The sequence below is a fragment of the Primulina eburnea genome, chromosome 14, assembly GCF_022965805.1.
Source record: "Primulina eburnea isolate SZY01 chromosome 14, ASM2296580v1, whole genome shotgun sequence".
Taxonomy (NCBI): Eukaryota; Viridiplantae; Streptophyta; class Magnoliopsida; order Lamiales; family Gesneriaceae; genus Primulina; species Primulina eburnea.
In genome coordinates, this window is record NC_133114.1 from 21203766 (window position 1) to 21275854 (window position 72089).

The 72089-nt window shown below is 36.9% G+C and overlaps 1 protein-coding gene and 1 long non-coding RNA gene across 5 annotated transcripts; one reads left to right on the forward strand and one right to left on the reverse strand.

The window, feature by feature from the left end:
• Positions 1-8672: 8672 nt before the first annotated feature.
• LOC140812518 (ribulose-1,5 bisphosphate carboxylase/oxygenase large subunit N-methyltransferase, chloroplastic) lies at positions 8673-35803 on the reverse strand. Of its 4 annotated transcripts, none has more exons than XM_073170803.1 (14): positions 35469-35803; positions 35331-35394; positions 35129-35239; positions 34955-35014; positions 22219-22326; positions 21086-21155; positions 13374-13414; positions 13175-13255; positions 12031-12066; positions 11174-11257; positions 10534-10667; positions 9751-9839; positions 9518-9666; positions 8673-9021 (listed from the first exon to the last, which is right to left on the reverse strand). In XM_073170803.1, exons 1-14 carry the CDS (start codon positions 35756-35758, stop codon positions 8875-8877), a joined length of 1464 nt encoding a protein of 487 aa, XP_073026904.1. In that variant the 5' UTR covers positions 35759-35803; the 3' UTR covers positions 8673-8874. The 4 variants fall into 4 exon arrangements, with proteins under 4 accessions (XP_073026904.1, XP_073026905.1, XP_073026906.1 ...); XM_073170804.1 differs by having other exon boundaries at positions 9751-9834; positions 10529-10667; XM_073170805.1 differs by lacking the exon at positions 35331-35394.
• A 15867-nt stretch (positions 35804-51670) lies between these two features.
• LOC140812753 (uncharacterized) lies at positions 51671-57317 on the forward strand. The gene is made up of 3 exons (XR_012113744.1): positions 51671-51842; positions 55374-55461; positions 56255-57317. It is a non-coding gene; the product is annotated as an uncharacterized lncRNA (long non-coding RNA).
• The last annotated feature ends 14772 nt before the right edge of the window (positions 57318-72089 follow it).

Sequence of the window (72089 nt, forward strand, 5' to 3'; positions counted from 1 at the left end):
TTAGTCCATTATTGAAAAAAGATGCTAGATTTATATGGACAGAAGAACGCGCAAAGAGACTAAGCCAATTAAAAGAGATTTGTAAGAATCTTCCAAAAATGGCTATTCCCCAAGATGAGGATGATCTAATATTATATACTGTTGCCAGTGATAGTTGGTAGGCAGCAGTTCTTACTAAGCTCACACCCGACGGAGAACAACCATGCATGTATTGTAGTGGTTTATTCTCAGTTGCAGAATCCATAAGATGGCATATCAACGAAAAAGAATTTTATGCAGTAAAAGAGCTTTTGAAAAATGGCCATTATTTTTACTTGCAAAGAAATTTACTTTGAAAGTTGATAATACACATGTGAAAGCTTTTCTGAAAAATAGGATTGAATCCAAACCAGAAAAGGCTAGACTTTTAAGATGACAAGCTTTAAGTCAAAATTATAGTTTTGATATAATTATTATCAAATCTCACGAAAACATTCTTGCAGATTTTTTAACAAGAGATGGACAGCGTTGACATTGATGCTATTATCAAGATGCAGAGGCATTTGAGGGAACGCCTTGAAACGCTTCAAACCGAGTTTAACAAGTTAGCACTAAAGCAGAAATTGCGAGAAGGCTTCAACAAGCGGATAAGAGAATTGTCTCTGACCTAATCACAGGATGTTTACCGGCATACACCCAGATTGGTGTGTAACGCAAAGGCCTATCCTCCAAAGTATCGAGAAGCCATTGGTTTCTCGAATGGAGAGTTTTCGAGTACATGACTCTATACCTAGAGCAGGAGATTCAAGTACCCCTAGCACAAGTGTTAACTGGGATCATCGTCTAATGAGTCGGCCAAAACAAAAATTGAAACTCCAGATTCCCATCTCGAGTCTCAAGTCAACCCTTCACCTCGGGGATTGAAGAGGGATAGATCAACCTTAGACCCAATACTGACAGGGGCAAATCTAAGGTTGGTACTAATGAAGCTGCAATTTCTCCATTCCAGGTTTACCAACAAACTTGGGAGAAATTAAACACAAGAATTGTCATCAACCCAGCTATAGTTCGATTTGATGTTGCAGGAAAATATCCTAGGGTATGGATGAAACAAAATTCATATCCAAAAGAGGTCAAAGCTTGGTATGAATTTGGGGCTCTTGCCTTAGTTTATACTATTTCACCTAGCTTCCTGGAGATTTCAGAATTACCAAAATTGATACAGGAAGCGGTACATAAAACTTGGACAAACAATGTTCATTTGTACAGAAGAGATATTCTGGAGTTGTATTTTTTCAGTGTAGCACCAGAACCAGCAGGGAATGGCTTACACGAAGCCTTTCATTTCATCAAGCTGAGCATGCCAGATATGAATACCCAGAAATTCATCAAGGATCCTCCTACAAACGAAACACCCCTAGTTTCTTCATTTAATGAAGTTGACATATCTACCAGGAGAGCATGAGGAGTTTGGGTCTGTCTAACAGAGATGGAAAAAGTCAAGTATCCATTTAAATTTTATCAAAATTCTGTCAATAAATCTTTCCTGCTAAATACAATGGCAGGAAAAACAACGAGTTTTGCAGAAGATCAATTCGAAAAGAAAAGAAATCTTATGTGGAACAGCAAGCTGCCGGCAAGTAAAGAGACTCGTCTAAAATTATGTAATATGGAACATGTAGGAAGATAGTGGGAGAATATTTGCCCAGAATACCAAAACCAGAAGGACCACAAGCACGTTTTCCTCTTGGACACAGAAAATTCCCCGACAAAGCTGAAGTGAACATGTAACTATCCCACTACCAAAAAGAAGAACCACCATGTGAGTGGAAGACAAAGACCACCAATAATCGGTGGTAGAGGACAAAGAACATTGGATTCCCTATCTTTAAAGATAAAGGAAATCCAATAAAAAGACAAAAGTTAGCGGGTAGGTGACTAACGCACTAAAAAGCAAGAGAATCTATACCTAATTACATCTATATATAAAGAGTAAATGGGAACCAAAAAATAAACAAAGCTGGAAACAATGAATATGTATAAAAAAAATTCAAAGTTTACAAACGAAGAATCAAAGCTACAAGAAAATAACTGAAGGTTTTCAAAGAGCTATATCAAGTGCTGAAAGAAGCAAGGAACGAGATATCAGCTGATATGATCCAGACGCATATATACTATTTATGATCGGAGATCAAATCAGAAGAACAAGTTATTTCTAGATTTATGATCTAGGAAAAATACAGAAAAGTGGAGGGACCACTCAACCACTACAGAAAGTGGTCCAAATGCAAGCTCTAAAGATTTATCAAAACTTGAAATCCGAATTTCAAATCCGAAGAAGCCTTCTATAAAAAGTAGGAAGAAGGAAGTTGAGATCATCAAACATTTCCTCAATTTCTTTAAAATATAAGTTGTAATATTTTCTTTCAAGTTTATGTATTTTGTAAGTTCAGCTACCATCAGTAGCTAAACAAGTTTCTCCTCATCTACACGAGGTTACTATGTAATAATAGATGTTTGTGTTTGAATAAAAGAAACCTTTTTCTCTAGTCCCTCTCATGTATTATTTTCAAATTTTCATCTTTTATTATACATCCTAAGGTAGGAAATGAATTAGGGTTCTGCCAAGTGCTGCTGAAGGAATCTGCGTCGGTAACATCTGTTGCAACTGCGTGGTTAGACTGTGAGGAGCAGTCTGTAAAATATGGTGGATACAACCCGGTGGCACTCCGGTCAAAGAGGTAAAAGATTTAATTTATTATACGGAAGCATGATGAGCCTTTTATATAAAAAAAAATCGATTATTTGAGCATGGTATATGGAAACCTTGCGTAGTCGTATATCTTAAGGCTATATGTCGTTAAGAACAGACTCGATAGTTATAACAATGTCACGTACCAAAATTATAAGATTTAAGGATGTTTTTGAAAATTTTAGAAAAATAGGGAGTTTAAACAAAGAAATAAGGGAAGGGGGAGTGAGGGGAAAGTTAAGTTTGAAAAAGTTGAGTGATTTCAAATTTTCCCCTGTTGTAATCTCGTTTTTGGAATTTTGGATATAAGGTGAAATTTTGAGTTTTTTTGTGCATGTACCAACGGCTACTGAATAGACATATTTAATTGCAATTTGACTCCCAAAATTGCGAACATTTATTTTTTTACCCAACAAATCAACTATAAATACAAAATCACTTTTGAACATTTTCACACATCAATTTTCTCTCAACTTTATATTTCTCTACAATCAATTTTCTGTCTTTGCTATCATTTCTCAACATCTATTCAATATTTTTTGTTATAATTTTATCTACACTAAATATTCTTTAATTATTATTTACTTGTTTCGTAATTCACTCATATAAATAATTTGAATTTCAATGGCGTCATCTTCAAACCGTGGTGGTGGAGATGAATAAATTTCTGATTTTAGTTAACATTTTGGCTATGACTCCGACTTTGATGAAGTCGAACCTAGCCACGAGGACGAAGAAGCCATGTAACTCCCCAACGAAGATGTAGGGACGTCATCATCCACCCGAACAAACAACATAATGGCAATGAGCACGACAATAGCCCGAGCAAAGCGAAATAAAGTTTGGGATGACTTCGATATTGAATAACAAGGTAAGAACAACTCTTTTGTCATATGTAAAATTTAAAAAACCAGATATTCTTTCAAAACGAGTGGTGATATCGACACTTTGAAAAAACATTTAGTTGAGGTACATAAAGTTGACCCTGACGCTACAATCATTCGGCTGGAAACCAACACAACAACAAATTAATCGTTCAAGTGGTAAAACTTTCACAATTACAACAGTAATTTCTCGAAAAGTAGTCATAAAATTTGTTAAATGTTGTGAATCTTATATAATAGCTGAACAAGAAGGTTTTGTTAAATTTACTAGTAATATTCAACCTGATTTTCACAATATTTATAGAAATACTGTGTGTAAAGAATATAAAGAAACACTAAAATCACATCTTTCAAATATTTCTTGTAGTGATAGTTTGACAAATTTTAAATATGAATTTTATCTTCTTGTTATATATAATTGGATTTATGAAACTTGGACTAAGAAAAAAAGAATTTTAGCGTTAGATTATTTAGAATCATCACACAACGCATACAATATAGCTATATATGTTTTAAATATTGTTAAGATTTATGGCATACAAATAAAATAATTTCGATCACATTAGATAATGCGAGTGTCAATACTCTTGCAATTAAATATCTTAAAGATTCATTAAAACCGGCTTTATATGGTAATTTGCTTCATGTTAGATGTGGATATCATATTATTAACTTATGTGTTAAATATGCGTGTGAAAACCATATGTCTATGTAATAGAAAAATTCAAAGTATGTGGGAAATAATTCGATGAAAGAAGACATGGGCGTGATTGAAAAATACTAGTTGAATCAAACAAGATTAGATTTTAAAAATTCCACATTCTGTTGAAACTAAATGAAATTCTTTATATCACTTACTTCATATTTTGTTACGTTTTCTAAATGTATTTACTCCATATTACAATATATTCCGGTAAAGTCTTTAATTTTGACTGACGATGAATGAAATATTTTGAGCAACTGTGTTTCTTTGTTAGAAATTTTGAAAGAAACAAACGAAAAAATTCACTGACATTAACTACCCTAATTCAACCATGTTTCTACCTTTGCTATTCAATATGTTTTATAAGTTTATTAAATATCGTGATAATACAAATTTTTAAAACATTGTGAGAATATCATAATTGTGCATAGATTAGCAAAATTACTTGATCATATTCAAAGTCAAGGTGGGTTAAATTTCTTTGGAAGAATGTCGACGGTCAAAAGAAGTCAATCATGCATTTTCTTCAAGAATTATTTGGTTTGTACGCTAGTGAACAATGTGAACCAAGTGCGAAGCCGAATGAGAGGCTGTGGAACGTCAATTACCTCTTACTTTAAATAAATAATAATAGATTTTTTTTCAATATCTTCATAAAGACCAAACCATACCAAAACATAAATCCATATTTAAAAAAATCGATATTCGCGATAAAAATCTATAAATCGTCAATCATAAAAACATACGTCAATAATACTAAATCCTGCGTCTAAACTTTAAAAAGTGAAATATAAATCTCTCTTTAAAATAAAACTCAAAATTTTAATCAAAATTTTGATTATCATAATATTGCGGAAAACATAAAGTCTTCGGGAGAAGACTGTCATACCCGATCCACTCAAGCATCCAAGCCTCCCTCAACATCATTCTCACTCGCAACCATTCAAACAAAGTGAGTCTAACAATTCAACACATTCCAACCGTGATAGAATATAATACATGTACAAAACACATGCATTTAAAAGATATTTTTAATAAAATACTTCCGACTTAAAATCGCTAGCATACCATTTTCATAAATCATTCAAAATATTCAACATCATATAGCATTTCCTCATCTTTTATCATAAAAATCATTTTCGCTGAAGTTTGATACTTGAAAGTGATTATCCTTTATTATTTATCATCTATTCGATTGATCAATCTATAATCCATGGTACCTGACGGCGGGGCGTCAACAACTCTCGTCACTAGGTCATGGTCCAAAATAAAGTAAGTTAATCGTCCCATCTTAAGACGAATCCCCCACCAATCATCTGAGTCACAATCAACTCACATCGTTAATAAATATTTTTCCTTTCTTTTTATTTATAAAATAGCATATCTTCCAAAAATCCTAAAATAAGCATTTTCGAGAAAATCTCTTAAATGTAGCATTTATCGTAAAAACATCATAAATTCACCATAATCATTTTAAAAATCATTTAACATGTATTATGACCCCTCGGGACAATGTTAGGACATTCGAACTACCTGGGACATAAAATGATCATTTTACCCCTAGACCTCGAACTTCACGTTTTTGACTTTTTCCTACGTTTCTTGACTCGAGCCTATCCCGAACATTGTATAACGTTATTTTTTTACTTCTACTAATTTTCTTAAACGTAAACTTGCGCCCTTCGATTTATTCTGTGAGGGCCGGGGCCGAAGAGGGCGGGAGGTGATCGCCGGTGCCATGAGGTTGCACGGACAATGAGCGGCTCCTAACAGGCTTCTAGGTGGAGGGAACATGAATGAACCGATCCCACACCGGAATGAGAGGGATTCTGAGACTGTTCAATGTAATGGACTGAACAGTTGAAGAGGGCTTAAAAGATTTGATATGTACTACTCATATCAAGAAGGTGCATCTTCTTTTCGGTAGCTCATCACATAAGAACTCCAAAGTTAAGCGTGCTTGACTTGGGGCAATTTTGTGATGGGTGACCCCCTGGGAAGTTTCCTAATGTGCGTGTGAGTAAGGACATAAGCATGCTGAAAAGACTCATCTTGATACAGTGAGGACAGTCGTCGAATCTGGGGAGTTACATATTCAACTGATAAACCGTAACCCCGTTTATAGCCTAAATTGGCTCGAAACTTGATAACGTTTTCCCAAACTCGAACCACGACTTACTAGACCCTAGTTCACCCTCGTGAGCCACGGTCCAGCCTCTTCCCTCAGCCCTAGCCAACCGCACGTTTTCCCTATGATTTACATCACGGCCCAACTTTATCCTGAGCCACCTTCGACCAGCCCCTAACCAGACCAACTCTAGCTCCTTAGATACCCTCCTAGGACCCTATTGGACCACTCACGCAACAGCTCCCATGCAAATCCCACATGCGCCGTCTTTTTCCCTTTTTTCCCGAAACGGAACCCAACACATGCAATACACCCTAACCAAGGCTCGGCACTTTTCCCTCCCGTTCCAACCCTTTTCGAATCTACATGGGTCTCCCTTTAGGACTTCTAAACCTCATCTCCCTTCCTCTTAACGGCAGCGAGTCCCTAGGAATCATAATGCAACTTAGGCGTGCATTAAAAACTTTGAAACTTTAAAATAAATTATTCAAAACATTAATAAAACTTGATCATCATGTTTTTCATTCAAAATAACATAAACGTGCATAATATAGTTTGAATGATGCAAAATGAAAGGTTTAGAACGTGATTTTGCGTTTAAAACGCTCGAAATACGATTATCTGTGCAGTGGAATGTCGGTGACGAACGGGTGACGATTTCTACATTTTTTCACGATAAAAACCCGCATTAGGATGCAAGAGAGTCGGGTGATCGTTGTTAGAAAGAAGAACGAGGAAACAAATCGAAGAATGATGGAGAAAAAAAAAATTGAAACTTCCTTGCAACCCTTCTCTAGTTTCGGCCGTTGTGCACCCTTTTCATGTAACTTTGTGTGTGTGTATTGGTGTGTGTGCGCGCGCATTGGGACTCTTTTATATTTTTATTTTATTTTTATAAATAATAAAATGTTTTTTAATAACTTAATTAATAGACTTAATCAACCCTAGTTTTTAATTAATAAATTAGACTCGTTAATATCAATAATGATGAATAAAATCATTAGACCTCAAATTAAAATATTTAAAAATATCTATTTCCAAAAAACACTTTATAAAATATATAAATTCATGCTTTCACTTAATAATTTAAATTTATCCTTACAATGCAATAATTCTTAAAATATTTAAAATAAATATTTTCTTAACTAAAAATAAAAATTTAGCTTTTAAACCTTTAAACACCTTAATCGTCTCCGTTCTTCCGTCCTCGTCCAACCACCGATATTCGCCTAAAAATCTTTAAATTATGAAATCAAGCAAAACTTCACAATTAATCCTTTAGTCACTCAAAATATATCATTCACGCATTCAAAATCATTTAATTAAAATATTTTAGCAATTTAATAATTTTCATGCATACGGTTTACGTAACCAGATTTTTGGACATTACAGGCCGAGATTAAAAAACAAAAGTGGAACACTCAACTTCTTTCAAAGTTTGAAATGACAAAAGTTCACGGGAAAATCAGTGACAACAACAATTTATAATGAGATCCAAATTAATCTAAACCAATATGTTGAGACTTGAAATTTTTGATATTCTTCATTGGTTAAAAATAAATTCTCAACTTTATCCAATGTTAGTAACAATTGCAATAAATGTCATAGTCGTTCAAAGGTCAAGTGTTGCTTTTGAATAAGTATTTTCAGTATGTGAAAGAATTTTTGATGAATAAATAACTAATTTAAAGCCATAAACATTTAACATGCCTACAAGATTGGTTTGCAGCCGAAAAAAATAAAAACGCTGTAGCAATCGACGAATTTCAAAGCTCAAGCTCCGACGAAGCTCCAGAGTATTCAAAATATATTTTAATAAATCGTAGTAAATTTTATATGTTCAATTGTAAAAATCAATGTTTAAGTTATTTTATTTTTATTTTTATTATTAGTCAGTATTGTTTCCACTCAAAATACTAAATAAAAAATTTCATTAATTAAAGTAATTTTATAATAAAATAATAATAAAATTCGGACCCGTAACTGATTCATTCAGAACCGATTTCAAACTGGTTCCGGAACCACCCTACCCGGAACCAATCGGAATCGGAACTGGAACCGTTAAGCATGCCTACACAAGTCTACACAGAGTCAAGTTATAAATGATAGCCGATACAATAAACTGCATTTTCTAACATCCCCTCGCTTCTTGTTTCAAATGTCAGATAATTGCAAATGTTGAAAATTTGGCTTAGTTTATTTTAAGCAAATGTTGATATAGATTCATTGACCCAAAATATTTTTCTATGATCAAACACTCGAATATTTTACAAATGTCGAGACGTCAAATTCGTGCATGTATGTTGGGACAAAATCCAGTGAGATGAATGGACGAATTCCAACACCAAATAATTTACCGAATGGTACCTGACCCTGCACAAGAACGGCAATGCGTTTTGCAGCTAAGAATGAAGAGATGACATTCCTTTTATTGACCTGATAAGGTTAAACAGTAGTTCTTTAGCCATGCTGAAGCAGATGTCAAGACACGAAGCTCACCATCGAGGAGATCTTTAGCAAATTTTCTCCTCCGGACACTGTTTTCTTGCAGATAGGGAGGAGTCGGTTCTAACAACTGAATGGTTGCATTAAAAAAGTCATTCCAAGTCCATTTCATATCCGTACACACAGATTAAAAGGATACCAATCAAAGTTTAGTGAAGAAACGGTTATTCTCATTTCTAAAACTCCTATGCACTTTTTATTTCAGTCATGTTTCTTCTCAAAGGCATTTCCCCTAAAAACTTGTTCCGAAGTTGCAGATTCTAAACATCCATCTTTTATTTTTAAATCTGGCTATCCAAATGATTTTCTTTTTATGGAACAAAAAGCAGCACAGCTTATTATGACAAACCATCGAACACTAAACATATTCCCAGATTTTGAGCTTATGTCGGACACGTGTTTTTGTTTTAAGCATTGTCAAGAATTGAGTATTGACTATGCTATCATCCTGCTCTCCTGACAACAGCACATAATCTTCCTTCTTCAAATGGTAGTGAACAGAAAAAGAAAAGTTAATCATACAGTCTTTCTATCCCCCTAAATCAGAAACTAGAACAGATTGTCACCTTTATATGAGCCTTATGTTCTTCAATTAATTGAGCCATTTTTACTAGTAAAAATTGATGTGCTTCAATTTCTCTGATCCTGTTCTTCAAAGGATATCGAGCAAGACGACCATCATTTTGTTCAGCTTCTTTAACCATGGCATTGATTTCTGGATGATGAATATTTCATTTGAACTTATAGAAGCAAAACCAATACTTCACAATAGAATGTAAAATAGAAACTTGTTCACAACCTTGCCGAGAATTTGAACTCACGATGCGACCAAATGCACGAAGAGCTTGTGGGATTCCCTTCCCCTTCTTACTTCCAGCCCGTACTTCTCTACAGAATCATTAGAAATTAGGGGCACTGTATGAGAAGATTGAATAAAATATTAATGTTCATTAATTTATTAAAGTACATGATTCACTATAAGTTTCTTCCATTATTTAGGAAGAGATACCCAGAGAGAAGGAAACAAATCTCTAAAATCTGTCTACAACAATATGTAGGATACAATCAAGGAAATAGTCAATGTAATCTACAATTATTAGAACTGAAATCCCGAAATTTCCAACCAGCATGAAAGCAAAATCATTGTTTACACAAGGTTTCTAATAGACAAAATTTATTTAAATCATTCAAATGATCAAGGCACTCAGATTCTTAGAAAAAGCTCGGCTCAAGGTATTTACATAAATTTCATCAGCCATAATGGGTAAAAATAGTTTGACAAATGAGAAGTTTATTAGCTGATAAAAAAACCAACATAATATAAAAATCCATATGCTCCTTCACATATTTTGCAACTATATGGACAATTATAAAAATTTAGAAAGCAGGGTCAAGTATCCTACAAGTCTACTTAAAATTTCATCAAATAGTTATAGATGGAGGAACAAAGTAAATGAACTATTATATATTTTGTCAATAAACAATAATTTTAATCCATTAACTTGATATCTGTCAGAAAGAAAGAGGATTTAGTGCTTCTCGACTGTTATATTATATGAGACTCGGTGACCATGTACCCAACTTGATTCTGAAAATATTTCCATCAGAGGTAAAATCATTGATCTCTTTCGTGTTTCGTACACGATATCTTTCAAGAAGTCCCAACTTCCATGCATTAAAGTGGTCATCATGAGGTATGCTAAACTCAACTAGAACCTGAAAATAACTTGTCATTTTATCAGAATATAATGAAATAGATCTAAAGACAAAACAGTGAGTAAATATCCAAATTAGAACAGTATAACTGTTGTGCTGTAACTGCTAACATTTTGTTAAGTTTAAGAAAATAAGAAATAGGATGAACTTAAAAGGGATAAGCCTCATGGTATTTTAATGGATGCGATTTTTTTTATCGCATCAGATAGGAAGAAGAAAGAGGAAACTAATGCATCAGGAAACTCGCACATACCCTTGAGAATTCATTTAATTTCTAGCTCTATAAGCTAGCATTATTCCACATTAAGAAACTCAAACCATTTCGGACCTTGAAACGTGGAGAGTGGTGATATATCTTTATATGTAAGGAAACAACTCTGCTGCCGTACAAATATAGGAACAAACTAATGTAAACGAGAAAAAATAATATGTTTAGTACCTTATACAAGTTATGAATATAACCTTTTCTTTTATACTTAATAATCAATAAAAAAATTTAGGGTAACCTGATCGTAAATGTTGTGAGGAACAGTGAAGCCAAAATCCAACAGGAGGGTAGCATTTGAAAATCTACCATATCTTATCAGGATCTGCGTGCAACATTTTGTCAGTTATAACTAAGAGATTTGATTTACAGTATTAATAACAGCAGGTGAAAGCTTTTTAACAAACACCAAACCATAGAATTTCCATGGGAGTAAAATTCAAGCACTGTGTAGAGAATAAAGAGTACAATATTGCATCAAACTATAAGAGAGACTCGAGGAAACTTTTCAAACTGATTTGTTAAATGACAAGGATAGCAAGAAAAATATACTATTAGAATGGTCCATCTAAAATCTTAAGAGTTATCGGGCATTTTCGGTTTATCATTATAATTCTAAGAACCAAGTTTTGTAGCATTCAACTAATTTAAAAATAAGCATTTAAATGTAATTTTTTTCAATATCAAACCTCATGGAAAAAAAAAAGATCAACTCCTAATGATTCTTAGATAGAATTTGGAATACATTTTATTTGGCAGTGGGCCTGTTTACCTTTCTTAGACTTTGTGATGCCGGTTTTGTTAAAAACACAGCCAATATATTGTCCATTTGCTGTTCATCTTTAATAAGATTGTTAACGGTGTCTCAACAGTAAGTTTAACCCATGGGTCACCATAGTAGCACAAGTACAGTTTTTACAGAGAAAGAACTGGGTAAACTGATAAAAAGTGACAAACAGCTCAATACATCATCTTCAATTTGCATGTCAATAGATTAACTAATAAATGAACCAGGTAGATCTGGCACTAAAAGAACAGTTAAATTCATAAAAGCTTGCAATTTAACTTAGATGCAACAGCAATATGCTTAAGATGGACCTGATCACCTGGAGCATAGTCACGATCAGCTAAAACCTGTACAGGAATAATGAAGACGCTCAACATGGAAGCCAACCCAAGCACTTTAAATATGATTATAACAAGTTAAAGTATGAACATGGTGAACATGTTCATGATTGCTAAAACTGAAAGTGAACCCTTACATGCCTAGTGACTTTGGTGGAGAATTTAGAATAGTAATGAACTTTTACATGTTTTCTGAAAGAACTGAAGAATAAGGAAATCCAGTAAATGATTTGTTCGAAATAAAAATGCCCGACAGAGAATCCGTTGAAGACCACTACTTGAGGGTCAATAAAGGAGGTGGCAATAAAAAGATAAAGGTATATGAGAAACAAAATATATGGAGGGCCTATCACGAAAGGGCTTTGCATTTCCATGCTGCAAGAGATAGCCGTGTAGATTGACCATGACATGATTAAATTAATCCACTTAATACAAGCCAAATGAAATCAAGGATGTACATATTTGTGATAGCAGTGTGACTAGAACCAATGTGAACAAAGATACAGCATGTACATGCACACGTGCGTAAAGTCGTAGGCAGATGCATGCACATTTCTATATATATGTGAATGAAGAAATTATAACATGTATCTGTTGCTGACTTGCTGTGCTTCAGCTCCATAATACATTTTGTTTTAAAGATAGTGCTGACATCCATTTCTAGCATGGGGCACGGTATAGGTTTGAATATCCAGTTGGGTGTTTACAAAAAATTATATTTAATTATGTGCCATAATGCCGCAAGAGAATTGTACTCGTTCGGAGCTTCTACTTTACAAAAAAGATGTAAAAATTTTATAAAACTATGAGCCTGTTGAATTTATAAAATTAAGACGAAAGCAACATAATCAAAGAGATATAAGAGCAAAGAATAGAACAGAAAATGCAATGCATAATAATGAAACTATAAGCTCCAATGATCTATATGGCAACTTTATTTCATCACTACTTTTTTTCATCATTACTCAATTCAATAAATCCCAAAAAGGGCGCATGGAACTTTCCAATCCCTTTCTATATGGTTTAACAACTGTTTCCTTTTTGTGAGTGCATAAAATGATTTTTGAGCATGTGCTAGTGGTGAGAAGCGATGTGGACAAGTGATAAAAAAACATGCCTCTGAATGTTGTTTAAGTTCATCGCTCAATACATATGCTTCTGAAGTTCCATCGTGGTTGAGAAAATCTGCAAAGGGAATCTGAAAAATACTTCAGCCTCAAATACTTAATTTAACCATCATGCATCAGATAATTCTTTTAATTAACATCATGGAAAAGATAGAACATAGAACTCATGAGAAATTAAATAACAGATACCAAGGATACACCCCTTGAGCTTTCCCACGCACGAGATGTAACTGAGACGTAGAGAAAGAATTATCACAAGAAGTTTATTCAGATATGAAAAAATGCAATACCAACGCACGGTCGACTTAAATGATAAGCCATGCAACAAAGTAGTGTAAACAACATTCCAATTTTAATGTCAGAACTGAATTACTGCCATCTACACTGGCAATCAACACATAAAAACCAGCTGTGAGGGTAAACAACGGAGTAGGTCCTAGACCATGCAACACAAGTTTCATATATTAATAACTCATTTTATCACAAGAAAAGTTATATTCAGCCAAATACCCAAGTGGTTGAGTACTTCAGAAATTAAGAATGCAAAATAGCTGAGCGTTTAGGACAGCTACTAACAAATGAGTGCATTGGATTTCGCAGTAGTAAATACCAGTCAAGCAAGCCCAATATTAGAGGATAGATAGTAAAGAAGTAACCCCTGATAATTGCTCATGGCTGATGTATTGTAGAACTATGGAAGAGCAAGGGGTGAGCTTCAGCCAGTAGCTACCCATTCATACCACTAAGAACTGAATATGTTTGTACCATATAGCTTCTTTGATAACTCATCAGCAACTTAGAACTTAAGCTTAAACCATCTTACAGCGTACTATAGTTAAAATCTTTAGAATTCAGAGAACGAGATTAAGTGTAAAATGAAGAGATAAAAATACGAGATTATTCACAAAAAAGGCAAAACCAAAAGACAGAAGTGATTTAATCCCAGGATAAATAACAAAATATTTTGTTTGCAGTATTATGCTTAATTTTCAAATTAATAGTCAAGGCCTTACTAAACTAATATTATGTGACCTTGCTACCAGAAGTGTTCTAGCCTAGCCGATAGAAGTTGATCGCATGTGAACTAATGACGACGGCTATGCTAGATGTTTATTATATTTCTATTAAATAATACCGTCAAATATTTATATCAAAATATTACTCTTTCATTCTCTGTTCAATGTTCTTCTAGGGCTAACAATAATAGGTCAGTTTTCTTTAAACAAAGAAAATTACTTGTCTGAGCAGAAACATTCAAGTTTAACAAGTTCAGTCAGTAACTTGTCCTTTGGTTCATGTTTTTCAGATGAATAGGTGAGGAGAATTGGGTTTACCCTCTTCTATCAGCAAGTTCTGTTGGCACTTATAGTATTGTCAGTTGGCTGATTGCTTCAGATTATAGAACAAACAATATAAGGAGAAATAATTCTCTTATTTCTTATTCTTTAAAGTCATGGATTAGTACACTTTATATAGATCAAATGAGTAAAATCAAATCCCACTAAATCTGGAAAATATCCTATCATACCAATAATATAGGATAATTGTTCAAAATTGAGCCTATCAAATCCTAACTACTTCGACACTCCTCCTCAAGTTGGTGTGAAAATATCCATCATCCCCAACTTGCTCACTTGTTCTTCAAATGTTTGTTTGGATAGGCCCTTAGTCAGGATATCAGCAACTTGTAATAGTCTTGGAACAAAAAGAATACAGATAACTCCTTCAAGTTTATCTTTTATGAAATGCTTGCCAATTTCAATATGCTTTGTTCTCTCATGAAGACCAGGACTGTGAACGATGCTAATGGTTGATTTGTTGTCACAGTACAGCTTGGTGGGAAACTTCATAACCATTTTTAGATCCTCCATGACTTGTTTAAGTCACAATACTTCACACAGTTTTGTGTCATGATCTGAATTCTACCTTTGTGTTGCTTCTTGTAACTACTCCTTGTTTTTTGCTTCTCCATGTTACCAAGTTACCCCACACAAATGTTCAAGAACTAGAGGTTGGTCTTCGATCAGTGACTGATCCTGCCCAATCAACATCTATATATACTTCTGCAACTTGTAATAGTCTTGGAACAAAAAGAATACAGATAACTCCTTCTTCAGGTTTATCTTTTATGAAATGCTTGCCAATTTCAATATGCTTTGTTCTCTTTTGAAGACCAGCACTGTGAACGATGCTAATGGTTGCTTTGTTGTCACAGTACAGCTTGGTGGGAAACTTCATAATCATTTTTAGATCCTCCATGACTTGTTTAAGTCACAATACTTCACACATTTTTGTGTCATAGATCTGAATTCTACTTTTGTGCTGCTTCTTGCAACTACTCCTTGTTTTTTGCTTCTCCATGTTACCAAGTTACCCCACACAAATGTTCAAGAGCTAGAGGTTGGTCTTCGATCAATGACTGATCCTGCCCAATCAACATCTATATACACTTCAACTTCTCGTTCATTAGTTTTCTCAAAGAGCAATCCCTTCCTTGGAGTTCTCTTTAGATATCGTAGAATTCGATATACAGCTTCAAGGTGTTCTTCACACAGCGAGGGCATAAATTGGCTCACCGTATTTACTGTGAAGGCAATGTCCGGACGTGTGTGCGACAAATAAATCAATTTCCCGACCAATCTTTGATATCTTCATGTATCCACTGCAGTGCCATGGTTGATATCTCTTAGCTTCTTGTTGGCTTCTATAGGAGTATCCGATGGTTTGCATCCACTCATCCATGTCTACATCAGGAGGTAAAGAATGTATTTTCTTTGAGACACTGTGATTCCCTTTTTTGACCTTGCTACATCCATTCCAAGGAAATACTTCAACTGCCCCAGGTACTTCATTTTAAACTCTCTTGTTTAGTTATTATTTAACATGTTTGTCTCTACTATATCATCATTTGTCAGTATTATATCATCAACATACCAACACTGAAATCTTTCCACTATTGGACCTTTTTCTGAAAAGAGTATGATCCGATTGTCCTTGCCAGTAGCCTTGGCTTCTCACAAACTTTGTGAACCTTTCGAACCATGCTCCGGGAGACTGTTTCAATCCATAGAGTGATTTCTTTAGCTTGACACATTTGGTCTAAATCGATCAGTAAATCCAGGTGGTGGTTCCGTGTACACTTCATCTTCTAGATCACCATTTAGAAAGGCCTTCTTCACGTCTAGCTGATTTAGTGGCCAATCAAGATTAGCAGAAGCAGAGAGAATAACTCGAACTGTAATGAGATTGGCTACTGGAGAGAATTTCTATGTAGTCAACTCCATATGTTTGGGTGAAGCCTTTGGCAACCAACCGTAGAGTTTTTGTCTAGAGCTCTCATCTCCTCATAAATCGCCTCTCCATTCAGGGATCTCTAGAGCTTCCTGTACATTCTTAAAAATACTGATGACATCTATCTGAGAGACAAACGAACATTATGAGGATGACAGTTTTTTATAAGAGACAAAGTTTGAGATTGGGTGTGTTGTGCATGATCGGGTACCTTTTCTCAAGGCAATGGGAAGATCAATGTTGTTTCCAGGAGTGGTTGAAGCATCATTTTGAGTTTCAACATCCAGTCCACGAGTTGACTCATGGCATTGTTGAATGACAGGGTCCCCCTTTTCTTTGAATCTTTCTTCCTTCTATAAACCAACCATTTAAACTGTTTCTCACTTGTCTCCACTGTTATGTCGGATTAATTAAAGTTTGAAATTTCATAGTTTCCTAGTTCTATATTAACATCAGGCTTGGTTAAGTGGTCATCTTCACTATCTCTAGACTCCCTCTGAAGATTAGGCGTGTAGATAGACTTGCCTTCAACGAATGTTGCATCCATGGAGATAAAAAAAAAATAAAAAATTGGTAACAAGGTCAAAACACCTGTACCCCCATTGTTTGGCAGGATACTCAACAAAGATACATTTTCATGTCTTTGGGTCCAGTTTCGAGATACCAGGATCAAAGTTATGAACAAACACTAGACTATCAAATATTTCAGAAGAGTTTTAGTTAGAAGGCATGTATTGGAAAAAGAATTTGAAAAACATTCACGGGGGTTTTAAATTCAAAATCCTAAATGGTAGTCTATTTATCAAATAGATGGCTGTTGAACTGCTTCTTCCCAAAGATACTTAGGCACTTTAGTTTCAAAACTAATTGCTCAAGCAACTTCAAGGAGATGTTTGTTTTATAGTTCAACCACACCATTTTATTGAGTTGTATGGGGACAGGAACTTTGGTGAATGATCCCTTGCTCTTGAAAAAACTTGCCAAGTATATTGATAAAGTATTCCCGCCATTATCACTCCGAAAAATTTTGATCCTAGTGTGGAATTGAGTCTAAATCATTTGGAAAAAAATTTGAAATATGACACCTGCATCAGACTTATCTTTCAAAAAGAAAACCCAAGACAGACGTGAATGATAATCGATAAAAGATACAAACCACCGTTTAACAGTAAGTGTTTCTACTTTTCATGGGCCCCAAACGTCACTGTGAATCATTTTAAATGGCGAGGACTTTTTATAAGGTTGAGATGAAAAAGTAGCCCGATGATGTTTTGCTAACCAAAATATTCAAAATGCAAAGTAGAAATATTTTTATTTATAAACTTGGGAAACAATTTTTTCAAATAAATAAAGTTCGGAAGACCTAACCGACTATACCATAATAAAATATAATCAACACTTGAGTAGGAAACAAAATTGAGATACTAGTCTGGATCACGTCGACCAAGGAAGGAGTTGTCAGTAAGAAAGTAGAGGCTGCCATCTTATTTAGCATTGCCAGTCACCGAGGCCAGGTCCCGAAATTCATAATGAGAGGACAAAAATATGAAAGGACACGAGAGATTAAAGGTGGGTGAGTTTGCTGATTGACAAGAGATTATACAATAAAGGGGGAACGTGTAACACATTTGTAAGAGTCAAAGAAGAGGAAGTAACAACGGTTCATTTCCCTACAACAGATGCAACAAAGCCATCAACAAGTTTAACTTTTTGGTTTCCTGTACACGGGACATATGAGAACACTTGCAATGAACCAATCATATGATTTGTTGCTCCGGAATCTATAATCCATAAATTGTTAGAGGTCGAATTAGCAACATTTGCACAAGGATAAATACTTGTATGGGCCAAGGAACATGAGGGATTGGATTTATCACGTCTAGAATCAAACAATATGAATAGTTGCTCTAACTGATCCTTGGTGAATAGAAGGGAATATGAAGAGGGTTAGGGCATTCCAAAATCTTCGCCACCTGCTTGAAGAGCTCGACCACCAGTATTCGATCTGTTGGTGCCAAATTTTTTCTTAAGATAGGCTGGTTTCCCATGTATTCTCCAGCATGTTTCTATAGTGTGCCATGACTTTTTGCACTTCTCCCAAAATGGTCACCCATCAAAACCTGTCTCTCGGCTCACAAGGGCCGAACCTTCAGACAACATGGTGTGTTCAGAATGTTTCAGCATCACTTGGCGTGCTTCGAGTTTCTTCATGCCGAACCTCGGAAAACACCTCCTGAAGGCTGGTCAGAGGTTTTCGCCCAAGTACACGTCCTCGAACCTCATCCAGATCTTTGTTTAATCCCGCAAGGAAGACAAGCATCCTGTGTCGGTCTAGTTTTTCCTTGTAGCGGGTACAGTCCTTGCTACTCTCCCACTCATCCACGTCAAGGAGGTCCAATTCTTGTCATAGAACTATCGACTTCTTATAGTAAGTTGTGACGTCTTTGTTACCTTGTTGCATACGCCATAACCGAGAATTTAGTTCGTATAGTTGAGAGTAGTTTTCAGAATCAGAGTAGGTTTCTCGCAGTCTCCCAGACCTCCCGAGCCATGGGTAAGAACATGAATGGTATACCGACTGCTGGCTACATCGAGTTGATCAACCATGCAGTGACCAATGAATTGTCGAAACGCCACTGCTGGTATCTCGGGTCAGTGGAAACCGAGACTTTCATTTTGTCGTTCATGAATCCTAGCTTTCCTTTTTCATCAATCACAAGCCGGATGGATTGTACCCACTCCGATTAATTTTTCCCATTCAATCTGTGGATTGTTATTTGAAGAGAAGAATCTGGGGGCGTGACATGCGATTAGGTTCCAATGTCACTGCTCTGGCGCCTTCACTACTAAAACCAGTACCGACCATAGCTGCTTTGAAATTCATGGCCGATTCTAACCTAGACACTCTGATACCATATATAACAATATGGCACAATATGGCAGGCCAAGAATATAAAAAGAAATAATTCTCTAATTTCTTATTCTTTAAAGTCATGGATTAGTACACTTTATATAGATCAAATGAGGAAAATCAAATCCCGCTAAATCTAGGAAACACCGTCATACCAATAATATAAGATCCTAGTCCAAAATTGAGCCTATCAAATCCTAACTATTTCGACATAGATAGTTGAGTTGCGCGTTCTGCTTTTGCAGGTGGTTGGTAGTAAGCTGAGTCATGGTAGCCTGTTTTCATGACTCAGATACTCAACATTTCGCTCCTCTTCTCGATAAATTATTTTTAGTCAGCTATTCAGAAATCTGTATATGGTTTTGGAATTATGGAAATTTACAAGTTACGTAAATTGAACAATGATTGATACGTAATCAAATGGCGAGATTCAGCTAAGTTAAGACACAATTGATAAAAGATTTGTTTGATATTATTTTGGGAATCTGTACATTATGCAGGCTTCATATTCTTTAGGGTACGGCTCTGTCCACACTCTCATCTTAGAGAGTTTAGGAGAGTGGCAAAACTGGTGATAAATGATCAAATATTTCTGGTTCCACAAATAATGACAATCTTTCGTGTGACTAGCAGAGGAATCATTCATCACTGATGAACTTGAGATAGAAGGTTTATGAGCAGTTCTCACTTGCAATGGTGGCAAGGAGATGATGCACTTCGCGGTATCTTGCTGCAGAATCCTATTGAATCCAAATCACAGGTCACTTTTTCTCTAACAAGACATGTTCTAAACCAAGGACAGAAAAGCCCAAGGTCTTATACCAGTGATGTCCTGTGTTTCAAAATTGTGTTTGACATGGTTACATGAAACAGCAAGACACAAATATGCCCACTTACATTGGCAGGATTGAGTCATTTTAAAGAAACAATCAGTTCACTGGTGTCCACCGTAACCGGTACTGACAAACATGAGGATGAAGAAATAATTTCTTTGTGGTTCTGACTATTTTTGGATTTGGTTAAGCTTTGAATGGTTTATAATTACTTTGTTCCCGTTATGACTTGAAAATGTCGTTTTGAGTGGTTTGAGCAAATTTTGTTATTTAGCTCCTATGCTTATTCCAGGATCCTAGATAATATTCTTAAAGACACTTAAAGAAAACATCAACACATGAAGAGTTGACATGTAGAAAATCAATTCTCTTCAACTATAATCAGTTACATTATTATGTTGTGCCCGAATAAGTTCCTGAAAAAGTAACTCTCAACAAAATGTCAAAAATCTCTCATGTGGCCAACTAGCATCTTGCTCTTCAACATAACATTTTATCATTACCTCAACAATTAACCTCTATTATGTTTCTGCCATCAGCATTATCACTCCATGGAGACACAAACAAAGGCATAGCAACAGATAAACACTACCTTACAGTTCAATATAAATAAGCCGAACTTCTGAGTGATGACATGATTATTATACATGCAGAGGTAGAAACATTTATTGATTTTAGGTATGGTAGAGTGCTTTCAAAAGATTTCAAGAATTTTTTGCAAGGCCATTGTGGCGTCAGCGTGCAGCTCAAGAAAGGAATATGTTAGAACCAAATAAAACAGGACTAAACTTATCAAAGATGCACATCCCGCTACTCCTATGCATGTCTTTTGGAGCAGTGGAAATCCATGAAATAAAAAATCTCACCTAATCCATATGCATATGCGAACTCTTGTAGTGTGATATCTTGAACACCATAATGAAATCCATCAAAAGTCTGCAAGTAAAACTGTCAAATGTATAGAGAGAAAAACATATTTCTTATTCTCTGAATAATGATGTTTACAAAGATATATATACACAATAACTTGGAGCTAAATTAGGAAGATCTAATATCTAATCTTAGAGAATATTTCCTTAATCTAAATCCCACAAAATCTGTGATAAATATTGGCTAAATAATTACAATTATACGCATAATCTTATTTTTATTTTGAAAGTGAATTTACCACACTCCCACAATATGGACTCAATTATACTGGGACTAGACCAAATGGGCCTGAAGAGCCCAAACCTCCTATATCTCGAAATAACAGGAAGAATCTAATTGAGAGAGGGATTAAATAGAGAAATTTCTTAGGAGACATTCATTCATTTGTTCCATTGTTAAGGCTACCTTGTGCTAGGGCCAAGAGTTACTCTCTTTTAAAGGGATTAAACCCTTGGCTGAGTAAAAATACTCAGATTATCAGATTGAATTTTGATTTCTATTTGAGGTTGATTCGCTTGGAAATATAGTTCCTAACATACAGAAAACGAAAACCAGGAAAAATGAAAATCGGATTAAGCATATGAACAGAAAAAGAAAATGTTGTGATCTCATTCGTAGCCTTATCTCTATCATCGAGTCTATATATTATACTCAAATTTGATGATACCATCGATATAAAAACACAACAATATTTTGGATGCACAAGTGATTTTTGGAACTAAAATTAAGTAAGAGGACAACATAAAAAAGTCACCAAATAAGTTGTGTGCACAATCAATTAACAATGTTCAGTCAACATTGGTAGTTACCACATATTACTAATTAAGATCCAGAGTGTCTTGGATTATCATAACTCACTTAACAGAGCAAATTTAATTATTCTAGTGAAACGTTAAGTGTTTCACTTTCAGGAAGGATTGTTGAACAGTCACTTGATTCAAAGAGTACTACTAACGTTTTCATCAACCACAGAGCTGTTGCTCAAGAAATCATAAACGAAACACTGTGAAGCTATTGGGGGAGCTATCAGATAATAATCAATATTGCACCATAAAACGAAAAAACTAACAGCTTTAATGGCAGTGAAGTCCTTCCCAATTTGAGTTTTTTGTTTGAGTGTTTCTCTGTATAAAGCACTGGGCTGAATCATTTCTAGCTCATCATTACTCCAGAATACCTAAATTTAAAAAGAAAATGATGTTCAAAATTATCAATAAAAGCATGCTCGTTAACCAGAGTTAGAATCAGAACAGCCCAAGAATTATCTTTAGACGCAACTATGAAGAATTTGGAGTTCCATTGTTTTCCAACAAGCACTAGAGAAACACCAACTTATATTATCTGAGTTAAATATAAAGAGAAACAGAAATGATTGAGTTTCTTGGGACAAAAGGATCGAAATTTATAAACTGATGATTTTAAACGGACATTGTAGGACCGAGCGCTTGCCGCTTTACCAAAAGCTATAGCTAGTAGTAATGGTGCAACTCAAATCTTTTAAACCGCACAGCAGCTCAAGCACCACGGTTCGATTACTCTACCAAGCAGGGATAATTATTGTACCCAACAATCTCCCTCCCAATAATTGCACTCCTTGTAATCAATGGGAATCGAACCTGTGACCTTGGCTCTGATACCAATTGTAGAACCGAGCGCTTGCCGCTTTACCAAAAGCTATAGCTAGTAGTAATGGTGCAACTCAAATCTTTTAAACCGCACAGCAGCTCAAGCACAACGGTTCGATTACTCTACCTAGCAGGGACAATTATTGCACCCAACAGACATTCGTCTTCCTAAGATTCACGAAGCATTAAATGCATGTTATGCACCTTGCCTTTGAGTAACAATAGCTTTGAAATATTGAAAAGACATAGTACAACTATACGGAAGTTTTCTCGTTAAGAATACCAAAACCATAGCAGGAAGAGTACTCCACTGTCGAAAAATTGAGACAAAGGAACTGCTGTTATGGACCATGCAGAAGAAGCAATACAGAAAGAAGTAGATTGCATTTTCTTTATATAACTACTTATCTGGTTGGAAACATGTGGTTTGATAAGTTTGTTATCAAATTTATTTTTTTTTTTTGCCTTAGAGAGCTCCAGAATACACCGATAATGGTGAAGGAACGCACCAATTTTAAAAGAGAATTTTGTGGGGTACTGGAAACCCGACCTCTCTTCACACCCACAAAATATGATGGTTTGAAAGAGTTCAACGTCTTGGAAGTTTTGCAGAAATCCAACCATCTTTTATTCAAATTAATGTAAGCCAATGAAGATTAAATTAAACCTTCAGAATAATAGTTAGAATAAATTTTTGTGACTCCTCCCACAAAACATGCAGATATGCCAAAGATCACCCGCACTAACTGCAAGTGCATACCAATTGAAAACTGAAAACTTCAATGAGAAGAACTGCATTTTGTCATCCGTTAAACCGTACGGGAAGGAAATATCCTCAAAATATACCACCACAATGAGTCCAAAATAAGCCAAAAAATAATTAATGCAATTTAAGGCCACAGCCATAGCTGAGACCACCATAGAAAAACTTTATATTCTCCAGTTCATTGCCGTAATCCTCCGAAGGGTTTTTGTTACAGATCTAAGTGTATTGAGGTAAAATAATATGGGCCCTATGTATTAGATTAAGGCTCAAGAGTTTCAAGTAATAGGAAATCTTGTAATGATCCGAATCCTTAATTGATTAAATTAATAATTAAGACATGATTAAAGAGTTGTTAATTAAGCAATATTAAAAAATTCATTAATTGAAGTTCAACATGTTGAGATTCACTGAATTTAAAATGGACCACTCAATGTACATCAGATTACATTATCCCCAAAAATCCAACTAGACGAATGAGATTATAGCACGTGGCAGATAAGATTGAGTTCGAATCTTCTGAACTGAACCGGATGCAGCCTATAAATGGAAACTAGTTTCAGTCGTTTCCAACACTGCTTTCCCTCAGCTACTCTCTCTCAAGTTTTAGCCAAATATCTTAGGTTTTCTATCAAAGTTCTATGGCAGTTAGTGTCGGGAAGCTTCGGAGCTAGTGTTGACTCGAGGAGGGGTCGGTGAACAGGGACATACAGATCTATACGTCATCAGTGGGCTGACGACACGCGTGTATATTCTAAAGCCTTAAATAGTGATTTAAGGATCATTAGGAATAACTTTGAAGCGTGTTTAGTGATTCTTGATCTGACATGATAGTGATTATGTTGATATTGTCTAGGTTCAGAATTGTAAACTTTCTGTCAGATTATTTTAGTTAAGTTCTCACTGAGATATCTAAGCGTAATATACACTTATATGTTGCATATTTATCTGTTGCATTATACATGTTTTACTGCTTTCACATATTATTCATGACATATCACGTTGGATCCGATATCTTTTAAGATATACCACGTTTGTTGAGGTCGCTCGGCCCTGTTCTGTATTGTGAACGGTGGGGTATCGAGAGCTATAGTGTCCGACAGGACCCGCGAGCTGTGATGACCCTGGACATTGTAGATCTACGTTTTGATGAAGAATGTTGAAGTCAAAACATGTCTAGAGAAGATCAAAGACTACACACTCAGACGCCTCTAGATTGAACATGAGATTCTTGACTTGAACCTCGATATTTGAGCGTATTGCGTTTCACATTCATCATATCAGTTTGTATACTCTTACATTCTCATATTGGGTGATTGTCGCTCACGTCCTTGTTTTCATCTTGGACACCTCATTCCACGGAATAAGTCTTAGGTTGGACAGTTCGGACGGCCAGAGCAACGGCTAGACCAGTTGGATTTTCGGTGGTGATCCGTCGTGGAGCTTTTATTTTGTTTCTCGTATTCTCGTGCATGATTATGATTTTGATTTCATCGTATTAACAATTAAGACTGAGATTATTGTTTTGTTTTCATTTAGGTTGTAAGATGATTAAGTTATTTGGTTTCCGCTGTTTAATTGCTTATTAATTTGTTTAGTGGCTCGGGTAAAGGGACTACAAATCTAGACGTAGGGAGAAGTAAATAAAATGTGAGGCAAGTGAGGGAGACATTCATTCAGTTATTTTGTTGAGTGTTTTTTTTCTCTGGACATGATAATCGATGCATTGAAAGGTAAGATGTTGAAGATGGCAGAAGATAAGGATACGAAGGTGTTGAAATTACATGAGACTATAATATCAATAACCAAGGCGATGAAAAAATTTCCATGTCTCGTGGATTTGGAGGAGCCATCCTTGGAATTATTGGGTACATGTGCAGTTAAGAGGAAAGAGAAGGGGTTTAACAACCAAATTGTAGGTAAATCTGACAGAAATGCTTACGATAGTGAGGAGAAAGAGAAATCAAACTGGAAAACTGTCAAGGAGGAAAACTTGCTGATCGAAAAGCAATTGCAACGCGATGATGAATCAGATGAATCTGGACTTTCTAGCTTTGTTCCAGAAAAGCTCTCTTACTTATTTGGCATAAAGAGTGGAGGATTTAAGTTTGAAGAGATTAACATCATCTCTATGGGTGGAATTGGATACGCATCTGGAGATTCCATTGATTTCATCCTTGTAGCACGAAACATCAACTCGAACATAAACAAGCTTGTTTCAACAAAAGTAAGCCCAGAACGATCCATGCGCTTATATGGAAGCTGCTATTTGTATTGGCATATGTTTGCGAGTCATCATCAAATTATTTGCGTTCGTCAGATAGTGCTTAAGATCCAAGGATTCATGTGGAAGGAAAAGAAACCACCAGATAAGGCGACACGTTCATGGGCATGTCTATGGGTGAGTTGTCATAGACAAAATTGGGCCCAAAGAAACGATAAAGGCTCATAAATTAAATGGGTATAGCACCTTGTGTCAAATAGTAGGAGGCAGACAAAAGAAGGCGAAAACAGAATGGAAGGGAATTGCCGTAGACAAGATGAGGAACAACGGGTGTCCAGGAGAGAAAATTCACTAGGGTTCAACGGAAGATAACCGATTAGATGGATTGTGAGAGTTGTGCAATATAAAGACACAAAGTTGTCTCTCTGTGTATCGCGACATTGTTGCAAAACCAGCATACTTAAGAGTTGTTCCTCGTAAGAATGGAGACCTGGGCAGATCAGATTTGGTCTGTGAATGACGAGGGATATGTGTGAGGCCCGGGGCCGAAGAGGTTGGGGGGTGATTGTCGGTGCCATGAGGTTGCACGGACAATGAGCGGCTCCTGGCAGGCTTCTAGGTAGAGGGAACATGAATGAACCGATCCCATACCGGAATGAGAGGGATTCCAAGACTGTTCAATGTAATGGACTGTACAGTTAAAGAGGGCTTAAAAGATTTGATATGTACTACTCATATCAAGAAGTTGCATCTTCTTTTCGGTAGCTCATCACATAAGAACTCTAAAGTTAAGCGTGCTTGACTTTGGGTAATTTTGGGATGAGTGACCCTCTAGGAAGTTTCCCAGGGTACGTGTGAGTGAGGACATAAGCACGCTGGAAAGACTCGTCTTGGTACAGTGAGGACAGTCGTCGAATCTGGGGCGTTACAATATGTGGGCTATGTCATTACTCATTAATAAGCCCATAGATGAGACTTGGACAAGAAAATTAGGTCCGGACCCAATTACATTTTTTATGGTTTTGGAAGTTATTCATAGAAGTGCACCTATTCAATTTGTCACGTCCACGAGAGAGAAAATTGGAAGACGGTGGAATCAACTCATTAGCGCGTTTTCAAGTTCCCACGAGGAGGGTTAAACAAGGTGCTGTGGAAAAGGGAAATCCTAATGAGGTGGGGAGTGGCAAAGAAGATGGGACTCTTAGGCAGCATGGTTTTCATGAATGTGCTTTGTGTTTTGCTGTGGGGTCCTCTCATCAAGATTGTCATGGTATCCTTATTCAATTGTGTAATGGAGCAAAAATATCCATAGCAAACTTCCCCAAGCAGATTTTTTTTTTGAAGTTTCTTGACAACAATTATGCTAGATCTCATTTACTTATTGTTGGTGACAGTGACTCGTTTACGAGTTTTTGTGATAGACCAATTCTGTCGCCGATGTCTTCTAGTCGTAAGAAATGACACCACCTCCTTGCATCGATTTCTATTACACATGCATCTTTCTAACCTTGGTCATGTTAGCTCGAATCTTAGTCAGGATACTCAGTCCTAATGGAGAGAGTTTACTTGGTTATAGTGGAGAGCATTTGTCTTTGATGGATGTAAATATTGCTTCTGGGAGTGCAGGGAAGTATATCTCAGTAGACATCACAAAGCTTATCAGTTTTAATCCCATACAAAAAAGTACAGAGTTGTACTCATCTATGTGGGGTATATATCTGAATGGTTTTCCAGCAAGAAGCAAAATTTCTGCAAGGCATAAAAGGTACAAGAAGTTTATCAAGATTACCAAGGGAACTATACAAGGAGTGTCAGGTTATTATAATGAAATTGAGGATTGTAATGAAGGTTTGGTTTTTCTAGGTTATGAGATTGAGCCAACTATTATGCATGAGCGCTTGTGTATACGTTCATACTTGTTGCTCAAACAGAGATGGAACAATGATTTGTGGTTTATGATCACTTATTTGAAATCAAGTTACCACCTCGGTCTTCCTCTGTTTTTGTTTCTGGTCTCTCTAGCTTAATACTTTCGCACTTCAGTTTAGCCCCTAGCCTCCTTCCTTCCACTCTTACATCATCCTAAACCCTCTCCGCCTTAGACTCTCACCTTTTTATTTCCTGTCGCGTATCATCATGTTTCGACCGTTTGAGAGCTTGCACGGAAGAAAGGTAAGTGACGAAAGTGTGTTTATCGAACACAAAATATTCAAGATGCGTCTGGGCTTTCGGGGTAACTCCATTTGGTGGGAAGAACGAACCAGGAAGAAAAGCTATATGGTGGATTTCGACCGCAACGAGGCGCGATGGCTAAGCCAAAGATTTCACGATTTGGGCAAATCTCAGTCACCAGCATCGGTTTTTCTCCGGTACAGGGGAGGTAATGCATTTCTCACGTTGCAAAAATTTGTTAACAGACGGGGAAGTTTCATCGAGGTCTCCAAATTCACATCACACGGTAGGAAGCAGAATACAATTGTGCCTAGCGGATATGATTCAAGGGGATGGCAGAAGATAGCTATGACATTGGGTAAACTAGTGGCAGGAAGTTTACAGAGAACTGAACCAAAGGTACAATTCGTTTCAAAGCCAATGAGAGTCAGGGACTTTCCTCAAGACGATACACAAAGTACAAAGGTCAGTAACGTCCACAAGCTGCCAGAATCGAAAGTACCGGCGCTAAATTGGTTAGAAGCAATTGTCATCACAAAAAACAAGGTGAATATCTCTTGGGACAACATTCAGAATGTCATTCAGAAATCAATCAACAAGCAAGTCAAGGTTTTCCCATTCCAAGCTAATAAGGCAGTGTGGTGGCCCTCAAATTCGGAAGACTTTGATTACTTCACCAAATTGAGAAGGGGTTTTTTTGAACATGGGATCGGTTTGGATTTTGACGCATGGAGACCGGAAATAAATACAGAAGAAAGGATCTTCAGTTGCTGTGATAGCTGGATTCTAATTCACGGGTTGCCTTGGAACTGCTGGACTCCGGAAAACTTCAAAATAATAGGGGAAGCCTGCGGGGGACTGCTGGATATCAACGAAGATACAAGACTTTTCCGTAATCTGGGAGCCGCAAAGATTAAGGTTAAAGGAAAAGAGGGAGGGTTCATTAGGGATAGATTGAGCATCCGGTTGGAAGGGAAGGATAGAGAGATCCAAATTCAAGTGGAAACTTACGATCCGGGGGCTTATGAGCGTTACCAAAGACAAACTTATGCACAGGTTGTGGTAAATGGTAAGAGGACTTTGGCGGGATGGGGGAATAACAACATCCTGCAGTGGAATGCAAGAGGCAAGGGACCTATGAGATCTTCTCCAAAAGACAGCAAACAGCCGGCGGATTTAGGAAATCACTCAACCAACTCTGGTACAAACATGAATCAGCATCATCATGAGGTATTGGTGCGGGATAGTCTGGAGACAAATCGATCTACCGGCCTGAAGGATAACAACAGCTTCAAAGGGGTCTTCAATGATAAAGTAACAGCAAGTAAGGCGAGCAAAGCGATTAGAATATTGACAAACATTATTCCTAAGGCTACTGAAGAATTCAGAAAATCACCGATCCAGTCGATGACGATTGATAGCATTGCGGATGATCATAATGGGGAAAGCAAGGGTAACATCAACACTTTATTGTCTCCGTTTGGGAAAGTGTATTACAGGAAAAATTTCAAAAGGAATCATGAGCGGGAATTGGGCCACGAAGATGAGAGGATCGACAACTCAGCTTATGGATTAGGTGTCGAGAGTGAGTATGAGGGGCTGTACGATTCTGATGATGGAGCAGCAATGAAGATTATTGACTCTTCAGATGATTTGCTGGATAATGAAGTAGACTCAAAAGTTGATGCCACTGAAGGAATGATGCTGTCAGATGATTCCACGGCATGCAAAGATAAAGAAGCTTCAATCAAGGATCTGTTCTTAACACCAGAGAAAGAGGAGGATTGCGCTGCGCCTAAGCCACCTGACAAACGCAATTCTGATGTGGGACAGGTACTAACCAATTTAACTACTTCTTTTTTTAATCACTCTGCCAAAATCCATTCTCTTCTTTCTGCGTCTTTGGTATTGGGATTGTCTAGTGGCCATTTAGGAGGTGAGGGGAAGGAATTAGTTGAATTGCCGGGTCAGGATCCAGAAGTGAACAGTGGGCGTGATTTGGAAAGTGATGGGAGTGCTAGTAAGGACGTGCGGTTTGTTTTGGAGGAAGGAAAGTTTGATGATAAGGGACAACCAAATGCCGGGCTGATGAGAAGAAAACAGAATAAATTGAATTGTGGAAGTACCCTCGTTTCAGGTTATTCATCAAGGGGTAAGGAGGTTATTTTATGAAGATACTCACTTGGAATATTAGGGGAGGAGGGGACTCGAAAAAAAAAGGAAATGGTGCGCAGGATAATACAGAAAGAAAGGCCTGACATCGTGGTGATTCAAGAAACAAAGAAAGAAAAAATTGATAGGCGTTTTGTGGCTAGTTTGTGGAAGTTTAGATTTGTTGATTGGGTCTTTCTACCTTCGGAAGGCCGTTCGGGGGGTATTTTAGTGATGTGGGATCCGAGGGTCGTCGAGGTCGATGAAAATTTGATAGGGGATTTCTCCGTTACTATTCGGATATTGGTTAATGAGACAACCAGCTGTTGGTTCTCGGCGATCTATGGTCCAGTGAAACCAAGAGAGAGGGAGAGATTTTGGGATGAGTTGGCTGGATTGAGTATTATTTGTGAGGACAACTGGTGTTTGGGGGGAGATTTCAATGTGGTGAGGAATACGGGAGAGAAAATGAACAGCTCCTCAAATACAACGAGTATGCGTTGCTTTGACAAACTGATTGGGGAACTGGGTTTGCATGAACCGCCCCTTCTCAATGCAAAATATACATGGTCCAATTTCAGAGCCACACCGATATGCTGCCGCTTGGACAGATTTTTGTTCAGCAGTGGGTGGAGAGATCTATTTCCTAATTTCAGACAATCCGTGCTCCCAAGAATCACTTCGGATCACTTCCCGTTGAAACTTGATACTACTAAATCGAAATGGGGGCCAATTCCTTTCAGATTTGAAAACGTCTGGCTGGCACACCCCAATATCAAAAACCTAGTGCAGGTTTGGTGGAACGAGGGTGTTTACCAAGGGTGGGAAGGATACAAATTCATGACTAAGCTGAAAAAGTTGAAAGGTGATTTCAGATTATGGAATAGAGAAGTCTTCGGTAACTTGGATTTCAGTTTGGGAGAGTTGACTGCTAGGATTAAGTCTTTGGATGAGCTAGAAGGAAATGGGAGATGGTCTGAAGATCTTAGGATACAGAGAAGAAATCTTCGTTGTGAGCTTGAAAAAATGACTTTTAAAAAATATCAGATGGAGAGCCAAAAAGCAAAGCTAAGATGGTTGAAGGATGGAGACCAAAATTCAAAATTTTTCCACTCAATGCTTACCAACAGAAGAAATAAATCCGTAATAGATAGGTTGGAATTGGATGATGGGTCTGTGATCGTGGATGAAAAAAAGATTGAGGAGCATATTGTCAATTACTTTAAACATCTTTATAGACGATCAGAGGGGTTCGAGGGAGGTTTGGAAGGATTGGAATGGAGCCCTTTGGATAACAACCAATCACGTAGACTGGAGGACTCTTTCTCGGAAACTGAAATAAAAACAGCAGTGTTCGAATGTGACGGGATTAAATCCCCGGGTCCGGACGGTTTCACCTTAGCCTTCTTTCAAAAGAATTGGGAATTGATCAAGGGGGATCTGTTGAGATTTTTTGCAGAGTTCTTTGAGGGAGGTGTGGTAAATGGTATTACAAATGAAACATATATTTGTTTAATACCGAAGAAGCATGAATCGCTTAGGGTGAAAGACTTTCGCCCAATTAGCCTGATAACCAGTTTGTATAAGATTTTGGCAAAAGTTTTAACAAACAGATTAAAGAAAGTCATGACGAGTACGATCGCCGAGAACCAATGCGCATTTTTAAAAGGGAGACAGATTTTGGATTGTTGCCTTGTAGCCAACGAGGTGGTGGAGGAATGCCGAAAAAGAAAGCAGAAAGGATGGGTTTTAAAGGTAGATTTGGAAAAAGCGTATGATAACGTCGATTGGCAATTCTTAGACTTTGTGCTACAAAAGAAGGGTTTCGGAGAAAGATGGAGGAAGTGGATTCGTGGGTGTGTGTCCAATGTCTCTTTCTCGATCTTTATTAATGGGAGACCGAGGGGGAAGATAAAAGGGGAAAGAGGAATCCGTCAGGGAGATCCATTGTCACCATTTCTGTTTAACTTGGTTGTGGATGTCTTGGGGAGGATGGTTGATCATGCTAAGAATTTGAATGAGGTGAGAGGTCTAGTGGTGGGTAAAGGTAAAATTGAGATATCACATATTCAATTCGCGGATGATACGCTTTTCATGGTTCAAACAAGGACGCAAGTGATAGCACTAGTGGAATTGATCAAATCATTTGGGAAAAATTCTGGACTCAAGATAAATTTTCAAAAAAGTGTTATCTTGGGGATTAATTGCTCAAAAGAGGAAATAGGCGATATGGCGCAACTTATTGGATGCAAACCGGATGTTTGGCCGATCTTGTATCTAGGATTACCTCTGGGAGGTAAGCCTTCATCATTTGAGTTTTGGGAACCCGTTATATCCAAGATGTCCAAAAAATTGTCGAATTGGAAGAAATCGTTTTTGTCAAAAGGAGGCCGTCTTACTCTCATAAAATCGGTTCTTTGTGCAATGCCTTCCTATTACATGTCCTTGTTTAGGGTTCCAAAAAAGGTTACTGTAATTCTGGAAAAAATAATGCGTGACTTCCTTTGGGACGGTTTGGACGGGGATAAACATTGTCATCTTGTGAGTTGGGAGAAGATTTGCAAACCCAAGGAAAGAGGAGGATTGGGATTGGGAAGTATCGTTTTGAGGAATAGAGCATTGCTTGGTAAGTGGTGGTGGAGAAGTTCAAAGGAGAAGGGCAATTTGTGGATCAAAGTAATAACAAGCATTTACGGTCACCAAGATAATGGGTGGGATTTGGGATTGGCCAAAAGTGGTACTTTTAGAAGCCCATGGAAATTCATTTCTCGTACTTTCCCGGCAATTCAGCTAATGTGGGGCACGGTTTTGAGGGGGGGTAATTACATTCGATTTTGGGAGGACGAGTGGGGGGGTGGGGGTGGTCCTTTCAAAGTTCGTTTCCCCTCTTTGTATAGAATTTGTTCTGTCTCAAACAAACCTATTAAGAATTTCTTAGAGATCACCACTCATCAGGGTGGTCGTGATTATAGGTGGGATGTGCGGTTTAGGAGGAATTTAAATGACGCAGAGTTGGAAGAGTTTGTTATTCTTGCGGGTGTGTTAGATACGGTTATGGTTAGGTTAGATGTGGAGGATTACAGGGTTTGGTTGGGGGAATCCTCGGGTTTGTTTACTGTCAAATCCTTTTATGAGTCTTTCTTTCCTATTCAAGCATTTCCTATTTTTCCTTGTTACGATCGTATTTGGAAGGTTCCTGTCCCACAAAAGGTGCAAATGTTCTCGTGGTTAGTGGCGTTGGGTAAATTACCTTCGGCGGATTTGTTGCAAAGAAGATGGAAGACATGTGCCTTGAGTCCTAACTGGTGCACCTTATGCCAATGCGACGAAGAAACCCAGGATCATATATTACTACATTGTCAGTACTCAAGGAAATTATGGTCGTTGGTTATGCAAGAAATGAGTTTTCAATGGGTGCATCCACAGAGGGCGGCAGATTTATTCATTAGCGATCCAGGTTTCTCTAAGGGTCGCAGGGCTAGAATTTTATGGTTGGTCATGATTCATTTCTTATTCTGGAGCATTTGGCTAGAGAGGAACAAAAGGATCTTTAACGACACGAAGGAAGACGTCAGTGTCGTTTGGGAGAGTATCAAATTCAAAGTGGCGACTACAATCACAAGGATTAATGATTTTCAACATTTAGCGATTTCAGACGTCGTCATGGATTGGAATTTTGTAATGAAGTGAATTTCTTTAGTGTTCGGAAGTTTTTATTCTCGCGGATTTCTCATCCGCTTTTTTTGTAATCAAAAAATTATCTAATAATAAATGTTTCTTATCAAAAAAAAAAAAAAAGTTACCACCTCGGGTGCATGATAATCAGGGAGTGCCATCAAGGCTGGAAAATTGACCCATCGCCAGTTAGGGCATCGATTTGTATGGTTGAAAGCTTGACCGTGTCAAAAGAGCACAAGAAAGAATTGAACTTTGCTATTGCAACTCAAGCTCTGGTTCGATCATATTTTGAGCTCATGAAGGTGGTAGAAAATATAAAGAAGAGTGTGGTTGCAGCTGAAATGAAAAATGACATGCACGGAAAGAGAGGGCTGAAGTATGAGTATCAAAATGGAAGAGAACTTTCTCTGGTGTCATTATCTACCACACAGAAACAGAGAATGCTTTACTAGATGGTCCAGAAAGTGAAGACGCAGACTATGATGAACTAGAATTGGATGTTGAATAAAGCCATTATCAGCAAGTGAGGGAAAAATAGGTGCTCAATACATAGAAAATCAAGTTCTAAAACTCAGCCTTGAGGACAAGGCTGCTTTACAAGATGCCGGTATTGTTACAGACCTAAATGTATTGGGCCAAAATAATAAGGGCTCGAAGATATTAGATTTAGGGCCAAGAGTTTGAAGGAATAGGAAGAATCTAGACGTAGGGGAGAAGTAAATAAAATTTGAGGCAAGAGAGGGGACATTCTTTCTGTTATTTCCTTGAGTGTTTTTTTTTTACACTAGCTTCGACTAGGGAACTTACTGGCAGTTGGCTAGGGATTTGTTTACAGAGTTTATCTCTGGGAAATCATTTCAATTCCATTTGCAATATAATTTTCGTTCTTTAATTGTGGTTGCAACAGTTCTGTTAATAGTAGAAAAAAGAACCATGAACAGAAAGGAAGAAGGGGGAAATTAAACTCAAGAATTAGGGAGAAATAAAGTTCTCTTCCTCCTGCAGTTCCTCATTCAGTGTGCTTTGGACGGTCATAGAAAAAAAAAAAACCAGATAAATTGAAACTGCTGGGACTACAACATGATAAAAACTTGTATTTAAATCTATTTCGAGATGGCAGATACAAACCAGGTCAACTTCTAAAATAAAAACCTAAGATCCTAAAAGCACACAAATAGATAAATGCAATCACCGTGCTGTGCATCTTCTCAGCTTTAGGTAGGCGACTAACATAAGGTGCCCATTCAGAATTCTGCGATACCAAAGGACGCAACATATCAAATCATTCTTTTTTTTATAAAGTGCATATCCAATCGTTCGTAAATGACCACTCAGGAACACCATTCAAGTAGAGTAGCTTAATCACCCGTGCCAACTTCTGCTCGAGCAAAATTAGCAAAGCAACTTTGGCAACATTACCAACTTTATCTCCCAGTAAGCAACTGATTTCTGGAGGGAGATTATCTGGGGCCATTTGCTGCAGAGTCAAAATACATAAATTAAGTTACCCTGATTTAAAACAACAACTACATTATCGAATTGTTGAGCGGAGTATACTGCAAACATACCACACTGTATGGAACCTTCAGAATGCAGTCCCCCGCTCTTATATAGTCAGATGCATACAATGATCTGCAATACGAAACTGGAGTTCAAGGACTGAAACAAGAACACAATAAAATTCAAAAATTTGGTGTTTCTGAGACCTTCCAAACGAGGATGTTCCAATGGCAAGTAGCGACGAAATCTCCCTCCCAGCCTTGCGCTCCAGCCAAGGTAGAAAATAATTGCACTCGTCGTCTACACATAGTGATGCCTTGGACGGAGAAAGGGAAGTAAAATAATGGGTCGGCGTGGTAAAATTGCGGAAGAGAATGGAGAGTACAGGAAGTGGAGTTGGAAGCCACGAGGTGTTTGTGATAGGAGCGCAGTGAAGAATCATGGCTGTTTTGCATATGAACTTTACATCGTTATATTTACATGTTGGAAAAGCCATCGGACAGGAGGACCACTATGACAGCATACTCGATCCATGCAGCTCGAGTTTGAATTAGTGAATAATTAGTGGGAAAGTAATTTTTATATAAACAAAAAATACATGTTTATAAGGTTTATTGAATAGTCTTCTTATACGCCCCGAGGTCGAGGCGTCGGTGAATTAAACTTAAAACAATAAGCCTCGTAGAAAATAGCCCAAACCGATGTAATTGATAAAAATTCAATGTCTTTACATATAAAAATGCAAATAACGTGGAAGCCGTTTCTTAAAGAGGAAAGCGTAAAATGCGGAAACTAATACGAATAACTGGTACAACCAAGGACTTGGTCTTCATATCTGTCGATTTCTTCATCGGTCCCAGAATTGATCTTGTTCAATTTCTCCACATGTTACTCATTATTATCTGAGGAGGGACGTAAGGTGTCACGCCCCGAGCCCGGACCCGCGACTACGTGACTGCACAATGAGATCCTATAGCAACTACTTCGTATTCTTCCTCGCTTTACGTAAATGATTAACTCAAGTTGCTATAGAAGTCCATTGTAAGCCGTTATAAACTCATTTTAAATCTTTGTTTTTTTCGATGTGAGACAAGGGTATCACAATCACCCCTCCTTCAGAACGCGACGTCCTCGTCGCGCCCTGACCCCTCGATCCACCAGCACCGAGAATCTAGAAGTGACTCCTACAGGTTCAAGAGGTGGCTCCCATGCACGTAGCACTTTGCCCCGCAGGTTCAAGAGGTGGCTCCCATGCACGTAGCACTTTGCCCCGCATAGTACTTATTTCCCGGTGTTCCATGCCGGTGACCGGCTCTGATACCATTCTGTCACGCCCCGAGCCCGGGCCCGCGACTACGTGACTGAACAATGGGATCCTATAGCGACTACTTCGTATTCGTCCTCGCTTTACGAAAATGATTAACCCAAGTTGCTATAGAAGTCCATTGTAAGTCATTATAAACTCATTTTAAATCTTTTTTTTTTTTTCGATGTGGGACAAGGGTATCACATAAGGAGGTGAGATTTAATCATGCAATCATACATTTAATCATATAATAAATAGCATGCTAACATTTAAAATCAATTAAATAAAAATAATTAAGCAATTAAAACAATTTTGAATGCATGCAGTTTACGTAGGTTGGTTTTTGAACGTTACTTACAAATTTTAGTATTTTAAAGTCTAATTTAATTTATTAGGATATTTAAAAAATTTTAAGAGTTTAAATTGTTAATTTTAAAATTTAGGATTTATTCTTTAAATTGGGGTAAAATATTTTATATAATGATATTTATGCCATAATTAACTTATTTAATTATTGTTTAAGTTGTGTTAAGATTTTAAGTATTTTATTTATCAATCTTCAAAATAATAAATATAGGAGATATTAACCTTGAAACGGGGATTTAAATTTTGTAAATTTGGCACCTAATATTTTTAAATTAACGGGTTAGATTTTTAGTGCATGCTTAAATAATTGATTAGATTTTTTTTATCTACCTAAAACATCTAATCATTGATCCCTTTAAATCTTCTACTTCTTCTACTATTTATTAAAGCAGAGTAGGCTAGAGTAACTACATTGGCCTGTTTTTTAAAATGCCTAAAATACCCTTCACCAACACCACATCACTCCACGTTCTTAAACGCAACTCTCAGATTTTCTTATCTTCAACTTCCCACACAGAGTGACGATCTTCTCTGCTCTGAAAATTTTCTCTTCTCAGAATTTCGATGCGCTTGACCCCGCTTCAAACACCTTCAAATTTTTGAAGGTTTGATTTTTATCTCTTCCTCTATTCTGTACTATATTTTAACACCTATAATCGTTTTCCACTTTTTTTTATTTATCGTCTGAATTCTAGAATCTCGACAAAGGATGCACGTTTTGATTGTTAGCTTGAATTTCCCCCTTACGAATGTTAATTTAGGTTTCCCCCTTACGAATGTTCTCCAATTTTTTATTCTAAATCAAGGTTTTATATTTTCCAATGGATGATGAATCACTGTGAAACATGATTTTAATTAATAGATTAATTGAGATGCAAGGATGATGCATTTCGCTGGGGAAGATGAATTTCAATTGCTACGTCTTATGGTTTTATATTTTGTCCAATTCTTTATTCTCTCAAATTTTTTTCATCTTGGTTATTCGGTATTCTTAGACTCATTTGTGATTAGCGCTGTAAATTTACTATCATACACTAAGATGCATTTCACGCCGCTCACAACTTGGACCGATCTTCAACTATGCCTCAAACCCATCACAATTTTGAAGTTTTATTTTTCCTTTTTCCCTCTGTTCTACTATGGTTTTTTTCACATTGAGATTTTTTCCTACTTTTCTTTGTTTATTGTTTAATTGTATCTTTGACATTGGTTTCATTATTTTATGATTTGGGTTCTATATTTTTTACATTTGATGTTGTTCATTTTATCTGCGAAAATCACCTCCTCAATAGCCCTGAAGATTCAGATACCTCTTCAAAATCCCATATGAGTTTTTCATTTACTTCAAACCGTATGCTACTGAATTTTTATGCGTAGTTGTAGACTAAGCAATTGAACAACTGAATGTGCTAGAATGAGTTATCTTCCCAAAAAAAATAGAGGAAGAAAAATTTGGTTAGTTTTGGTCAAGTTATGAGAAAAAATCTGAAGGCATGTAATCTGAATTTTTTTGAGTACTTATAGACTAAGGAATTAGGCAAAATTTTGATATTGTCAAGGTATTTGAATGAATTTATTATATTACCGAGCTACGAAGATAATTGTCATATGCCGACCCTAACGATTTTGTGTCATTTATTGGTCTACACCAACCGTATCATGATTCCGGGATAGAATTCCAGAAGCAAAGTTCCCCTCAATTGGTGGAAGATCTACATTAGTAAGAAAAACATTTAACTTCAACGGCAAAACTTCAAGCAGTCTGTAAGTCTTCATTTTAACCATTATAGAAGCATCTTAATCTGCCTCTTCTCATAACCCAATGTGATTTGCCACAGTTCTTGTATGTTGTCACACATTTTCTCAGAACTACAAATTTTGAAAATCTGGACAGAGTTCTGTCATTGTGATTTCTGTAAACCATAAAAAAAAGCAGAAAAAGAATTGGAAATTAAACAAATGATTTATTTGGTCCAACGATCAAGGGAAAACTGCAAAAATTTTCGTCCAAAGGTTGGAGATCAAAATCTGGTCAAAGTTTCAAATCATAAATTTTAATTCTGTATAAACATTTAAGTGACTTGCAGCTTCAAAAATTCCAGAAGAGGCAACAAATTGATGTTATCTTTTACTATTTATTAAAGTTAAAGGCCATATAAAAATTTTATGGTGTCTAGGAATTGTATTTTGCTTACCCCACGTTCCTTTCTTCTTCACTCAAATATTCTGTTCAAACCATTGGTAGCGTAACTGTCAATTTCAATATAATGGTATCGAATTCTACTTCAAAATTCCAATTGTATTGTGTTAAGTTAGATTTTATATATAGTATTCAAGTATCAAGGATTGAATTTATATTTTTGATTTTTTAAGTATCAAGGATTGAATTTATAATTTTTATTTTTTAAAACTATATATATAAAACTACTATTACATCTTTTATTATTTATTAAAATTTGGCATGCTAGAGTAACTAAACGGTGTCTTGGTTATCTTTTTACAAAATTTTGATTTTTTTATACCTTTCTCTTTTTAGTAATGTTTTTACCCCTTACGAGTGTTTTCCATTTTTTAATTTTATCGTTTGAGTTCTAAAATCCCGAAAATATGATGCACATTTTGAATGTTGGTTTCGGTTTCAACCTTATGAATGTTTTCAAATTTATATTTGTAGATCAAGGTTTTAAATATTGTCCAACTCTTTATTCTCTCATTTTTTTTCATCTTCATTATTCGGTGATCTTAGATTCATTCCTCATAAGTGCTTTCAATTTACTCTCATCAAATTAACTGCATTTCACTACGCTCACAACTTGAAACTGCCTTACGAGGCGCCACCTTTCATACGCGTTCAAAACTAAACCACACCTCGAGACCATTTTTAATATTTGGAATCGAATTTTGTACCATTTAACATGATTCTGCATTGCATATGTGATAAGTGCAAGATTTTCACTTAATTTATATTAGAATCCATTTTGAATTATGCTTGTTTCGAACAGAATTATGCGGTATTTGGTTTGTTTTTGTTGTCATTCCAGGAATGAAGAAAATAGTGGAACGAAGCCATTTGGACCAGGAAAACAGAGTAGTGCGCAGGCGAGAGCACACGCAGGAACAGAGGTGCGCGTGTGGCCGCGCCACTCCACGCGCAGCCGCGCGCCCACACACGCAAATCATCAACCCGAGAGGCGCGCGCGGCAGCGCCACTTCTCGCACGACCGCGCGCGCAGGAGCATAGGCGAGGACAGTAGCCTGCGCGCCACAGCGCAACATCATGCGCGACCGCGCGCCCACAGACGAACATGGAATCCCGAGAGGCACGCGCGGCAGCGCCACTTCTCGCACGACCGTGCGCGCACACACAATCAGATGAAAGTTTCCACGATAAATATTCACAGTTGAATTTATATTCCTGAATTCCTATTATTGAATGGCCAAGAACACTTAGATTATTTTATTCCCCCTTTCCCAAGTGACGAATAACTGTATCTATCAACTTCGATTCAATCATTCCTAATTAGAATCTAAGTTTCATAGATAAATGCAAACAATGTTCTTACTAAGCCTCGCTAAAGTTATACGCCTTCCGAACGCTATAAACATTTAACGATGCGTCTCTAATGATCTATAATTCTAGTCCCTCTCCCGAGTTGTAGAACTAATCAGACAGCATACAATTTATGGCCAGTAAATTGCAGTCAACTCACTACAAAGAAACACAATTAAATAGAAAGGAATTCAATCATATAAATAACCGAGTCAAATTATCGTTTCCACAAAGCTACGTCATTCTCTAGACTAGAAAGTTAGTTCATGACGAAATCTAAATAAACGCAACACATGTTTGAATATTTAAACATCGACACAGTAGAAAATAAAGATGAAGGAATCAGATAACAAATCGGAAGTGTCGTCTCTGTCCCCGGATCCGTCTTGCTTTTGTTCCCTCGTGTCTTTTTCTCCCTGGACTGCTGAATCTCTCGTCGAATTCTTTCTCAAAACTAGTAAAAGATGCACATGCATTGCATGTGCTATTATTATTTTTAATTTGATCAAATAATACTAAATAATTAACACGAAATTATTTTCGATTTAGAAAAGTTGTTCGATTTAAAGGAAAGTTTTATTGTGATTTTTTTCTATTTAAAATATGGAGTGACTTGAAAAGGTTTTAAGTATGGTAAGAAGGGTAATTATGGAATTAAATATTTTGGTGTCCTCAAAAGTAGTTATTCTAAGGCCCTCACACTTAATATAACAGTATAGATGACGGCTCCCCCCTTCTGACCTAAGAATCGCGCTTTTATAATTTGCTGGAACGCGGCGCGCGCGGTGGCGAGAGCACATGTAGGAACAGAGGTGCGCGCGCAGCCGCGCCACTTCACGCGCAGCCACGCGCACATACACGCAAATCATCAACCCGAGAGGCGCGCGCGGAAGCGCCACTTCTCACGCGACCGCGCGCCCACAGACGAACATGGAATCCCGAGAGGCACGCGCGGTAGCGCCACTTCTCCCGCAACCGCACGCGCACACACAATCAGATGAACAGAATGGCACGCGCTGCAGCGCCACTTCTTGCGCCACCGCGCGCGCCGCGTTCCAGTAAATTATAAAAGCGCGATTCTTAGGTCAGAAGGGGGAGCCGTCATTTTGAGAAAGAATTCGACGAGAGATTCAGCAGTCCAGGGAGAAAAAGACACGAAGGAACAAGAACAAGACAAAGAACGACGGATCTGGGGACAGAGACGACACTTCCGATTTGTTATCTGATTCCTTCATCTTTATTTTCTACTGTGTCGATGTCTAAATATTCAAACATGTGCTGCGTTTACATAGATTTCGTCATGAACTAACTTTCTAGTCTAGAGAATGACGTAGCTTTGTGGAAACGATAATTTGACTCGGTTATTTATATGATTGAATTCCTTTCTATTTAATTGTGTTTCTTTGTAGTGAGTTGACTGCAATTTACTGGCCATAAATTGTATGCTGTCTGATTAGTTCTACAACTCGGGAGAGGGACTAGAATTATAGATCATTAGAGACGCATCGTTAAATGTTTATAGCGTTCGGAAGGCGTATAACTTTAGCGAGGCTTAGTAAGAACATTGTTTGCATTTATCTATGAAACTTAGATTCTAATTAGGAATGATTGAATCGAAGTTGATAGATACAGTTATTCGTCACTTGGGAAAGGGGGAATAAAATAATCTAAGTGTTCTTGGCCATTCAATAATAGGAATTCAGGAATATAAATTCAACTGTGAATATTTATCGTGGAAACTTTGTGAAATCATTTCTCTAGATATTTTATCTCATTATTATTTCTCAATTCAGTGATTTAATTAATTCATTGTTTTCAATTAATTCGTTCAAACAAACCAACCTTTTATTTGATTTTCTTAATAAAGTTGAGACTATTTTAATTACGAGCACTGATATACATTTTTATACACACTCCTCGTGGGATCAATATCTGTACTCTAACCAGTACTAAAACTTGACACCGTACACTTGCGGTAGTGAAAACACGCAATAATATGTCTTTTACATCTATTAAAAACAAAAATTTTCACTTTAATCTTCTGCTTCTCTAGCGCTTTGTCTACTACTATTTCTTCACAACTTCCAATAAATTTTTCATATTTAGTGTTAGATTGATGAAGATTCTTTAAATAGTTTAGGCAGCGGGTTCTTCACTCAGTATATATTAGGTTATGCTTTATGTTGAATTTGATGTAATGAGAATATATTCTCTCTTGCAGATATCTAAATACTGAAATGAAAGCCACGAGTTCGGGAGATCATATATCACACAACAATGTCAATAACATGTTTTATATCCAAAATGACGTCGCAAATCAGCAACAAAGGTCTTCACATGTATGCTTTTTTTCACACCAAATTTCAAGAAAAAATTTTAATACTATATTGTGGAAAATTTTAAAAAAAATTATTAAAATATTTCTATTTTAAAAATCAATTTCATTCATGATAAATCATTATAATAATACAATAGCATTAATATATATAATTTACAATAGCTTTCATATTTAGACAAAACTGATGATATATTGGAAACATAGAGCCTCAAATAGTTTACGACATTTCCATGTACGTACATGCAAAAATAATCATTAACCACTCCAATCTCGCTTTTGTTCTGAAGTGTATTCCACTATTATTTTTTTTATTTTCATAAGTACATTAACTATTGGTCTATAATTCTATGTAGGACATGACAAATTATAGCTCCAGCTCTTACATCATCGAAAGGCACGCATAACGAACATGAAAGGATACATTCTATGACCCAACAACGCTGATAATCTTACCTTGCTCAACGTCGATCAAATTACCAAATTAGAATAATGCAATTTACTTCATCCAGTTCTACTTCAAACCAGCATGGTATAATACGTAGTTCAAAAAATATTTACATGGTCTATAATTGATACTTTTGATGTGTGCTAGATGCAAAAAAACACTTACAAACTGAATATATTGTTCAACAGGTCAACAAATAAATTGTAGATTGACTCAACGTACCAGACAACGATCAATGAATGAGGATGCAAGGAACATGGAATTGGCTCGCCGTCGTACAAATTATCGAAGTAGACAAGATAATGAAAGATTATCAATTCCAGATGAGTCTAATCTTGGTAGTAGTGATTTTGTTGCACCAAATACATTGATTCAAGAATCAACTCAGAACATCGGTGAAAATCGTAAGTATTTATTACAATATTTGGAATTATATCCACAATGTAAGGTTAAAACAATAATTTATTTACGTTGAACTATTGTACAAAATATCCCAAATACTACTGCGAAGTTTAAAAAAGCTCCACATACATGACAGTTGTTGATGTGACTACAGTGCGACAAACATGTCGCTCAGAGCCAATAGCTTTTCATACTTTAACATCAAATTACGAGCATGGAAGTTCTAGCACACGTCTACCAAGGCCAAATTCTGTTCATCAAGGTATACTAGTATATCCAAATAAATAGTAGATTTAGTATATATGTTTTACACATTTATCTATTATCAATGGGTTCAAACAAAAATTAATAATTTAATCAAAATATTTTTTTTTATCAGAAACTAGTTTTTATTATATTAATAAAGATTGTTACAATTACAGTGGATGAGTGATCCACACACATCAGATTCTAGCAAAATAAAGTTCGTTACAATGTTCCTCAAGTCCTCGCCGCGAAAATGTTAACAAGTAATGAACTTCCAGTCCCTAACTAACTCTGATAATGTGATATGGTGAAACTGAGGTATGATTATTGTCCAAGTAGCGACTCTGAATCTGATAGTGTTCCATAACTCTTCCCAAGTATTGTCTTTGTCCCTGAATATTCTGTTATTACGTTCCATCCAAATAGACCAAAAAGTGCAATGTACAACTAAGTACCAGAAGTTCGTCAGACTCTTTCCTTTTAGGAATCCCGGCTCGGTGATAAACATGTCTTGCGCTCTTCTAGGAAAAACGCACTCGAACCCCAAATGGTGCACAACTTGTATCCAGATTTGAGTCGTGAATGAGCAGTGCAACAAGATATGATCTTGAGTTTCCTCACTTTTCTTGCATAAAGTGCACCACTGGGGGGACAAAACAAAGGCCGGCATCTGCTTCTGCACTATGTCACAGGTCTGCAATTTCCCCAAAGCCACGATCCAACCTTAAGTGGTATTGGTACTTTCCAGATATTAGAATGGTAAGGGAAAACACCAAAAGAGTTGCCCTGAGTGAATGAATCATATAGAGATGAGACGGAAAAGACTCCAGAAGGATCTCCTAACCAAACCCGGACATCCGCAGAACCCACACACAATCTAATCGAATCTAAGACACCTAAAAGAGTACTGAACTCCTCCAACTCGGAGCTGTTTAAATCCCTTCTAAACCTTAAATCCCACTGAAAAATAGACTCACCCTGAGACTCGATGATGGAATAAAAATGGTTGATTGGTTTGTTTACAAAGGATGAAAGACGGAACAAACTAGGAAAGCACTCTTTAAAAGACACAAACCCCCCCACCCCTATCCTCCCAGAAACGCAGAAAATTCCCCCCCTTAAGCACCGTCCCTATTAACTGGTGACAAGTCGAGTGAGCACGAGAGATAAACTTCCACGAGCTTTTGTAAGTAGAATTCTTTGCAAGGTTCACGTCACACCCATTAGCTTGAAACCCTTATATGCTGCCCACCACTTTTTTCCACAAAGGGTTATCTTCCACTGCACATCGCCACCACCATTTTCCTAAAAGAGCCAAGTTCCTCAGCCGTATGTTAGCCAAACCAAGTCCGCCTCTCGCTAGAGGCTTGCACACTTGTTCCCATCCAACCACATGACAGTGCGTCTCCCCATCCGCTCCATCCCACAAGAAGTCCCTCATTAATTTTTCCATATGTTTCGCAACTTGAGACGGTATCTTAAAAAGAGACATGAAATAAGTTGGCATTGCGCTCAGCACAGATTTAATCAATGTCAATCGACCTCCTCTTGAAAGGAAAGACTTCTTCCAATTAGCCAATTTTTTTGCCATTTTTGAGACAACGGGTTCCCAAAATTCAAATTTCGAAGGGTTTCCTCCCAATGGTGCCCCCAAATACTTAATCGGCCATTGCTCTTGCTTACATCCAAGTTCTTTCTCCATCTCCTCAACCTCGTAATCCGAGTGATTCAATCCTAAGACCGCTGATTTTTCAAGATTGATTTTCAGCCCCGATTGCGCACAAAACAATTTCAACAACCCCACCGCTTCCCTTAAATGTGTAGCAGATTGTACAAGAAAGAGGGTGTCGTCCGCGAATTGTATGTGAGAAATTTTGATTTTGTCCCTTCCAACTACAAGTCCTCTCAAAATGTTATCCTTCTTGGCCTTGTCTATCATTCGGCCTAAGCCATCAATCACGAGGTTAAAGAGAAAAGGAGATAGTGGGTCTCCTTGTCTGAGTCCTCTTTCACCTCTAAACTTCCCCCTAGGTCTTCCATTAATGAAGACCGAGAAGGAGACATTGGAAATGCATCCCTTAATCCACTTCCTCCACCTTACCCCGAATCCTTTCTTAAGAAGCACAAAATCTAAATATCGCCAGTCGACATTATCATAAGCTTTTTCCAAGTCAACTTTCAATACCCACCCTTGCTTCTTCTTCCTTCTATGCTCCTCCACCACTTTGTTGGCAATTAGACAACAGTCCGTTATCTGTCTTCCTTTGACGAAAGCGCATTGGTTTTGCGCTATTGTGCTGCTCATCACTTTCTTCAATCTATTTGTCAGTACTTTTGCCAAAATTTTGTACAAACTCGTAATGAGGCTGATCGGTCTGAAATCTTTAATCCTCATCGCTTCTCTTTTCTTTGGTATAAGGCAAATATACGTTTCATTTTTTTAGTCCGTTGATAATTCCTCCCTCGAAAAATTCATTGAACACTTTCATGAGATCCGGTTTAACGTATCCCAATTCTTTTGGTAGAAAGCCAACGTAAAACCATCCAGCCCCGGAGCTTTATATCCATCACATTCAAACACCGCAGCTCTGATTTCATCCTCCAAAAATTTCTCCTCCAATCGTGCTGCCTCTGTCGAAACTAAAGGGCTCCGCTCCAATTCGTCGATACCCGTTCCATCCCCTTCCGAAGTCCTATACAGATTTTTGTAGAAACCCACAGTTTTGTTTTCGATCTCTAATTCTTCTGTTATGACCGATGCGTCCTCCATCTCAATCTTTTCAATCGTTGCTCTATTGCTTCGCCCAGTCAGTAATGAGTGTAAAAACTTAGAGTTTTGATCCCCTTCCTTGAGCCATTTTAATTTGGCCTTTTGACTTTGAATTTGGAGTCTTCGGATGTTTAAAATTTCCAGCTCACATCTTGCCTCTCTTCTGTCATTTTTTAAATTTGCTGACCACTGACCCCGCTCCTCTTTCGTGTCCAATTCTGATATTTTATTTTGCAACTCGGTGATTCTAATATTGACATTGCTGAATACCTCAATATTCCATTTCTTGGTCTCTATTTTGATATCTTTGAGCTTTCTCATGAAATTATAGCCCGCCCACCCTTGAGTACCGCCCGAATTCCACCATGTTTTAACCGAATCTTTGAAATTGTGATGCAACAACCAAGCATTTTCGAATCTGAAAGGTGCAGGACCCCATCTCACTTTCATAGTGTCCATGACGATGGGATGGTGATCCGATGTGATTCTAGGTAGCACCGTCTGTCTGAATGAAGGGAAAATGTCCTTCCACCCCCTTGAAATGAGAAACATGTCTAATCTACTGCATATCGGGATATCCCTGAAGTTTAACCAAGTGAATCTTGCATTTAATAAAGGAGGATCGTGTAGATCCAATTCCTCTATTAGCTTGTCGAAACAATGCAGACTTGTGGTATAAGAATTGCTATTCATTTTCTCACTCAAGTTTCGAACCACATTAAAGTCACCTCCGACGCACCACAACTCTCCGCAAATGGAATGTAGGCCAGCTAGTTCATCCCAGAAAAATTCTCTTTGTCGTGGCTTACACGGGCCGTACACTGCTGTGAACCACCACCTGATTTCATCTCTCCACTTGATTTCAATAGATACCGAGAAGTGTCCGATCAAATTGTCACTTACCAAAACTACTCTAGGATCCCACATTAATAGGATCCCGCCCGATCTCCCCTCTGCCGGTAAACTGATCCATTCCACGAATCTTGATTTCCTTATACTAGCAACGAACCAACGATCCACAACAGTTCTCTTAGTCTCTAGAATTACAACGATGTCCGGATTTTCCTTGCGGATAACCGTTCGAACTAGTTCCCTTCTTCTCGGTGACCCTCCCCCCTAATATTCCACGAGCAAATCTTCATAACAACCGTTGTGATCCCTTGGAACTCGAACATTTCTCATAATTGATACCCCATTTCAGCCTGTCAAGTTCTCTGCTTAAGCTGCCCGATGGCTTTTTAGTTTCCTTGATAGATTTGTATTCTGAGTTCACATCCCCAACTTTCTTTGCAACGATAGAAGTGACCTTCACCGACTTACCTTTGGAAAATTCAATCTCGGAACCCGACTTGTCACGAATGCTTATTGACACCCCCCTAAGAACCCTCTATACAAGCTAAAAGCACAGAAAGACGCGGGGAGAAGAGAATGGAGTTTGAGTGAATGAGGAATAGGCGATGTTTGAAAACAGGAAAGTACCTGGCCCACTAGAGGTGTAGTGTTGTCGAAGGAAAATGGAACTTTGTTGACCTGTTTTGCATCCTCCTGGAAAAACAGCTCCTGAATGTCTAATTCTTCTGTGTCATTGCCTGCCAAGGAATCCGGGTAAGACGATAGTTGACTCCCCGAATCTGAAGAAGCAGATGTGTCATCAAAACATTCATCTTGGGGGTCATCGAAGTGTAAATCATCATTATCTTCCAAATGGATTTCCCCTTCCATGATTGCTTCCTCCCTGTTCATTTCATCCGCCTTGAAATCCCCTTCTGCTTCAGTCCTATCCGCGCCATCCTTGAGAGATCTGCTATTTCTTCGGCAGTAGGTGTATCCGAAAGGAGGCAATATTTTGGTTGTCCTATTGTCATCGTGATGTTTGTCCCTGTCCGCACTATCTTTGATGGGTGCTGAAGATATTGTGGATCGTCTAAATTCTTCGATTTTTTTTGGCAGAACTCGTTGTAATATTTTTTCCACATTTTTTTCCATATTTTGAGCTGCTTTCGAGCTTTTTCCGGGGATCCCTGTTTGTGCTGAAGTCGAATGCATATTTCCTTGCTCTTCAGTTGGCTTGTCCTTTTGACAGTAGGTAGAATCTCCTTCTGCATTAGTGATCCTGTGGATGTTTGAATTTCCCCACCCCGCCGCCATCTTCTTGCCATTAACCACGACTTGGGCGTAGGTTTGCTTGGCATAAATTTCATAAGCCTTTAGATCGAAGGATTCCACAGAGATGGTGAGCTCCAGCTCTTCCCCATTTATTCGTATCATCAATTTGTTGTGGATAAACCCATATTTGGTGCCTTTGACCTTTATCTTGGCTGCCCCCAAGTCACGGAAAAATAATGTGTCGTCACTGATCTCCACCAATCCTCCGCATTGGTCCCCAATAATTTTGAAGTTGTCAAATTCCCATAGATTCCAAGGCAAACCCGAAATTTTTATCCAGCTGTTGCAACACTTAAAAACTGTATCCGACGAGTTAATGTTTGGTCTCCATTCCTCGAACACTAGAGACACCCCGCTGTCAAAAAATCCCCTTTTCAGCTGAAGGTAACGAGACAGTTCCGTCAAGTTTGCTGGCCACCATACTGCTTTATTGTCTTGGAATGTGTATAATATGATTCTTCTCTTGACTTCGTTGCCTAATATCAGTTCAATCTGCTCCCATGGTATGTTGACTCTTTCTTTGGTGACGATAATAGCTTCCTGCCAATTCCTCTCGCATCGCTTCGCATCGCAAGCCTGTGAACTCTTCTGTAGACCACGTTGGAAAGCCCGTGCTTCTCTTTGAAGAGGCTTTTGATCTCGATTATCTTTGATATGGGCTTTTTCTTGATCGATATAAGCTTTAGCCGGTCTCTGAAAATTCACTGTCAATAATTTGGTGAGTATGTTTGAAATCCTTGTCCACCCATGTGAGTTTGCACCGCTTGGCACAATGATGTTCTGTTTCCTCCCCATCGAAATAAATCTGGAGATTTCAATGAACTGTCCTCTCCTATTAGCAAATCTTTGTAACATTACTGTCGAGTTTTTTCCCCTGAAGCGATAGAATTCCAGGGATGATTTTGACTTATGTAGTATTTCCTAGTGTAGAGCTGACCCAGGCTGCCTCTTCCCTAGCTAATTCCAGAAGATAAGTTGCATTCCTTGTTTTTTCCGACCACAAGATCGAGAAGCCTCCGTTAACCTTCCTAAGTGAGAAAGTTTTAAACTCAATCTTAACCACATCTCTTAAATTGTTTTAAATTGCTAAATAATTGTTTCACCAAAATTTTATATTTGTGACATACATAAGTATTTTATTTAAAAAAATAACATTTTATTGCTTCTGCCAGCAATTTCCTCTCTCACGTTATACATGTAATATTTAATGACTTCAATGAGATTCCATCAACTCGGTGTTTGATTTATAATTTTGTTTTAAATGTCAACATTTTTTGCATAAATATTTAATAATTTAAATGTTTCAGAATTTGATTTAAAAATTAAATAGGAAGCATCCTACATTAAATATATTTTTAAACATGTAAAATTAAATTTAAACACATTGTACATTTTTTAATGTCTTATTTCATAGTTGTGTACAACAAAAATTAATTTATTTAAAATAATTACTCATATTTTTCAAAGACACATATAAATAATAAAAATGTTATTTCAAAATATGGTATATTTTTTTAACGTAAAATATGAAATACCTGACTTTTTTATTAGAGATTATATGCATTTCATAATTTTAATAAACATATAGGATCAACAAAATAAATTTTGTAATTTTTGCAATATACATTATACATCGTCATATATTTGAAAAATAGGTTACTTTTAAAAAACAAAGTTTACAAATAATTTATAATAATAAATTTCTATTATATAATTTATTGGTTCACTCTTCCAGCAACAACTCTTTTTAAAATTGTTAGTTTGAAGATTAATTTGAAAATTTTTGCAGGAAACATTTTCGATGAAAACAATGTCATTACTAACATTCAACGATATCCACGTCCACGTCGATATCATAACCTAGCAAGAAATTTCGGTGAACTTGAGATAAATTATCGATGACAATTGTCTAACCCAAGAATTTGTATACGCAACCAAGCTGTACTGTTTCATGGTGAAACATCACAATTCTGCTGTAGAAATGGAAACACAAATTTGGATCTTATCCCTTCTCCCATTGAATTGCAAGAGTTGTATGTTGCGGATAACGAGGAAGGCAGACATTTTCGGCGGTTCATAAGGGCTTACAATCATGTTTTCTCTTTTACATCAATGGGAGTCAATATAGATGAGTCCTTAACAACCAGTGCACATGGAATTTACACATTTCGTGCCCAGGGATCAATGTATCACTCAATTGGAAGTCTTATAACAAATGAGAATTGTAGGCCACGGTACATGCAGATGTGGATTGTAGACATAGATCATGATATCGACAATAGATTTCATGAAAATCCAGAACTAAGGCGAGAAATGCTGCTTAAGATACAAAACATTCTTGATCAACACAATCCTTTTGTGCACGTGTTTCGAAAAATTGGCAAATGTGAAGACATACCTAACTGTAGGCTCATCATCAGGCAACAAAAACCTAATGAACGTCAATATAGTTTACCAACAACATCTCAAGTTGCGGCCGTCATTGTTGACAACGAGTGTCAAGAAACTTCGAGCAATCGAGATATTACTATACAAGGAATCGGTGGAAATCTTATCAGCATTCAAGATGTAGTTGGATATTATGATTCTTTACAATATCCCCTCCTTTTGCCATATGGTACATATGGTTGGGACTTAAATAGCCGAAATATCAATGGTCCCCGATTAACATGCTTAAATTACTATGCGTATATGCTACAGGTTAGTGAGAAAACATTGTACTTTATGCTTTATCTTTTTATTTTAAAAAAAATTCAAACTTATAATTACATCAATTCTCATACAGTGTAAATTATCTTCTTAACCAGGTACGAGAAAATTCACCATCTTTGATTCTTAGAGGAGGTCTTCTATTTCAAAAATATGTGGTTGACAATTACGTAAAGATTGAAACACAAAGACTACGATGGATACGTTCAAATCAACGTGATATACGTTCAGAACTTTACCAAGGATTACAAGATTGTTTACATGGAGGTGAAAATAATGCAGGTACGATAACTTACTGATTTGAATATTGTACGATAACTTTATGATTTGAATATTATTTTTCACACTATATGTTACAACTCACATCTTATACATACCTATCATATACATTATACAGGAAATGTTGGTACCAGAATCGTTTTGCCATCATCTTTCGGTGGTATCCCAGGTGATATGTACCAAATGTATCAAGATGCCATGACTTTGGTAAAAACATATGGAAAACCTGATATAATGCTTACAATGACATGCAATCCGAATTGGAATGAGAAAAAAAATCAAGTACTTCCTGGGCAATCACCTCAAGACTGTCCAGATTTGATTACAAGGATATTTCGGTCAAAATTTGAGGAATTTAAGAAAGACATTGTCGATAGAGGGGTTTTAGGTAAGGTCCGCTCTTATTCGTACATCATTGAGTATCAGAAAAGAGGGCTTCCTCATGTTCATATGTTGGTCATATTTGAAAATAATGATAAGTTGTGTACTTCCGACCACTTTGACTCAATTGTGCGTGCTGAAATACCTTCACAAACAGAAGGACCCAACTTACACAAAGCAGTTGTCCACCATATGATACATGAGCCCTGTGGATATATGAATCCTAATTGTCCATGCATGGTAAATGGTAAATGCAAGAAGAACTTTCCGAAGCCATTTGTGGAATACACATCTCGAGGAAATGATTCATACCCTTTGTATCGAAGACGTGAAGGTGGCCAAGTATCAATTCCCAAGAATGACGATGTTTTCATTGATAATGGTTGGGTTGTCCCGTACAATCCCTGGCTTTTATTAAAATATGATTGTCATATTAATGTTGAAGTATGTGGAGGGATTAAGTGTGTCAAGTACATATACAAGTACATCCATAAAGGTCCTGATCGGGTCGCACTAGAGTTGAGAAATGGACAAAATTGTGAAGAAATCCAACAGTACGTGGATGGAAGGTGGATTTGTGCGCCTGAAGAATTGTGGCGAATTTTCTCATTTGAGTTCAGTAGTATGTATCCTTCAGTCATTAGGTTACAACTATATACACCAAACCAACATTTGATTTATTTTGACCCCCAACAACGCGTAAGTGATCTACTTGCAGATGATGACAACTCGAAGACTATGCTTACCGAATTTTTCAAAATAAATTGTGATCCTGACTTGACTGGAAAGTATTTATATCGAGAATTTCCACAATATTACATATGGATAAAATCTGGAAAAAAAATGGATTCGTCGAAGAAGCAACAATAAAGTGGTTGGAAGAGTATATGTTGTGTCGCCATCTGAAGGTGAGAGGTTTTATCTTCGTATCCTTTTAAATCATGTCAGGGGCCCAACATCTTTTCAAGATCTGATGACTGTGAATGGAATAACATATTCAACGTTTAAGGAGTCTGTTCAAATGAGAGGACTTCTCAAACAAGATGATTATGTAATTCAATGTCTGCAAGAAGCACGCTCTATTAGAATGCCATCTTCATTTAGAAGGTTATTTGTATCCATACCGGTGTTTTGTCAACCAACAACAGTTCGAGAAACCTGGGATGAGTTCTATCCTAGCATGTGTGAAGAATATGGCATAGAAATTTCATCAATTAACTTAATCATTAATAAGTTATTGCTTGAGATACGAAGGTTGTTGCATCAGTACAAAATGAAACTTGGTGATTTTGATTTGCCATCAATAAGTGCTGAGTTTTTAGAAGACGCACCACTACCAAGAATAATTGAGGATGAGCTTTCTTATCATATTTCTGATGAAGATTTGAGATCTATTGAACGTTTGAATGCTCAACAGAGGATTGCGTTCGACACCATCATAGAAAGTATTATGCATAACCAATCAAAACTTTTCTTCATTGATGGTCCTGGAGGCACTGGTAAGACTTTTTTATACCGCTCAATCTTGGCACATTTAAGACAAATGGGTAAAATAATAATTGCGGTAGCAACATCTGGAATAGCTGCGACATTGTTGCCAGGTGGAAGAACTGCACATTCACGTTTTCAAATTCCACTTAGACCAACCGCATCAACACTTTGCAAAATAAAAAAACAGACAGAACTTGCAGATCTAATAAGGCGTGAATCAGCTATAGTATAGGATGAGGCTCCAATGGCAAATCGCTATGCTTTTGAATCTGTCAGTAAAAGTTTCCAAGATATTATGGAAAATCAAATAGCATTTGGATCGAAGACAATGGTTTTTGGTGGCGATTTTCGACAAGTGTTACCGGTTTTTAAACGAGGGTCAAAGGCAGAACAAATTGCTGCAAGTATTTCAAGGTCAAAATTCTGGAATTGCGTAAAGATAATACACCTTCAACAGAATATGAGATCTGCTCAAGATATTGAGTTCTCGCAATTTCTCTTGCGCGTAGGTGATGGATTGCAACATACTGTAAATCGTGATTTCATAAAATTACCGATTCAATTATCATACCATGGGAAGGTGAACGATCAATTCAGATGTTGATTGATTCTGTTTTTCCTAACATGATAAATCATGTTAACGATGAAAACTATATGGTTGATAGAACAATCATCACACCAAAAAATGTTGATGTGGACAATATTAATCAAATGCTCATTCTGAAGTTTCCTGGAGAGGAAAAAGAGTATACCTCTTGGGATAGTGTAGAAGACGACAATCACAACCTTTTTCAAGAAGAATTTTTGAATTCCCTTAGTCCAAGTGGTTTGCCACCGCATAAAATCAAATTGAAAGTAGGAAGTCCTGTCATGCTCTTGAGAAATGTTGCGCCTGAACTTGGTCTATGCAATGGAACAAGATTAATATGTCGCTGTCTTGGTAGAAATTTTGTAGATGCTGAGATCATAACAGGTCCTCACAAGGGTACCAGATTCTTTCTACATAGAATGCCCTTGAAAATTGAAGATAACTCTGGATTACCGTTTGAGTTGACACGTTGATAGTTTCCCATAAGACTTAGTTTTGCTTTGACAATAAACAAATCACAAGGTCAAACAATCCCGAATATTGGCATATTTTTGCGTAACCATGTGTTCAGCCACGGTCAGCTATATGTAGCACTTTCGAGAGGAGTCTCACAACATTCTACAAAAATCTTGGTAAAAGACGGGAATTTAGAGCGTCAATATGGTGTATTCACAAGAAACGTGGTTTTCAAAGAGGTATTGCTACCTAATAGAGAAAGATAAAATGTAAGTAAATCAGCTCTCTTCATTGTAACTTTTTTCAAAATACAATATGTACAAATATTTACAATAATCGTTAAATACATGATATATGTTTCAATGTTAGAATTTGGGGGATGCTAATAAATTCAATTTATCTCTATCCATGTTTATCTGTTTTCTCATCCTCTATCTTATCACGTCTCCCAAATAACCATTTTTGGCATGGATATTACAATTTCTATATTTATTGAATCGATTTTAAAAAGTATTTGGTTAGTGTCTAATGGACAAACAGATTATTTATGATTTTTTGTTTTTTGGTTTAATTTTAATTTTTTATTTGCTTTTGACTTTGTGTTTTTCTCTCAAAAGCTGAAGGATACTGGTTGCAAACAAGTTATTTGTAGAAATGACATACTCAATTCAATGGATCAGATCTACTCGCCTCCATCTTCATCTGGTTTTTTTTTAACAATAAATAATTTTATCGTCTATGATTTATTATATTGCTTTATATTAGTAATCGTATCAAATTCGTTTGTTTGTAGAGTTCAACACAAGCAAAGGAAAAAAAAAATTATATGCTAAAATTAATCTTTTTATTGTATAAAAATAATTTCTTCAATAAATAAAATTTATTGAAGAACGATTTTCATTTCCTTTTTTTTAGTTTATAAAAATAATTTCTTCAATAAATAAAATTTATTGAAGAACAATTTTCATTTTCTTTTTCCTCATGTTTAGCGTATAAAAATTATTCTTTTTTTTCTTTGATTGTGTTGAACTCTACAAAATAGCTGGTTGTGTTGAGACGTTCGACTCCAGCCATCCTCTCCTTAGTGTCCTTCGAACGCCCCAACTCCAGCGCCTCCTCCACAACGGCGGTGGTTTGGCTGCAACACCTTACAATGATTTCAATTTTTTTCCTCTTTAAATTTATTTTATTCTGATTACTGCTGTAACGGCGTATTATTGTTCGTCTTTTATTCGCTTTTCTGTAAGTGGGTTGGTGTGATACATAAAAATAATTTAATTTTGATCAATTTCAGTGGTCTTATATTTTTTATACTTGAAATTTTTGAAGATATATGTGTAAATGTTGGATTTATGTTACGAAATTAAGCTTATTCTAATATACTCCACTATTATAAAATAGCAAATTAGAGATGTCTCTATATATATCAGGGCACAATATAATATAAAAATTAATCGCCATGCTCCTGTTTGCTGGCCACTCATAAGTATGTGTACAGAGAAGCTAAATTCATAGAAGACAAAGAAGAAGAGGAAGAAATTGATGGCAAGTACTGCATGCTTCATGATAGTAAGCAAAAATGATATCCCCATTTACGAAGCTGAAGTTGGTACAATTCCCAAATTATGATTCTTTTCAATACCCCATCAATTTTAGATTATTTTTTTCAAATTTCATTTTCGCCATTATGGCATCACACAATATGATTTATTCTGATAAATTTGAGATCTGAAGAAAGAGGATGCTGCTCATCTACACCAATTCATATTACATGCTGCTTTAGACATTGTTCAAGATGTGGCGTGGACTACAAGTGCTATGTGAGAAACCTACTTGATTAATTTGGGAAATATTTATTGTTTATTGATTTTATTTGTGGTGTCGGCACTCTCATCCCTTTTTTTTTTGGAGTAGGTTTCTGAAAGCAATTGACAGATTTGGTGGTGTCTGTACATGTAACTGCAGTTCATATCCTTTGATTTTTTTTTCACTGGCTCAATCCTGTGCATCCTTTTTGGAAAATGTGTGGATGATTATGATGATTATTTTTATTACTGTATAATATGGGGCGATTAGAGGATCTGGCTCCCAATTATATGAATAAAATGTCAGTTTTTATGCTTAAAATATTCCAGCTACAAGCTTTCTCATGTTGAGTTGGATTTCATTATTCATGTGGATTTTGATTTATCTATTTCCCCATTGGTATTAGTGGGCATTGATTATATCGAATCAGTTTAATAAGCGTCATTGATTCACTTTATATTTTTCCTTCACCAATTCTGTCGGTTATGATCCTTCCGAGTTCCTATCCGGAGCATGTGCTTTGATAGTCATGTTATAATCTGCTTATCTTTTCTCCTAATGAGGATGGGGATTTCTGCCTTTCTGAGATTTAGAAGTTCAATATTGTCATGTGTGGATGTAGGTATTAGATGATCTGAAGGAGGTTAGAGCATATGGAGAAGAAACAGTGGATTAAGATATGAAAAGATTATTTTTGTATATATAAAATTGAGAGTGAATACCTCTAGGTTTGCATGTATTAACTATTAAGTGTTGTTTTATATCTACCTCTTTTCGTTTCTCGATGCGTTCTTCCAACCTAAAGATGGGGAAATTGTTCTTCTTCTGTGACTAGGGAGTAGCGTTTCTAAATAAAGTACAAAATTCATCAACATCTCATCCCAAAAACAAGAAGAAGCATTGTGAAGATAGTTGGCTTGATCTATGAGTAATACGATGAGGTGGTAGATTGAACATCCTCTTTATTTAACTGGTAATGGTACATTGTTGCCACTCTTTGCATTTTACTCAATTAATATACAAACATTATTAAGGTAAATACTCAATGAGAAAATACATGCACTTTGAAAAAATCAAATTAGGCATTGCATTATATACTTACACTTCAGGTGCTAAGTTGGGTTAGGTACCAACTGAAAATATGATTCACATATTGAACGTAACATAAAAGTTTAGAAAACCTTTAAGAAATGTAATTCATAGAATCAAAAATTAAAGATAAAGGAAATTAGATGTAAAAATGTTTTTATACTATAGATTGATGAAGGATCGAACTAGATGTTAAAGTTGTTCTTCTGCCAGCTGTCTTGATGATCCACTTCACTCACTTCACAATATTTTTCAAAGGTTTGATTTTTATCCCTTTCTCTTTTTAGTAAAGTTTTTACCCCTAATGAGCTATTTGGTTTGCTTACGAATTTAATTTATTTGTAAAATAAAAAAATCTCAAAATGTAGTTTGAAATTTTTTACTTGGTGATAATGGACTTTTAGAGTAGTTGTTTACCTTACATATTTCTTTATTCTGTAATTTCTTCGAGAAATAAAATTCAACTGCAATTTTTGTATCTTTTTCCTCATGTTTAGTGTATAAAAATTATTCCTTTTTTTGGTTGTATTGAACTCTACAAGATAAGGCGGTTGTGTTGCTCCAGGAATAGAAAATGTTGTTTGAGGTTCTTCGTTAGATTTACTCATCTTCGTTAGATTTACTCAAGCAGAACTGTTAATACGCTAGAACATAGAGAATTTAACTTATGCATACAATGAGTAAAGATAAATACTTTATTAATTGTTTTTGTTCAATTTGTAAATAGATTTAAGAGACAAATTTGAGGTTTTAAATTCAATAAATTTTAGTTCGATGATATTATGATATCTTTTGGAATAACATTTGACTATTTGTTTACTTTTTTTACGTTGAAATTTATCATTATTTCACTTACGACTTCAAAAGAATAATAATTTTTATGATGAAAACCTATATTATTTAAGGTAACAAATTGAGTTTGACAGATTTATTTAAGCTTCGGAATCCATTTCATTTCATGATTCACGTAAAAAATGTTTCCGTGTCATGTTATTGTAGTATCATGAATGTTTAATATATTAGCTCAATATATTCATGATACACGCAACGCATGTGCCTGGGTGGCTAGTATTAAGAATCCTACCCTTCCCTACTTTAAACTCACGCACAAATAATAACGCGCACACAAAAAAAAATCACCTAAACTACACACACCGGCAGCCGTGACTTCTGGTGCCTAGGATTCTTGAATTTTTTGATCTTTTCTTGGTCCTATCATCACCAATCACTCACCCACGCGTAGCACAGTTGATTCACGCCATTTTTGCGCAAGGTAAACAGCCGAAACGTCGCTCCGATCGCCCACCGACTTCCCCGTAACGATATTTGACGGTTCGAGCGTTTAAAAACACAAATGCATGTTTTAAACCTTCTTTTATGCATCGATCTTGTCATATTATGTATGTTGATACAAATTATGCATGAAAATTCATTGTTTATATGCAAACATGCAATTGAAACAATCGAAAACGCTTTCTGAAAATTTTGTGGCATGTTTCATACGTATTCTTGAGTTTCTGGATTAAATCCTTCGGTTGGATCCCTCTGGAACATTGCTGCTGGTTATGGTTAGGTTTTAGGGCGTGCTTTGGTCGTGGTTGATGACTGGTAAAAGGTTAGAAGTGGCTGGTACAGAAGAAGACATGGGCAGTAATATTAGTGCAGGTTACGTGCATGTAGCTAGGGGCTGTAAGTGTTGGATCTTTTTGTTCAGCGTATGGCTGGTCCAGGGCCCTTGGCTATGAATTGGGCATGTCTTAGGGTCCTAGGATGAGTCTTGTGGTGGCGGTTCATGCTTTGGCTGGCCAGGAAAAGCGCTGGAACTAGAACACTACAGCTGCGCAGGTTGGGGTTCATTTAGGTGCTGTAAGTCCTCGGCCATATGGTTTCAGTCAGGGGCTGGGTTGGGACTCTTGGCTATAGTTTAGGCAGTCTCTAAGGATCCTAGGATGAGCCTAGTTATGGTGGTTCAAGGCTTGGTTGGATGGTGAAAGCGCTAGAACCAGAAACTCGAAAGCTACCCAGAAATTGGCCTCACATGAGGGGCTGTCACGTTTCTGATTTTTTTGGGGCTTAGGCGCTAGTTCTGAGTAAAAACGGGCTTAACCATGGTCTTATGTTATTTCTAAGGGTCAAGTCTATGGCTTGGTTCGGGTTCGATTCGATTCCATTCGAGTCGGTTTAAGCATGAAGTCGCTAGAAGCGCATATGGGTCGTAGCACGTTTCCTTGGGACAGCTTTGTGTTCTAGGGATCGTAGGTTGTTTTAAGTTGGTTCAATTATTTTTTGGGGATAATTTAGGCTCTTGGACAATAAATTAGGGTGTTGGCTGAGTATGGTTCGAGTCCCGAGTCGTTCGGTAAATCGTAAGCTATTTTAATTAATTCGGGAATCGTACTCGTCCGAGTGCATCTTTGGGCCTAGGTTTAATTAGTTAAATTTTTGAGGTTGGTGCAGCATGTCCAGAGTGTTCCAACGAAGCCCTAGAAGTTTTTAAATATGATCGACGTGCAAAAAATATTTTAATTTGATTTTGGAGGTATGCGAATTGTCTTGTGGTCACCCAGTAAAGCATGACTGGGATTTATGATTACGGGATTAGAAAGCGGTAAAGCATGACCGGGACCTCTCCACCCAGTAAATTACGATCGGGGATTTATTTATGTGGGAGTGGACATCCGGCCGAAAGGCTGTGGTGATCTTTCCCAGCCTAGTACTGTGGTTAGTCTGATCAGGCGATTTATGGTATGAGCCACTTTCTTTGAAACATATTTCTACGCAAACTTATGTACGATTATGTATGATATGATGGAATAACTTTTATGAAAATGTTTATGCATCTATGGCACGTCTATGCTTTTGTATGCTCATTTTTACTACGTAGATTCTACTTTCAAATGCATGAATTTTATTAAGTATTAAAGAAAATTGGTATTTGTAGTTTATGCATTTTGAGTCTTTAGACTCACTAGACTTGATCGATGCAGGTGATGATGCTTTTGAGCAGGCAGGAGGTGCTGACCTGTGAGCTTGCTCGGACCGTGTGAAGTGCAAACCTGAGGACCGCCCAGTTTACGAAATGATTTATGCATGATAAAATATTAAAATACTCTGATTATTTTTAGACTATTGGCAAACAAATTTATCTATTTTTAGCTCATGTCTCTTGAACGATACTGGATTAGTTTTTTTATTGCATTGACTTTAATTAATTTTATGCATTTAAAAATACTTAAGATGTAGTTTTTTTTTATTATTATTTTAAAACTCTCAAAAATTCAATTTGATTTATTTAGGAAAAAAAAAATTATTTCCGCATATTTAAATAGTATAAGAAAGTACGGAGCTATAGTTGGTGCTCAGCCAGGGCTAGTTGGGTCTTGGCTAGGGACGTGGTTAGGTCCTAGAAGAATCCTAGAAGGGCTAGGGCTCGCGCTAAGGGGCTGGAGAAGAGTCCTTGCATGAAAGGACTCTTCCCATGCATGTTTTGAGGGTGGCCGAGAGTTTTCAGAGGAAGGATCGATAGAGGGCTGGGCTAGGTCGTCTAGGCTATGGCTCAGGGTGTTCCAAAGAGGGTCAGGAAGGTTAGGACTCGAGGGTCGCTCGAGCCTTGGGCTGGGGAAGAGTCCACATGAAAAGGGACTCTCCCCCAAAGCATGCTCGATGTTGGTTTTACGGGAGAAAGAGGCTTGCGGCTGGCCTGGGTGCGAGCCAGGGTGGTATGTCAGGGTCCAAGGGAGATGGACAGGGGTCAGGCCAAGGGTTGGTGCAGGTGGGTGCACAGTGGCTGGAGCAAAACCTGGAAATCGTGAGGGATCACCATGTAGGAGCGCATGTTGTTGTCTTGGGTTCAGGGGGTTCGTGGGTTCCAAGGCTTGGGTTGGTCTGGGCTGGGTCTGATCGTGGTCTAGGGATGGTTAGGGTCAGGTGGGCTCGGTGGTGGCTCGGCTGGAGGTGTCCTAGTGTTACTAGGAGTCTATAGACGTGGGTTCAAGCCATGTGCAGGTTGGGTCCGGTTCCCGGATTGTTTGAGAAAGCTAGGGCTAGGTTCTATGGGCTGGGCTTGGTCAGGAGGGTGACTAGATGGGTTGGCTCGGGTTTGGCTCGAGGTGGCTTGGGTGTGCCTCCAGTAAATTGGGAGATGGCTCGATGTGTTCTTATAAAGGTCAATTTCGAATTTAATAAGACTAAAATTAGAACCATGGGTCCACGGGTGGGGTTCATGGCTCACAAGGTTAGAATAAATAATAAAGATATTATGTTTAAAATTTGGGGTAAAATAATGAGTTTTGAAATTATCCTGGATTTAATCGTCTCACGAAACGTTAATTAAAGAATTAATTGAAAAACCTAGTTTTATGCTTTATAAAATTATGTAAAATTATATTTAAGCTTAAATAATTATTTAAGGTAAGCCCATTTCATTAAAAATGAGAAAAAGAAAAAATCAAAATTTTTTACATCTAGGGGCAAAACAGTAATTTTACACTTAAGAAAATACGTAAACGCTTGGCAGTATCCCGAAGGATCATAATGCATGTTAAATGATATTTTATAATTTATTATGATGATTTTGACAATAATATGTATTTTTATGATTTTTGGAAAAGCTGGGTAATTTTTACTGTCTAAAAAGCTATTTTTGGAAAGTTATGCTATTTTATGATTTAAAGAAAATGAAAAATATTTTGAAGAATGTGAATTGATTGTGACAAATGATATATGATTCTTGAGGGATCCGTTTATATTGATAACGGTGAACTTATAATTTTATGGGGATGTCGTGAGGGGAAAAGGCACCAGAGGGAACCTATTTACGAGAAAAAGCCCCCAGAGGGAACTCATTTGAGAGAAAAGGCTCTAGAGGGAACCCGTATTTGGGAAAAGGCCTCCGAGGGAACTCCGACGATCGTATTTACATGGTGGACCTTAGTGCACACCCCCATGAGCCTTGTGGAGCTGAGGACTGATCAGTCGACCAGAGGATAAAAGTTAGTCACTTTCAAAGATCAAATTTCACCCAAAATGATATATGATTGAAAGATTATGATTAAAATGATTTTAAGATATCTGATTCATGATGATAATTAAAGCTATTTTTTAATGATTTTTAAAATTATTTATTTATGCTTAAAGCTTATTTCAAACGATTTTTGAAGGATTTATTTATGCTTAAAGTTATTTTAATATAATTTTACTATTTAATTAAAGTTAAATGATTTTAAATGGTTTATTTATGTTCAAAAGATATTTTAAATAAAAATATGATTTTAAATGCATGTGATTGTATATGCATTATTTGTTAGCCATCTTTAGAATGTGCTGAGTTTTTAGACTTACTAGGTTTGTATAATGCATGATTTGATGATTTACGGGAGATGCTAACGATTGAGTGGATCAAGTGCAGCAGTATACACCCGATGGCCTTTATGTTTCCACACTAGCTCGTTAGATAAATGATTTAAAGATTATGTTAATGATTTTTATTAAAGATACTTATTATGCTTTATTTTTATTGTTAGTTGATCTTTTCAAAGGTCAATTTAGGAAGTTGTGGTTAGTTTATGATTTATGATTTTATTTATGCACTTGAGATTTCATATGTTAATTTATTATGATTGTTAAAAATGTTAAGTTTTTTTTATTTAGCTAGTATTTTCGAGTGTACGATTTAAAAAAAAGTCGAGGTTATCTGGGGAGGGACGTAAGGGGGGTGAGCGTCTCGGAAAACACTCAGTGAGTGATGGCCAATCGAATACAGGATAATGTATTATACATATATTTAAAAATGATTTTTGAACATAACATAATTCAACATAATTGAATGAACAAAATGAAAAACTAATTGAAAAATTCTTATCAGATCAAAACATATCGGAACGGAAACTTATTAGATCTTATTAGACATAAGAAATTATAATGATCAGGGGTTATCCTTGATCTTGGGCTCTCACTGGGGCCTTCTCCTGTAAATGAGCTCCCTCTGGGCATTTTTCCACATCTAGGCTCCTTTTGGTGCCTTCTCCCATAGACAGGCTCCATTTGGAGCCTTTTCACTCACTTGCTTTCCTGATGCACAATTATTTGAATCATATCATATAGCTTCAAACGAATCAAATCAAATGGAACAACACAAAAATAAGCGAAGCAGACAGACAAAATTGAAACAAATAGACGGAAGGGAATGGATCGAAGTAGAACTTATAAAAAAAAACAAATATAAAAACAAATGGTTTACACCAAAACATGTAGTATACGATCGAATTTTAAAACATAAGTAATCTTTAAAACATATATAAGCCCACTTACAATTGTTAATGGGTAATTCGAAACCCACTTGAACTTGGACAAACACGAACCATATATCGAACAAGCCTTAGACGGCACATGGTCGAGCTTGTGGACAAAATATTTTGAGCCTTTGGACAACACTTTGAGTCGATTAAATAGCACTTGGACGTGCCTAGAAGATGAACGCAATGGCCGCGACTTGCCTTCCTTCTTTTCCTTGGTATGGCCGAACTTGTGAGTGATTTGGGAGAATTCTTCGGTAACATTTCTTCAGCATGTAGGGCTGTATTTATAGGCTGAAAATGGTCCAAGTTACCTCCAAGTGGTCAAAGTTTATCCACAACCAAGGGCCACCTTGGTGCCCTCAATGGCCATTCCTTAAATCTTAATTATGTCCAATTCTAGCTCTTCCCATGGCTGAATTTTTGGCTCCTTTAAGACATGAATGAATGAGCTTTCTTGAGATAAAATCTTCAATGCTCGTGGCTGCTCCCACTAAATCAGCAAAATTAGTGGGTTTGTATACACCTAGGCTGACTGTATTCGACTGCTCAGATCTTCTTGAAACGGTTCATCTTCAAAGTCTCGTCCGCCATGATGGTTGAGACATAAGTTCTGAGGTCATTGAATTTGATGTATACTCTATCACTATCATATCTGCAGTTTGCTTAAAGCTCTCAAATTCACTTAGTTTTTGCAAACGGAATTCTGCCAGATAATACTGCTTCAAGAATTCTCTTTGGAATATCTGTCATGTAATATGTCTAGCATCATCTAGGGCTAGTGAGATGGTTTCCCACCATTTGCGCGCTTTGTCTTCGAGGAATGGCACTACCACTTATACTTTGAGTTCTTCAAAGATTTCCAGTAGATGAAGTTGGTTTTTCACATTCTTGAGCCAGTTATGACTAACTTCTGGATCCAGGTTTCCATCATAGGTTGTGACTCGGTTTCTTAGAAGGGACTCATAGTGGTATTTACTTCCACGTGGATGAGGTTTCGGTGGTGGTTGGTTGGCGTTGGCATTTGGGTTCACAAACCCTTGTAGCATTACAACTACAATAGTTGCAATTGTCATCATGTCTCCTTGGCTAAAGTTAACTCTTGGTGGTGGGGGTGGAGGCAGATTCTCATTTTCCTCCTCGTTGCGGTTGGCATGGCGTGAGTTACGATTGTTTATTTGTTTTCTGCCTTTCATTTCCTATAGGCGTAGAGTTTTCTAAGTTGTTTATCAGAAAATATATGATTTTAGTAAATTAGAAAGTAATTAAGGAATAACAAAAATATTTTTCATTAATATTTCAAAATACATATGGTCAAGTTGGTACATAGTAAAAGTGAGTAGCTCAATTGACCCTAATACAATCGATCTTATTCTAGGGTTCCTATCCTAATTATCTAAGACTTCTCCATCTCCTATAACTCCAACAACTTCTTCTTCCACATGATTCTCCTCGGGGTTTCCTTCGAGCTCTTCTTCTAGGTCCTCCACATTGATCATATTGTTCTGTAGTTGATCGATATAATTTTCTAGAAGTGTATTGTGGTCGTTTAGGGTATTCACGTGTTCTTGAAGCTCTTGGATTGTTGATTGGTTTACTGCTTAATTGAGTTCGTGCTCTTCTATCTTTACTTGGAGTCGATAAATTGCCTTGTCAAGCTTGTGTTCTCGATCTTTGAGTGCCATTAACCTTCCTTGGGATACTTAAAACTTTTCCTTTGTGATTTCATGTTGTCTTTCAGCTTCCATGTGGTAAGTAGTATGGCGTCTAACTTCTTCACACAGTCTCTTCTCTTCTTCTCGAGCTTGGTAAAGGTCATCTTCCAAGCATACATTATTCCCATCCAGTTGGAAGTTATCTCGTTGTAGTTGGACGTTCTTTTCCTTTAATGCCTCATATGTCGCATCCTTAATCCTGAGTTGTTCTTGAAGTTCGCTGATGATAGCTTGAGCATCCATGTCCTAGAGGGTGAAAAAAATTTAACTTCTTGTTAACGTAATATATTCAAATTTATTCAAAAAAGAATGACAAAGTTTTTATCTAAAAGGAAATATTACACTTTATTTCTTTTCATATCATATTTTTATTACAATCATAATACTAGTCCAGTATATCAAGTCTTCATCACTATCTTCTTCCTCTACATCCATAGACGTTTCTTCTTCTTCCATGTTTTCCACGGCGAGGTGCAGATAGTTATTTTGTTCTTGTAGCCTATCCATAGTGTCTTGAAGCTGGCTATGTAACACCTTTTCTTGCTAGCAAGGTCTTCATGCTGGTGACGAGAGCGATTTTCAAAGTCTTTCTCAGTTTCAATCATTTCCATCAACTCTCAGTTAAGGGCAACTAGTCGTATCACATGAGATGGGTTAAGCGGGTTTGGGGCCAGATGTCTTTCAACTCGATCAAGATGATGGGTGAGACACTGCACATCAGTCAGAAGTAGGTCCTTGGTCTCCATGAGTTCATGTTTCTCTAGTTTATCTCTAGCAAGTTAAGTCTTTAGGTTTGCAATCTCACGAGTTTTGTTGTCAATGGTAAGCTGACGCATGCGAAGGGCGGCTTGAGCACGAGTACAAGGGGTGGCCATCTCCTAAATAAATCGAATAACAAGGCTCATAATCAGAATACTGGCAAAAAAAAAAAATCGAAGTTACTACATTAGACAAGTAAAATATTTGGATCAATCAAAATTTTCATGGGATTTTCCAAAATTGGAAAGTTAAGAATTTTTTCCATAGACTGAAAATATATAGTAATGGACGTGATCGAATTTTGAGATTTCTATGCGAAGATATAGGTCGCTCAAATATTCCAACAAATGGTGATAGCTCGAATTTGAAAATTTAAACAATGGGAGTGACTTTGATTTCTCGTAATGATTTGTGTAGGGAGGCACGGGTTCTTGCTTAGTCAAATTTTGTCTATCAAACTCTCAGCCGGATTATGAACATGGCGGCTCTGATACCACTTAAATGTCATGCCCCGAGACCAAGGCGTTGGTGACACCCTGCATCGTTAAACAATTAAATTGAAAACAATAAGCCTCATAGCACATAACCAAAAACAGTATAATTGATAAAAATGAACAGAATGAAGAACTAATTGAATCAGACACAGAGCATGTCAAAAATTCTTAAAAGATCAAAACGTATCATAACGGAAACTTATTAGATCTTATTAGACACAACACATTATAATGATCATGGGCTATCTTTTATCTTGGGCTCTCTCTAGGACCTTCTCCTGTAAATGGGCTCCCTCTAGGGGGCATTTTTTCCACATTCAGGCTTCCTCTAGGACCTTCTCCTATAGACAGACTCCCTTTGGGGCATTTTCCCTCAAAGGCTTTTCCGATGCACCATTTCAAATCATATCATATAGCTTCAAAGAAAGAGAAGAGACATAATTGAAACAAATAGACGAAACAAAACAGATCGAAGCTGAACTTAGCAAAATACAAATACAAAAACAAATGGTTTATACCAAAACATGCAGTATAAGATCGAATTTTAAAACATAAATAATCTTTAAAATATATAGATGCCCAATTAAAATTGTTCAATGGGTGATTCGAAACTCGCTTGAACTTGAACATATCTTGACCGAACACGAACCATATTTCGAACAAGCCTTGGACGGAACTTGGTCGAGCTTTTGGGAAAAAAAATTAGAGCCTTTGGACAACTGCTTCAGTCGATTAAGCAACATTTGGACGTGCCTAGATGCTGAACGCAATGGTTGTGACTTGCCTTCCTTCGTTTCCTTGGTATGGCCAAACTTGTGAGTGGTTTGAGTGACACCATGTTTGCCCAAAAGTTTTTCAAAAATCTTATTGAAAAATGGGGCCACCATCATTAATGATAGCTCGTGGTGTCCCAAATCTATTAAAAATGTTTTTCTTCAAAAATTTCAGTACCACTTGAGCATCATTCGTGGCATATGATTCCACCTCCACCCATTTGGAGATAGTCAACCGGAACAAAAATGTATTATTTTTGTGAAAGATGTTGGAAACGATCCCATGAAATCTATCCCTCAAACATCAAAAACCTCGCACTCAATAATTTTATTCAAAGGCATCTCATGATGATCAGAAATGTTACTTGTGCGCTGGCATCTATCACAAGCAAGTACAAATGAACATGCATCTTTGAAAAAAAAATGGCCAATAAAAGACACATTCAATTACCTTGGTTGTTGTTCGTGTTGGTCGAAAATGACCACATACTCGCGGTCATGATAGTGACTAAGAATCTGCCACATCTCTTCCTCCGCTACACATTTCCTTATCATGGCATCGGCACAAATTTTGAACAAGAGAGGTTCCTCCCAAAAATAATATTTTACGTCCGTAAAGAATTTCTTTCTTTGGTGAAATGTTAGATTTGGGGGGTGTGAGCATGTAACAAGAAAATTAGCAAAATCTGCATACAATGGACAATTTTGCATCACTAACAACTGTTCATAAGGAAACCAATCATATCTCATCATTTACACATTTTTTTCTAATATGCTCAAGCCTAGAAAGATGATCAACTAACACTTTCTCTACCCATTTTTTATTTTTTTATTTCGAGGTCAAACTCTTGAATAGTAAAATCCACCTAAGCAATCATTTTTTGGCCTCTTTCTTAGCAAGCAAGTATTTGAGTACAGAGTGATAAGTAAAAACAACGACTTTGACAAAATAAGGTATGAATGGAACTTATCGAAAGCGAATATCACTGCAAGTAATTCCTTCTCAGTTGTTGCATAATTCCATTGCGCTTCATCTAAAAAGTCTTACTTGCATAGTATATGGTGTGAAATACCTTGTTCCTCTTTAGGCCTAGAACAGCAACAACCGCAAAATCACTAGCATCACACATTACGTTAAAGGGCAGATCCCAGTCAGGTACCACCAAAATAGGAGCTGTCACCAAACGCTCATTTAAGTTCTCATATGCCTGCAGACAGTTAGAATTGAAATCAAATGGCATATCTTTCATAATTAAATAAGACAGGGGCTTAGTAATTTTAGAAAAATCTTTATTGAAATGCCGGAAAAAACTAGCATGCCCTAGAAAGCTTCTAACCCCCTTTACTGATGCCGGTGGAGGTAAATTGTTGATGACTTCCACTTTTGCCTTATCCACCTCAATCTCTTGTTCAGAAATCTTGCGTCCTAGCACAATCCATTCTTGTACCATGAAATGACATTTCTCCCAATTCAACACCAGGTTTGTCTCCTCGCACCTTATCAACACAAAGTTATGATTCTGCACACACTCATCACATGTTAGACGAAAAATAGAGAAGTCGACCATAAATATTTCAAGAAAAGTTTCAATCATATCATGGAATATAGCAGTTAGGGGTGTTCATCGGTCGGTTCGGTTCGGTTCGGTTTCGGTTTTTTATTTCGGTTTTTTCGGTTTTACAAATATATAATCCGATATCCGAACCAATTTTCTTCGGTTCGGTTCGGTTTTCTACCGAAATGGTTCGGTTATTTCGGTCGGTTATTTCGGTTTTGATACAATTATTTAAATTAATAATATAAATATATTATAAAATATAATATGTTATTTTTTTAAATGATTTCTTAGTAAAATATTTAAATATAAAGTACAAATGAATTACATAAACAACAATCAACTAAGTATTATTCAAAATAATTCTTCATTCACTAATATCATCTCAATAAATAATATAAAATAAAAATAACATTATTAATTTAATTAAATTTCGGTTTTTTCGGTCGGTTCGGTTTTGACATTTATAATCCGAAACCGAACCAAATTAATTTCGGTTTTAACATTTATATCCGAATTATAAAATTCGATTTTCGGTTCGGTTTAGTGTTCGGTTTTTTCGGTTTGGATTTTCGGTTTTTTCGGTTTTATCCGAAGTTTGAACACCCCTAATAGCAGTCATGCATCACTGAAACGTGGCAGGGGCATTACAAAGACCAAAGGACATACGTCTGAACGCAAAGGTGCCATAAGGACAAGTAAAAAGGGTTTTTTCTTGGTGCTCAGGTGCAATAGCAATCTGATGAACCCCAAATACCCATATAGGAAACAATAAAATTCTTGGCCTTCTAATCTTTCTAATATCTAATCAATAAATGGAAGGGGAAGTGGTCTTTACGGGTGGCATCATTCAACTTTCTATAATATATTCACACTCTCCACCCCGTAACAGTCCTAGTGGGAATAAGTTCATTTTTCTCATTAGTGATCATAGTAATCTCACCCTTCTTATGTACACACTGAACAAGACTTACCCATGAACTATCCAAAATAAGATAGATAATGTCTGCACCAAAAAGTTTGATAGTCTCAGCCTTCACTACCTCTTTCATCTATGGGTTGAGTCTCCTCTGAGGTTGCATGAAGGGCAAATACTTCTCTTCCATCAGGATTTTGTGCATGCAGATTGATGGGTTTATTCCCTTGATGTCTGCCACCTTCGAGGCAAACGCTTTCTTGTGTTCTTTAAAGACCTTCAGCAGTTTTTCCTCCATTGCATATGTCAAACATCATAAATAATGACATGTAATTTGTTATTCTCACCTAAGTACACGTACTTTAGGTGTGGAGGCAGTGGTTTGAGCTCAAGTGTCGGCGGTTATTCAATGCTTTACTTCTGAAGTGTCAAATATCTGCGATCCCCCAAATCCTCTAATTTCATCCTTATCGTCTTCTTCCATGGATGGTTGGCATTAAAGTATGCCACTATTTCAGTTTTTTCTTCATCCAATTCATCTTCCTTCAATTCAATAGTGAGGGTGGGGTCCAATGGATCCTTCATAGAATTCTGCACAAAATTACACACAAGTGAATCTATAGAATCATCTCTAAAACAATCATTAGTGTGTAGTGTGTGCTCAAGATCATTGTAAACATCAAAATTGATTTCTCCCTCTCCCTCTCCCACTCTCAATCTCAACTTCCCTTCTTGTACATCAATCAGAGCCTTGCCAAGTGAAAGGAACGGTCTCCCTAGGATTAAAGTCATCTCCATATCCTCCTTCATGTCAAGCACCACAAAATCTGTAGGAAAAATGAACTTGTCCACTTTCACCAATACATCATCTATGACTCCTCGTGGATACTTGACATATCTGTCTACTAGCTGCAAAGACATCCTTCTTGGCTTAGGCTCTCACAATCCCAGTTTCCTAAATACAGACAAAGGAATAAGGTTAATACTCGCACCAAGATCACATAAAGTTTTATGAAAAACAACATCACCAATCATGCAAGGAATATAAAACTCACTGGATCCTTGAGTTTTGGTGGGATCTTGTTTTGTACCAATGCAGAGCAATTTTTGATTAAATTTACAGTCATATGATCCTCCAGCTTCCTCTTATTTGCTAAGATGTCCTTCAGAAATTTAGCATGACTAGGCATTTGCATCAAAGTATCAGCAAAATGAATATTAATGTGCAATTTCTTAAATCCTTCAAGGAACTTACCGAATTGGTCATCAATTTTAGCTTTTTTTAATGCTGCAGGAAAAGATGGAAGAATAACAATTCTAGGTTGTGTAGTGGGTGCCGGTGAAGAGTTAATAGACTTACATGTGGACGTGTCAACCGCTTCCTCTCTTTTTCCCATTTTTCCTTCCCTTTTTGTTCAAGTTCTTTTCCATTCCTCAATGTTATTGCCTTTAATTGTTTTTTCGGATTAGTTTCAGTGTTGCTTGGCAAGGTGTTCGACTCTCTACTAGCGATCATCTTAGCCAATTGCCCTATCTGATTTTCCAACCCTTTTATCGATGCATCTTGGTTTTGTAGTTTAATTTCTGTGGAGAGATAAATTTCGACATCATTTGATCCAAAATAGACTTCTCCTCTCTCGGCTCAGACTATACGTCAGTTGCTTTCCATACTGTTGTCCTCTATGTGGCCGAATTTGACTGTTTTGACCACCTCATGAGAAGTAGGGATATTGCCTCCATCCAGGATTATATGTGTTAAAGTATGAATCATTCCGGACGATTTTGAGTTCCACATGATTCACTGGTGCCTCATCTTGCACGTAGAAAGGATTACTGTCTTGATAATCCTTAGCAAAAGGTTCCCTTCCGCATTTATCACAGAATGTCTCTTGAAGACGCATCATCGTCCCACTCACATTCAAGCTATCTATC

Coding starts and splice junctions, on each gene's coding strand:
- LOC140812518 (XM_073170803.1), bottom strand. CDS start 35,758: ATGGCTTTTCCAACATGTAAATATAACGATGTAAAGTTCATATGCAAA. Junction 35,240..35,330: donor TGAAGGTTCCATACAGTGTG/GTATGTTTGCAG, acceptor TTGACTCTGCAG/CAAATGGCCCCAGATAATCT. Junction 21,156..22,218: donor ACTTCACTGCCATTAAAGCT/GTTAGTTTTTTC, acceptor TTTTACTTGCAG/ACTTTTGATGGATTTCATTA.